This window comes from Staurois parvus, unplaced genomic scaffold, assembly GCF_062004578.1.
Source record: "Staurois parvus isolate SC_StPar_1 unplaced genomic scaffold, SC_StPar_1.0 ptg000653l, whole genome shotgun sequence".
Lineage (NCBI taxonomy): Eukaryota > Metazoa > Chordata > Amphibia > Anura > Ranidae > Staurois > Staurois parvus.
The window spans coordinates 30,724-95,000 of NW_028318449.1; the positions used below are offsets into that span (position 1 = coordinate 30,724).

Here is a 64,277-nt window from a genome sequence, read left to right on the forward strand (position 1 = left end):
GCAGGAAAATGCGTGGTTTTGCATGCATTTCTGCACCACAAATGGTGTGAACAAGTCCTAAGGGCCAGTTCACACTATAGAAACACAGTTTAGATGTGTTCCAGATGCGTTTTTGCATGGACTTTTTTGATGCAAGTTTAGTGTATTCCAGAGCATTTTGGATGCGTTTTTGACATGTTCTAGTGCATTTTGGATATGTTTTTTGATGTGTTCCAGTGCATTTTTTATGCATTCCAGTTAATTTTTTTTCATTTTTTTCCCCCTCTTTCTTCAATTTAATTAGGGACATGTGCGTTCCAGGGCGTTATACCGCCTTCCAGTACAGTTCTATGCATAAACAATGCAGCCGGTTTAACTTTTTTGGCAGCACCTGCAACACACTAGAACCGCAAGCGCTGATATGAACTATGACACTGACAACCATATAACCTTCTTTCTGTGCGTTTTGGATGCAAAAAAAGCAACTGAAACACATGTAGTGTGAACTGGCCCTTAAGGTTGTTATAGGTAAGGGAACTGGACTGACCAGAAATTGTGAATTCAATCAGACTAGTGGTGAGATACAATCAGGAATCATATAATAATGCAAGATCTGAGCTGGAGGTGATAGGAAACACATTAACTTGATCAGTAAATAAATAGTTAAACAAAGAGTGGGGCGGCAATAAATAGATTTGCAGATGGAACAGGTGATGAGAGGGGGGTGGGGGAGGGGGTCATGTTGTATAAGGAGAGAGGCTTAAGGGCTCGTTCACACTTGACTTTACTTCTAACTCTTGCCAAACGCCCCTATAGCGTTTGACAAGCATTTGGGAAGTGTTTTTAACGCTCCTCAAATGCTCCCCAAACGCCCTATGCACGGTTTTGAGGCATTTGATAGGCATTTGCCAAGAGTTAAACTGCACCACAAATGCCTGTAATGAAGTTAAATGGTATTAACGCTCCGCAAATGCCTCGCAACCGCACCGCAAACGCTTTCCAGGCGTTTGAGGAGTGGCATCATAGACTTGAATGGGAGGCTTCAACTCCTCCTGACTCAACATGAGGCGCCAGTTTTGCCGCAACGCAACTCTAACGCTTCAGTGTGAACAGCACTGTGTGCTGCCATGTGCAGCATTTTTATAGGCATTTGAGAAGCGTTAAAAACACTTCCAAACACCTGTCTGACACCCGCTGACAAAGCTAGTGTGAATGTAGCCTAAGAGAAGAGAAACAAAGTTGTAATGAAATATAAACAGAAGTAAAATTGAAAGTTTCAAACTTGTCAGAAGAACAGGACACAAGTAAGATTCACTTCCTTTCCACTTAGTAGCCAAAATCTTAATTGACTGATCAATATTCCTGACACTGACAGAACCCTGGAAATTGATCTCCATATGTTGGGCATTCACAAATGTCAAGGAGCTTACAATCTAAGGCTAGACACTAAGACATATACTAGGCCCAATTAACCTAACGGCATGTCTTTGGAGTGTTGGCAGAAACACACCCGTGCATAGAAAGCATGCAGACAGGTGCAGCCATGACTGGGATTAGAACCTATGATCCAAGTGCTGTAAGTTCTGAGTTCTAACCACTAAGCCACTGTAGGAGACAGAGTTTGAGCTGCAATGTAGAATAGTTACATGATTAAAGAGAAGGAAGATATATAATTATATTGGGAACTTTCCCAATTATTTGAGATAGAAGTGTGAAAATGTTTGACATTTGAAAATAGAATGTATGACATTCATTAGTAAACGCATTAGTTCGATCATTTTTGGAGAAACAAAAAAAAAAAAAGATTATAATATAGGTGTGCTTTTTTATTTTAAATTATAAGTATTCTCATATGCAAACAGAAAAACGCCAACTTGACAAAGCCCGCAGTTGTGCGCCACCTAGCGAACATATCCGGTATTGCATCTAGAAATGTGCCTGACGCGATTCCGGATTTACTAACAGGAAAAAAGTCTACAGAAACTCTTTTCAATTCGCTTGCTAGACACCTATCTGATGACTGACAGGTCTAGATTGATTGAATTGAGTCTGCCTGAATGTTCAGCTGGTAGACTCAATTCTTAGTAAATCAGGGCCTTCATGTCCACAATGAGAAAAATATTACCAACATTATGAAAGGCTTCAATGGTCACAATTTATCCAAACCCTATTCCTCCCAACCACTCTAAAATAGTGGGAATTGATAAGTTGACCTCTCACTGGTGAGGAAGTAATTACAAAAGTCTCATGCTGGGAAACATGGTAGATTTACGAATTTAAAACATATAGCATGCTCAGGGTAAATGTTGAGTGAGACATTAATTGCTTTATCATTCATAGCTTAATTCCAGTAACGTTTTATTTACTGTATGCTCTTTGAATTTCTTTTAAACAAAATATTTTTTTATATAAAGTGTAATGGTAATTATTGTTATAGTTTGTTTTTTTTAACCAGTTCCTGCCCAGCCTATAGTCAAATACCAGCCTGGGGAGACATGCACCATTCCACTGGACACAGGGGATGACCGATCAGTGTGTACTGGCCGCTGCCAGTACCATGTGATCGTTGTGACCAATCACAGCAGATTACATGACAATTGTACACAGTGGATGGCTTTCATTCATGCCATCTATTGTATACTATTGTGTTGATCTCTGTGATTGGTCACAGTGATCACGATACAGACAGGGACAATCACAGCCCATCTGTACCGAGTGATTAGCTGTGGCCAATCAGAGCTAACCACAATAGTAAACACTGATTTAATCAATCAATAAAAATAGTTGCTTATAACAGTATAATATTATTATGGCAAAACTGTATTGCTCTGGTCAGTGTTAAAAAAATCGTACAAAAAAGAAAATATTTATGAAAACATTTTTTTTTTCTTTTAACCATTTCCATACCGGGCACTTACCCCTTCCTTCCCAGGCCAGTTTTCAGATTTCAGCGCTCACGCTTTGACAATTGCGCGGTCATACAACACTGTACCCAAACTAAAATTTTATCATTTTCTTCACACAACTAGAGCTTTCTTTTGGTGGTATTTAATCACCGCCGGGGTTTTTATTTTTTGCTAAATTAACAAAAAAAGACCGAAAATTTTGAAAAAAAACAAACAAGTTTTTCTTTGTTTCTGTTATAAAAGTTTGCAAATAAATAATTGTTCTTCATAAATTTAGGCCAAGATGTATTCTACTATATGTCTTTGAAAATAACCCAAATTAGGAAGTATTTTTTAGTTTGTAGGAAAGTTATAGAGTTCACAAACTATGGTATAGATCTGAATATTGATCAATCCTGAAGTACTGACAGCCAATCTAATTTCTTGAGGTCCAAGAATGTCAGAACAGTACAGATATCCCCCAAATGACCCCTTTTTTGCAAAGTAGACAGTCCGACGTACTTCATAAGAGGCATGGCGAGTTTTTTTATGTTGGTTTTTTTTTTGTCATTTTTTGGAAAATTAAAAAATTTTCACTATTTTTATTTTTATTTTTTTTTACATACTGTCACCAGTGCAGTAAGCATCATCATATAACTGGCATGGCGGTGATCAGGGATACTGACTGGTGACAGTATGAAAAAAAATATATATTTTTTTTTTTATTATTATTATTTTTAATTTTATATTGCATTTTTTTTCTCTTTTTTTTTAAGATTTTCTTTTCATATTTCACTATTTCCAAAGTAGTACAATGTTACCACAGTAACATTGTACTACTTTGGTGAAGTGATCAGTATCCTTTTTTTTTTTTTTTTTTTTTTTTTTTTTTTTTTTTACACAATTTGCTTACAGCAAAGAATTACTTTGCTATAAGCAAGCATTTACCTGAATGACATCGATTCATTCAGGGTTTTTTTGTTTTTTTTTTGTGCTTAGCTGTGATTTGGCCACAGCTAATCACATGACATGTGCATGTGATCGCTGTGACCATTCATAGCTAGACACTAGTATACAATGGATGGCATGAATGAAGCCATCCATTGTATACAACTCTCATGTGACCTGCTGTGATTGGTCACAGCAGGTCACATGGTACCGGCAACTGGGGCCGGTACTCAGATCTGTCATCGGCCGTGTCCAAGGTACATATGGCGTCCACCCGGAAATCTACAGCCTTTTCCCAGCCGCCAAACGGCTATTGGCCGAGCGGCTATTGGTTAAATACTGTCACCAGTCAGTGTCTATGATCACCGCCACACCAGTTATATGATGACGCTGTACTGCAGTGGTGAGAGTATGACAGTATGTAAAAAAAAATTGTGAAAATAAAAAATGTTTAAATGTAATTGTCCTAAAAATTGCAACAAAAAAATTACAACTTCAAAAAACTCGCCATGCCTCTTATTAAATACCTTGCATGGTCTACTTTCCAATAAAGGGTCATTTGGATGTGGATATCTGTACTGCCCTGGAATTTTTGGGCCTCAAGAAATTACATAGACTTTCAGTACATCAGGAAAGATTGATTTTCATATATTTACTGTATACCATAGTTTGTGGACTTTCCTACAGACTAAATAAACACTGACTGGGGTTATTTTCACCAAAGAAATGTATCAGAATACAGTTTAGCCTAAATTTATGAAGAAATGTTATTTATTTGCAAAATTTTATAACGGAAAATATATGTTTTTTTTTTTTTGTGGAAAAAAAAAACCAGTGGTGGTTAAATACCACCAAAGGAAATCTCTCTTTATGTGAAAAAAATATAAAACTTTAATTTGGGTACAGTGTTGCATTACTGCACAATTGTCACTCGAAGTGTGACAACGCTGTAAGCTTCCTGCCTGGGTAGGAAGAAGGTGAAAGGCCCAGTATTGAAGTTGTTAAAAATTTGGAAATAATATTTGGCATGTTTTATCATGTTTATAAATGTATTGTTCTGTTCCCGGAAGCTCTATATGCTCACCCTTCTTATTTGTGGATGATTTGTGCATTTTGTTTGTTTTCCACTAGATGGAGTCATTTTTATGCTTAATGGATAAGTTCACCTTTCATAACATGTTACACCCATATTCAGGGTGTAATATGTAACATGTTAGATCTGACTTGCCCCCACTCCCCCCCATCCCCACTTTGACAAGAAGATCCCCTGCTAGCTGTCAAATTTTCAAAAAACATGGCCGTGGAGGAACCCAGGTTCATACCATTCCTGAGTTGTACATAATATGCATTGTCAGACGTCTCCAGCCAGTTCTCTTCCCCTGGAAACGTCCTCTGTTTGATGAAATGCGTTGGGCAGGGTCTGGCTTGTGACATCATCACACCCACTGGCTGTATCATGGCAGAACTTTACACCCTGGTGGATGACACAGGCTCACCTGAGACACAGGGTCTAAGCATTAAACTGCAAGTTAGGGTCAAGAAGAAACATAGTCAAACAAGCAAAAGGTTGGTAACAAGTGATAGTAAAGATATGGATGGCATCAGTAGACAGACATGAAGTATTGGCTGGGGAGAGCACAATGATCTGGCAAGCAGAAAGTGCAAAGGCACAGCCTTAATAGGAAGTTCATAGGAGGAGCAAGGGGTTCAAGACAAACAAGGCAAGGTTACTGTCAGGAATGGTCTTATCTCTGGTAGTGCTGGGGCTTACCTGCCTTGTGGGCTGCAGTACCAGTGCTGGCCAGCGGGTGCTCTCAGCAGCCAGTGTCTCATTCCTGCAATCAGGCCATCACCAGAGGCTGATTGCAGGAGGTGTATTAAAGCAGGACCAGGCCTGCAGTCAGCGCCTTGGTGTATTGCTCCCTTGTGCCCTGTATCCTGCCTCCTGCCTGATGCTCCTGCTGGACTCTGACACTGCTTGAACTCTGCCCGTACTGACCCCGGCTATTCCTGACCACTCTTCTGCCTGCTCCTTTGTACCTTGTCTGCCCGTTAGCTACCGACCCGGCCTGCCTGACTACGTTTGTGCTCCATACATATTATATTAGTTTAGGTTTGGTTTGTTTGCACTGTGTTTGTGTATTGTATAGCCTTTAATAAATTATATTGTTTACACCTTACTTGAAGCCTACGTTTCCCTGTGTCAGTCCACACATCTCTGGTCATACCCGGATCCCTGACAGTTACCTTGAGAGTTTAGGCAGGGAGCTGTCCAGCACCTCAGGTGGCTCAGCATGAGGCATTTCCAGACACAGCAGAGGTTGCAGGTTCAGACCCAGGTCCTGACAGTTATCTAGTGTGCTGCTGTTCCACTTCACGTAGACTAAGCACAAGAATTTCAGGGGTTTTTTTTTTATAATTTCCTAAAGACATTGTCGGAAGCATCCTTTAATACATACTCTTGGACTCCTTTTGAAGAATGTCCCAAAAAGGCCTTACTAGACATACCTTATTCTTTACATATAAAGTTATCCTTCATGAGACCTCGCACCTTTCTCCCAGTTTTTTGCATAGATGAGAGAATGAGCTTCAGAGTACGTTAATGCCAGAGAGCACTAAATGTTTAACACATTCTTATAAATCCTCCATCAGTAACAAATACCAGAAACTGGGCTATGAAATAGTTAAGCAATGGCATTGCACTCCTGAATTCTTACATCATACATACCCTTATATGCCCTTATAGCTGATATGCTGCATATCAGGCCCTCAGACCTTTTTGGTCCCAAGTACACACTATCTTATTTACTGATTGACCGGTACCAAAAACCCCTGCATTTTTCCTTTTTCATCCTAAAGATGTGTCCATGAGAGTGTATAACAGGGGTGTCAAACTGGCAGCCCTCTAGCTGCTGCCAACCTAGAAGTCCCATGAGGCATTGCAAAGCTGACAGTTACAAGCATGAATCCCAAAGACAGAGGCATGATGGGACTTGTAGTTTCACAACAGCTGGAGGACCACCAGCTTGACACCCCTGGTGTATAAGAGACTGGTTGTCTTATACTTAGCGAATGTTGTTTGGTTGTGCATTCCAGCACTTTGGCAATCTGTAACTGCAGCATCCTTGAACTATTATTTATTAGGATAAAACAGCCTTTTCAACCAGGGTGCCTTGGCAAAATGGCTAAAAATTGCCCAAAAATTGTGTATAAGCCAGTGGCTGGATCAAGTCTACTTTTTTGTTAAACAAAGCCACAGGTTTCATTGTGCATCAATATTACTTGGGCACTGTGCAGGCCAGCTTCCGGCGTCCTAACAACTGCTGACGTAATTGGTTGATAATGAGGACATCGGGCACATGCACAGCATCCTTGTTTGACCCCCCCCCCCCCCCGCCCCTCTCTATCAGTACTGGGGTCATGTTAGCTGTATGAAACATGAGGAAGAATAAATGCTGGAATACTTGTCAGTACCAGTGTGCAAAAGTGTATTTGCTTTTCAAAGAAAAATTCACCTCTGTTGGGTGTCTTATATGTGTGTATGCTGCAGCATTATGTAAAACTATTAGTTTAGTTATTTACTTTTTAGAATGGAGTGCCTTAAGATTGTCCATAATTTTAAAGGGTGCCTTGAATGAAAAAAGGTTGAGAAACACTGGAAAGCCATCCCAAGATATCAGGACTATGGAAAATCTGATAAGCTCCTTTGAAAGACACATATGACAAATTCCTCAAGGTACGGCACATTTAACGCTATACGGATAAATAAGACACTTGGTGTGAAATTAGTTCCTCTGTACTGCTAGCTTCTGCAAGTGGTTTACTCTCAGGTTTACATAAATATGTGTAACGCTGTCATTGTGAGACCTTGATGTTTATGGTACAATCTGTATACCTCATTACCTGTTATATTTGGATGTATCTTCATTATTGGAAATTCTGGAAGGAAAATTTTCATTTTTGATGCCATTTTAATTCACTCTGTATTAAATTAATGTAATGCTCAGATTTTATATTAGAATAAAGTCTAACCTGGTGTTCAATAAAATGTATGGGTGGTAGGTTGCTTACTTGTGTTTGTACTTGAAATTCCTGGTCACTGGAAAGTGGTGAAATTGACTGAAGATTACCATGTGTATAGCCAGATTTGGTCATTAGTTGCTAGCATCTATAGTAGTTAAGTTGTACTACCAAATGTTGCCCATTTAGCTGATTTATTTATATATATATTAGTGACAGTAGGCAGGTAAAATCACCTGGTTGCATCCAGGATGGCATATACAGTTGCAAGAAAAAGTATGTGAACCCCTTGGGATTACGTGGAGTTTTGCATGAATTGGGCATAAAATGTGCTCTGAACGTCATCTAAGTCACAACAATAGAAGAACACAGTCTGCTGAACATAATACTACACAAACATTAGATGTTGCCATGGTTTAACTGCACATAACATGTAAACATTCACAGTGCAGGGAGGAAAAAGTATGTGAACCTTTGGACTTAATAACTGGTTGACCCTCCTTTGGCAGCAATAACCTCAACCAAACGTTTCCTGTAGTTGCAGATCAGACCTGCACAATGATCTGGAGTAATTTTGGACCACTCTTTTTCACAAAACTGTTTCAGTGTAGCAATATTCTTGGGATGTCTGGTGTGAATCGCTCTCTTAAGGTCATGCCACAGCATTTCAATCGGGTTGAGGTCAGGACTCTGACTGGGCCACTCCAGAAGGCGTATTCTGTGCTGTTGCAGCCATTGTTTTGTTGAATTACTTGTATGCTTTGGGTCATTGTCCTGTTGCATCACCCATCCTCTGCGGAGCTTCAGTTGGCGGACAGATGGTCGTACGGTTTCCTGCAGAATGTCTTGATAAACTCTGGAATTCATTTTCCCTCAATGACAACAATCCGTCCAGGCCATGAGGCAGCAAAGCAGCCCCAAACCATGATGCTCCCTCCGCCATGTTTTACAGTGGGGATGAGGTTTTGATGTTGGTGTGCTGTGCTTTTTTTTCTCCACACATAGTGTTGTGTGTTCTTCTCAAACAACTCAATCTTCGTTTCATCTGTCCACAGTATATTTTGCCAGTAGTGCTTTGGAACATCCAGGTGCTCTTTTGCAAACTTCAAACATGCTGCAATATTCTTTTTGGACAGCAATGGCTTCCTCCGTGGTGTCCTCCCATGTACTCCATTCTTGTTTAATGTTTTCCTTATTGTAGATGTGTCAACAAAAATGTTAGCATGTGCCAGAGATTTCTGTAGGTCTTTAGCTGACACTCTGGGATTCTTCTTTACCTCATGCAGCATTCTGCGCTGTGCTCTTGCAGTCATTTGTACAGGACGACCGCGCCTAGGGAGAGTAGCAACAGTGCTAAACTTTCTCCATTTGTAGACAGTCTGTCTTACCGTGGACACATGAACATCAAGGCTTTTGGAGATACTTTTGTAACCCTTTCCAGCTTCATGCAAGTCAACTATTCTTGATCGTAGGTCTTCTGAGAGCTCTTTTCTGCGAGGCATGGTTCACATCAGACAGTGCTTCTTCAAACCAATAAACCCAAAACAGGTGTGTGTTTTTTAAGGGCAGGACAGCTGTCAGCAACACATCCAATATCATCACACTGATTGGAGTCAAGGTTGGCTCACTCCTGGCTCCAATTAGCTCTGGGAGAAGTCATTAAGCTAGGGCTTCACATACTTTTTCCTCCCTGCACTGTGAATGTTTACATGTTATGTGCAATTAAACCATGGCAACATCTTATGTTTGTGTAGTATTATGTTCAGCAGACTGTGTTCTTCTATTGTTGTGACTTAGATGACATTCAGAGCACATTTTATGCCCAATTCATGCACAACTCCACGTAATCCCAAGGGGTTCACATACTTTTTCTTGCAACTGTATATCTGTCCGAGATTTAGGCTCTATATGGATTTGTTCCACTAGGGGGAACTGCTGAGCCTTCAGCAGTGAGGTAATGAGCCCAGCTGAAGGTAGTGGGCTCATTAGGGCCTCTATAAAACTTCCCAGCCTGCTTAGGGAGTTGCTCCATCCTGGAACCAGATCTGTGCCTGAGTAGACTGGGGAGCACCATACTTATCTGTGTGGTGAGATAAAGGCCTGTGTGGCTAGCCTCCAACTGATAGGGACTGGGTGTAGCATAAAGCTGCACCTAGTGGATAGCTAGGGAAGAGATTTTATAGTAAGTTGGCAAGTATTTAATTTCATGTTTCTTTTTGGTTTGATGTTTTTCTTGTAAATAGTGTAAATAAACTGTACCTTTTTTTGTTTTGCACCTACACTGCTGTTTTGCTGTGCCTGTTTTTTTTGTGTTGTGAATTCACCCTGGGGGTCACACACACCCGCTGCCGAGCGAACCCCGTTAATAAATATATATATATATACACACATCAGTGCCATTTTGTCATGTTACAACCAAAAACATAAAATGTATTTTATTTGGTCTTAATTTGATATACCAACACAAGTTGGCATGATTGTGAAGTGGAAGGAAAATGATAAATGGTTTTCAAAATGTTTTACAAATATCTGAAAAGTGTGGCATGCATTTGTGTTCAGCTCCCTTTTACTCTGATACCCCTAACTAAAATGTAGGGGAACCAATTGCCTTCAGAAGTCACCTAATTAGTAAATAGAGTCCACCTGTGTGTAATTTAATCTCGGTATAAATACAGCTGTTCTGTGAAGCCCTCAGAGGTTTGTTAGAGAACATTAGTGAACAAACCGCATCATGAAGGCCAAGGAACACTCCAGACATGTCAGGGATAAGGTTGTGGAGAAGTTTAAAGCAGGGATATGATATAAAAAAATAACCCAAGCTTTGAACATCTCATGGAGCACTGTTCAATTCATCATTTGAAAATAGAGTATTGCATAACTGCAAACCTACCAAGACATGGCCCTCTACCTAAACGGACAGGCCGGGCAAGGAGAGCATTAATCAGAGAAGCAGCCAAGAGGCCCAGAAATCCACAGCTCAGGTGGCAGAATCTGTCCAGAGGACAACTTTTAGTAGTGCATTCCACAAATCTGGCCTTTATGGAAGAATGAAGCCATGTGGGGGACACAGAAAACATGTGGAAGGAGGTGCTCTGGTCAGAGACTGAAATTTAACTTTTTGGTTTAAAAGCAAAGCACTATGTGATGTAGAAAATACTGCACATCAACCTAAACACACAAACCCCACCATGAAACATGGTGGTGGCAGTATCATGTTGGGAAGCTTCTCTTCAGCAGGGACATGGAAGCTAGTCAGAGCTGATGGAAAAATGGATGGAGCCAAATACAGGGCAATCTTAGAAGAAAACCTGTTAGAGTCTGCAAAAGATTTGAGACTGGGGCGGAAATTCACCTTCCAGCAGGACAAAGACCATAAATATACAGACAGAGCTAAAATGGAATGGTTTAGATCAAAGCATATTCATGTGTTAGGATGGTCCAGCCCAATTCCAGACCTAAAGCCAATTGAGAATCTGTGGCAAGACTTGAAAATTGCTGTTCACAGACGCTCTCTATCCAATCTGACAGAGCCTCTCCATCCAATCCGACAGAGCCTGAGCTATTTTGCAAAGAAGAATGGGCAAACATTTCACTCTCTAGATGTGCAAAGCTGGTAGAGACATACCCCAAAAGACTTGCAGCTGTAATTGCAGAGAAAGGTGGTTCTACAAAGTATTGACTCAGGGGGGCTAAATACAAACGTACCCCACACTTTTCACATTTATTTTGAAAACCATTTTTGAAAACCATTTATCATTTTCCTTCTACTTCACAATTATGTGCCACTTTGTGTTGGTCTGTCACAAAAAATCCCAATAAGTAAGTTTTTGGTTGTAACATGACAAAATGTGGAAAATTTCAAGGGGTTTGAATACTTTATCAAGGCACTGTATATGCCTCTCTTCACATATTTGTAAAACATTTTGAAAATCATTTAATTTATTTTCTTTCCACTTCACAATTATGTGCTACTTTGTGTTGGTCTATCACATAAAATACATTTGTGTTTTTGGTCATAACATGAAAAAATTTGGAAAATTTCAAGGGGTATGAATATAGTTATAAACATGCTATAACAGTCTCATTATGTTGTGTTTCCCATATCTGTCGTCTTGCAAGGGGTGTGATTAAATTGTATTTCACATAATTTTTCCAATCTAAAACCCTACACAGTACTTTTCTGTATGTGAAATAACTGTTAAAGTGATGAGATTTCCTGCCCTTAACTGAATGCATATGCCTTCCCGCTCCTCATATGAAAACAGAAGTTTTCGGAATCCTTGTTTTAATTAAGAGATATGAATTGCTGATGCATCATACGGTACTTAAATGCTGCTAGCAAATGGACATTTGGATCCCACAAATACACTGTTAACAGACCTTTCCCAGTACCTAACAAGTGAGTGATTTGCAAAACAAATTGAAATACTCAAAGGAGGAACTCCAGGCAAAATTTTTACAAACAGTGGGAAGAATAAGAACCTTTTATTGCTTGTGTCCCGTTGGAGAAATTTCACTTATGCAGACCATATACGGTTTGTCTATCAGCAGATTTTTCGTCTGAAAGAATATTTGGCCGATTTTTGCATTGTTAGTGGGGCAATGGCATCGGCCGATTTTTGCGTTTATCGGTCATGCTGGAAAATTAGTGAAAAACGTCCGATTTGCGCAATCATTGGTGCAACATCGGTTTACAGAACGAACGATGTTTCATTTTTCGGATGAAAAATCGGCCGATAAACGAACCGTCTACAGCCTGCATTCTACTGTTTTTGGCAATAGTCATAGAGGCAGTAAGTGAAGTTCCATCTCTCTAATGTGGACATGTAGAAGGGAAAAGGTAGGACCTACCATATGTGTCCAGTATGCATTTCACCTGTGAAATCCAATTCTCAGCACACACAGTTCTATTACCCTTTCCTCGATTTGAAGTCTGCACTCCAAACCTGTGAAGCCTACTCCCCAGTATCCACTTCTTCAGTGAGATCTAACAGAAAATATGCTAGCCTATCATAATATTTTACCCTACAGAACCCAATTCCATCCTACTCAATGAGGGTAGACATTATGTAATTGCGATATCAGTTTCTTCTCTTTCTCCACTAGAGCTTTACTTATCAAGGAGGTGAGGTTTAGCTTGTAACCAAATTCACCAAAGAAGGCAAAAAGCAGTACAAGATGATAAGATGTGGAGACAGCTGACCCATAGAATCACCAAGAGTTAGACTCGACTGAATGGATATCAAAATTATCATCAATGTTAAAGTGGAACTTCGCTTTCTCAATCAATATTGACTATTTGTTGAGGGGGTTAACTGTTTAGCATGAGATGCTGGCAATACTCAGTGTTTTACTGCAATGTTTTATGGAAACTGCTGTGCTTTGAAATAAAATTAAAAAAGAATATAAAAAAAATTGACTATTTTGAATCCTTATGCTGCTCAATGGCAAATAGATGTACTTGTTTTAAACTGTTTTTCACATTTCTTCAGTTACTTGCTAGATTCTATGCCTAGGCAAATTATGTCATACATCCCAGGACTTTCAGGAGGGGGAAGAGGGGTCTTCTCAGCTAAGCACATCCTCCTGCCTTCATGCCTGAGCTAAGGACAGATGGATTCCAGGAAGTAAATGCTACATGAATCACCTGCCGTTACTCAAGATGGCCACGACCAAAAATGCTAGTGGTTGTTTTCCTATGTGATTTATCAACAAAACAAAGCATGGAGACATGGATGGATGGGAGAGCTTGCTATGAATATTAATTGGTGCTTTTGGCTTGTGGTACTCACATACAGTATAGTTCTGCTTTAAGATGTGCTTCTTCATGTACAAAAGAGAACATGTTCAATAATACAAATCCTCACTCGTACCTTTCTGTTATACTCACACAAATATTTATTACAAGCAGAGCTCTATACCACTCTAATCACAGTTCCTTGTACCTCACTAAAACAAGTGTCTCATACCTCTATGTTATACATATACACACTGTCGTATTGCTCTATATTACACACAGTTCTATATTGCCTCTCTGCTACACAGTGCCACATGGTTTTCTGTGAGTCACTGTTCCATACTTATATAAACACTTGGTATCATGCCTCTCTATTACACACAATGTCATATGACACTTTATTACACAAAGTGCCACATTCAGTATTTCTCTCAATTTATTTCACACTTCTCTGTTATTTGAATTGTCTCATTAAAATTCAAAAGAACTTTGTGACTCTCTAAAACATGCTAAAGTTGCCATTCATCCCCATTTGCCAAAGACAGTTTCCTCTTTGTAGGATCTGTCCCCGGTAAACAGTTGTCCCTGTCAATGCCCCCGGTGTTTATGGTGTACATGGGGAAGGGTGTGACTGTGATGTTGCTGTGGTCATAGAGGACAGGCCTAGCTTTCCCTAGCTGTCAGCCATCAAGTGATCAAGTCCCCTACCACCACACAGCACAGAACCTGTGTAATTAATGTGTTTGGTTTTAAAGGGATGAGGTGGTAACTCTAGATTGCAGTTACTTTGGCTGAAATGGCTAGGAGGGTTTAGTTCCACTTTAATATCACTTTTCCAATTTCCCTGACAGCTTCATGTCAGCACACACGGGAAATACCTAGCCAAAGAAAAGAGGAAATATTTGAAAAGACATAATTAGACAGGTGATATTGATTACTCTCCACTCAAAATCAACAGTAGTCAGGTCAGCCAGCTCTACACAGCAGTGCATACCAAACGTATGGATGAAGGACCAGATAGCTGCTTTACTTATTGTTTGCAGGAAAATCCCAGTTCGCTGCTGCCTAGGATGTATACTGCATGCAGTGTGCCATTATTTCCTATAGGACTGACAACCCTTTCAAATTAAAAGGCCAACACTATGGCCTTTAGCATCCAAGAAGTGATGAGTCTGCTCAAAGCTTTCCAACCCTTGCTTGTCCCTAATAGGATGTTGAAGAGATGGTCAGACAACCTGATGTTAGATTAAAGTTGATGATTAACTTGTTGATTATCTTAAAAAAAGAATATTGCCAACATTATATACTAATTCATGTGTAAAGCTCAACATAGACAGTAAGACCACTCTAAGCGAGAAGAAGGTTGTAAAAGATTCTATAAACCTAATAATCAAAGTTTTAGTCAATAATCATGTGAACTGTGAAGCTGGGAACATACATTAACACCAAAAAAAAAAAAGGAAGTCCGGATGGCAACTGCTATAGAAACCACCCTTATTTAGAATGGTAAAATCATCAGGAAAATAGCAAGGTGATCCACTGAAATGTTACGCGCTACACGAGCACTTACTCATAACAGTCTCAACCACCACTGCCAGATACCACCACTGTCATATAAAATACTCAGTATCTCATCTATAGGTGAAACCAGAAGGGCATTCAAGACAAAGAGGAAACAAAAGAACCCACCTGCACATGTACTGTATGTGCTAGACACAAAATAAAAATAAACATATATCAACCTAAAATAAACATCCAAAATCCTCAGACCCTGTTCACACCAGAATGCAGTTCAGGGAAGCCATGTTTCCTACACGCTGCATTCAAAATGTATCATGTTTGTAAAGTGCACGACACCCCCAAATGCAGGTTGCAAACACAGTGCATTTGCCTGTGATAGATATTATTATTATACAGGATTTATATAGCGCCAACTATAGGCGCACTCTGAGATAGGTTTTCAGAGTGCGCCTAAAGGTGAGGAGAGTAGGTGATAGTCTGATGGATTAGGGTAGGGAGTTCCAGAGGATGGGAGAAGTCCTGGAGACGGGCATGGGAGGAGGAGACCAGGGAACAAGAGAGTAGGAGGTCTTGTGAGGAGCGGAGAGTACGTTTTGGGTGGTATTTGGATACCAGATCGGTGATGTAGTTCGGGGCAGTATTATGAACAGCTTTATACGTCAGTGTTAGTATTTTGAATTTTTTTCCATTGGGCAATCAGAAGCCAGTGGAGGGATTGGCAGAGAGGGGTGGCAGATACGAAGCGGTTAGTAAGGTGGATGAGTCTGGCTTGCAGCAATCAAGACAGACTGAAGCGGGGATAGCCTGCGGTGAGGTAAGCCGATGAGGAGGGAGTTACAGTAGTCGAGGCGTGAGATAATGAGGGAGTGAATGAGTTGCTAAGTGGTTTCCGGGGTTAGGAACTGACGTATTTTGGAGATGTTGCGGAGGTGAAGTCTACATGAGTTTGTCAGCGAATGGACCTGGAGCTGGAAGGACAGATTGGAGTCTAGGATGACACCTAGTACTCTGGCTTGAGGGGAGGGACTGATGGTGGTGTTATTGGTCTTGATGGAGAAGTCGGGGGGGGGGCGCGAGATGGGGGGAAAACTAGGAGCTCAGTTTTGAAAAGATTTAGTTTGAGGAAGTGGAGTGACATCCAGTCCGATATGTCGCTCAGTAGGCTTGTGATATGGGCGGAGACTGAAGGGGTGAGGTGAGGGGTAGAGAGATAGATTTGAGTGGCGTTGGCAGAGATGGTAGTTGAAGCCGTGAGAGTGTATCAATTGGCCAAGGGAGGAGGTGTAGATGGAAAAGAGAAGGGGCCGAGGACAGAACCTTGAGGGACCTCAACAGAGAGGGGGAGTGAAGAGGAGGTGGCAGCATTATAGGTAACACTGAAGGAGCGCCGTGATAGATAGGAAGAGAGCCAGGAGAGAGCGGAGTCTCTGAGGCCAAGGGAGTGTAGGTCGAGGAGTAGGAGCACTGAATAGTGGCCATTAGCTTTGGCGGTTAGCAGGTCGTTGGTGAGTTTGAGTAGGGCAGTTTCGGTGGAGTGTAGGGGGCGGAAGCCAGACTGTAGGGGATCAAGGAGGTTGTTGTCGGTGAGGTGGGAACTCAGGCGATTATAGACTAAGCGCTCTAGGAGTTTTGATGTAAATGGCAGCAGGGAGATGGGTCTAAGGTTGTTCAGGTTGGTGGGATCCAGGGAGGGTTTTTTAAGTATGGGAGTGATGTGTGCGTGTCTTAGAGGGGAGGGGAATGTGCCAGTAGAGAGGGAAAGATTAAAGATGTGTGTGAGGGAGCAAGAGGGTGATCGTAGGAGTTGTGAGGGGACAGGGTCAAGGGGGCAGGTGGTGAGGCAGGCTTCAGAGAAGACCTTAGTGACCTCTTCAGTGGTAGCGAGATCGAAGGAGTGGAGTGTTGAGGGGGTTTTAGAGTGAGGAATGCTAGGCGGGGTGGAAGTCTGGGCATTGGCGAGGTTGAGGGAGTGGAGTGTTGAGGGGGTTTTAGTGTGAGGGATGTTAGGTGGGGTGGAAGTCTGAGCAGTGGCGATGTCCCTACGAATTGCGACGATCTTGTTTTTGAAGTGGTTAGCAATCTCGTGGGCGGTGAGTGAGGTACTGGGTGGAGGTGGGGGCGGACAGAGTAGAGAGTTAAAAGTAGAGAAGAGCCAGCGAGGACTGGAGGAGAAGGTATTAATGAGGGTAACAAAGTAGGCTTGCTTGGCAGCATGAAGGGAGGAAGTGTAGGTTAGGAAGGCAGATTTATATCGGGTGAACGCTTGTTGGGATCTGGTTTTGCGCCATAGTCGCTCCAGTGCACGACTGCGTCATTTGAGATTTTTGGTATGGTCAGTCTGCCAGGGTTGTAGTGGTCGGGGTTTAATGCTTCGTGTAGTTGAGGGTGCTAGTGAGTCTAGAGCGGATGATAGCGAGTTGTTATAAGCAGTAGTGGCCAGGTCAGGGCAGGACAGGGGAAGGATACTGTCGTAAAGTTGGTCAGCAGCAGAGTGGAAAGGGGCAGGGTTCAAGTTGCGGAGGTTTCTGCTGGTGATGGTTTGACGTTTGGAGGGATAGGTGTTTGAGGACGAGGAGACTGTGAAGGTGATGGGATTGTGATCAGAGAGGGGAAATGGGGTGTTTGAGAGGTTATAGGGAGTACAGTGGTGAGAGAAGACAAGGTCCAAGGTATTTCCATCGGAATGAGTGGAGGACTGAATACACTGCGTTGGTTCAAAAGAAGAGGTTAAGTGGAGGAGTTGGGATGTAGCTGGGTTATTGACGTTAATAGGGATGTTGAAGTCTCTGAGGATGATAGTGGGTAGCTCAGAGGAGAGAAAGTAGGGTAGCCAGGCGGCGAAGTCGTTGAGAAAGCGGGACACGGGGCCAGGAGGCCGGTAGATCACTGCAATCCTCAAAGAGGAGATGAAGAGCCATGCAAAGGAAAAGGGTTCCAATCCAAAAGAAGGACCACCACCATACATACGAGGCTTACCAGAAATGTTGACCACAAATGTCGGTCAACATAAGCAGTATCATAAATCCAGCAGGTGTGGCAGCCGGTTCTTGCATGGGAAAATGCTCACAAAGTCATCCAGGATATTCCTCCAAAAAGAGCTTAAAATGGCAAAACTCCCCATTAGGCCACCAAAGCACCATCTCAATCAGTACTTTTATAATAGAGATGAAGTGGATGTTCTACTTCAAACTGCAGGCTTCATTACCAATAAAGAAAAATACCAGTCTATGTATCAAAAATTAACTGCTAACTTCTTGTTGTAGGCTATCAGGAAGGTCAAGTTCATGTCCGTACCCTGAAGATAGTTACGTGTGCACACAGCAATTTGTGGACCAAGTCAGGATGTCTGGGCGTGTTCACTAATGTGTAAGCGCATTAACGTGAATTATAGTGCACATCCAGCACTGGATTTGGCCCCCAGTGACCTATTTAAAGATTCATTTTTGAAAGAGTACGGAAGACTTACAACACCTGTAAGGTTTATTTTTGCCATCTGTGTCCCATTGGGGAGATCTTCCTTCACTTCCTGTGCCATAGACAAAACAGGAAGTGACAGGATATCCCTGCAAATTAAGAGAATCTCTTTGGAGCCCCCATTGGAATATTTTCCATCTATTACTGTTTTGGGGACAACTAAAAATTTAGGATTTTCTTTTACTTTCACTTTCGATGATAATGGTAAACAACAAAAAAAAAAAGAGAGGGAGCAACTCCTAACGAGGTGCACAGACTGCAATGTAACCTGACAGATGTTCCAATCTATCTCCACTCTATCCAAAACAAAAAAAAAGTTTTGACTTTAGTTATATTTTAAGGCATAACAGAACTATGAAGAACTGCTGAGTCATCATTAGCTTCAGTGACCAGAGCTGCATCCTGATTATCCTGTGTTTGGCCCAGCCCAGCCCGCCTCCTGACTCCACTTGATTTTGATCTCCTGTTACTGACCCTGGCTTGTGTTTTGACTTCGCCCTCTGCCTGCTGTTTATGTACTTCTTCTGCCAGGCTGATGTCGACTCCAGCCTGGCTTTTCCTGTTTCTGCCTTCCAGAATTAGTACCTCTTCTGCTGGCTGTTACTGATTCTGGCTCGTTTTAACTATGGCTTTGATTCCTGTGTTTTAAAGTTCCTGTGCCCCATCTGTGAGCCAGTATTCTGCAGCATCCTAGGACTTACCACAAACACCCCGTTGCTCCTGATTCTGCTGTACCGTCACCAACTGCAGGGGTTTTTGAACAGGAGGTATAAGGGAAGCCCTCTCATCAGCTTGACCCCTAGGTATGTGACTCCAGCTGACAACACACAGCATTTTTGTAGACTAAATGGTGTCAGCATTGTCCAGTTGGCATTTGATAGACTACTAAATCATTGTCCTCACCTCCAAAACACATGGTCTAATTGTTCTGTAATGCAAGATAAGAACTGGGAGAACTAGCTAGGCTCTTAAAGATAACACAAGAAGTTTGCACAGGAAAGAGGACAGCTCTGAAAGTCTGACATAATCAACAGGTATTTGCACCTATCAAGCAGGTAGGCCAAAATGTATTTACAATTCAAAAAGAAACAAATATAAGGAGTTAATTCCTAGGGTTTGCATATACTTTAATACATCAGGTGCTAAAAATTATACATATCTAAATATCATTAAAGTGTCATGACTATGAATACCTGTGCAGCCCTCTTTTGGGGAAGGGGGTTATAAGAAATGGCGTTATTGAACAGGTTATTGCACTAAACCTGTAGAAGAGAACCAGAACCTTTGCTAAGTGGAAGGGTGGGTTAGATAACAAAGATGGTAGTGCCTACACCTAGGACAGGTCCTCTGCAAAAAGATGGGATTCCCTTTCTGGGAAATTAATCAGTGCTCTAAACAAAGTACCATATTTTTCGCTCCATAAGACACACCTTTTCTCCCCCAAAAAATGGGGGGAAATGTTTGTGTCTTATGGAGCGGCCAGGCCCGGTATTCCCGCCGCCCCCGTGTTAGCATACCGGGCCGGCCGGTCAGCTCTTCTGTGCAGCAAAACTTGCTCCTCAGTCCTGTGGTGTCCTCACCGTCTTCTCTCCCTGGTGACAGCATCTTTAGTGTGGGCATCCGACTGTGACAGCTTGCGGCTTCACAGCCGTGTGCCCACTGCACATGCGCGAGAAGCGCTGCGCTTTGTGAATGGTCCGGCAGTCTTCTGGGACCTGTCACGTGTCCCAGAAGACGGGGAGGGAGGACAACTCTGCAGAAGTGGGGGCGGGTACCTGTCAAATTCGAGTACCCCCCCTTCTGCTCCCCAAAGGTCTGCAGTCTTTGGTCATCTCCTGTAGTATGTTCGCAGTGTCTGGTCATCTCCTGTACTATGTCCACAATCTCTGGTCATCTCTTGTACTATGTCCGCAGTCTCTGGTTATCTCCTGTAGTATGTCCGCAGTCTCTGGTCATCTCCTGTAGTATGTCCACAGTCCATTGGTTCAGAATATTTTTTTTGTTTTCCTCCTCTAAAACCTAGGTGCATCTTATGGTCAGGTGCATCTTATGGAGCAAAAAATATGGTAATCAGGAACAGAACCAGCATACAGTATAACATTAACCATAAGTATACAGATGCACACCAGTATAGAATAATAGAAGGTTTATACAAAATGAGATTGATAACAGTGCATAAATCCAATCTACAAACAGGTATTAGAAGCAAAAGGCCCAATAGGAGTGCTGGTGGAATTGTGCACAAATAGTCTGGTATATATAGGTATCAATAAAGATACCGCCAAATGAATGCTGCAGCAAAGCCCAGTTGCAGGGGCCCCAGAGGAACTGTGGTATGACACTAGAACTCAGAGTTCGTCTATTTACTCAGCGCTTAGTCCTTTCCTAATAGCTTCTAATCTGACTATCACTCCTGATTGGCTGAGGCAGCAGTGGGCGCCACTGGCTCCTACTGCTGTCAGCCTGTGGGCTGATCAGGAGAATGAGGGGGCCGGGCCAAGCCCTGGCTCTGTGTGTAAATGGACACGCAGAGCTGCGGCTCGGGAGTGTGCCTGCTTAGGTGCCCCCAAAGAAAAGCTCACCCGACAGGAGGGAGGGGCCATTAGCACCGGCAGGGGACTCGAGAAGTGGAGGATCCAGGCTGCTCTGTGAAAAACTATTACGCAGAGCAGGTAAGTGTGACATGTTTGTTATTTTTAAGAAAAACAAAAAACAAGAATATTGGTTGAAAAGTATTTCCTTGTATGTGGCATATTATTTCAATTTATATACTGATATGCAGCACTGAAAAGAGAAAATATTAAAGTGATTGGTGCGAGCACTTTAGAGCGCTATAGGTGATAATGAGTATAAAGTGAATCATCCAATGATGACATATCAGCAAGTGAAAATAAATAAATATAATAAATATAAAGTGACTTTAGTGTTTGTTCAATTTGACATAAAACAGCGAAATAAAGTTCAAAATTCAGGTGATCTGTATTGGTGAAATCTGTGACTGGAACTGATAATGTGATTGCACTGACCAGAAGCGCAAAATTAAAGCGCATGTGTATATATTATCCCTTTGTGGTCATCTGGGTGTAGGTAAGGATGGTGGAATCATCTGGCACACGGTCAACATACTAGGTAACTCCAGACCTCCTTCACAGGACCCTCTCAGCATCCAGGGACATCTCCAAGGAACTTTCAAACCGATAAAACTCAGGAAAATAGGGATCACTCCACCTTGGAGGCTGGACTTCAATGGTTGCACCACCTTCTGAATCAAAGCAGGGACTTTTAGGAGCCCTGTACAATGTTTTGTTAGTAGCTGCCAGTTCCAAAATCCAATTAAATTTGAAATGCTTCAAAAGGTCCTTGTATACTCTATCACCACTCTCAAGCTGTATCAAACACATCCATAATTCATCCCACTACTCCACTCTGCTACACAGGTCCCCCAGTGTCTTCATGCTCCAGCGGTCTAAGACTGTAATGTCATCAAGATCAATGTAGGGTCCATAGCCCAAATGATGATGCAGGGGGACAGTCCACTGCCAGGGCATTAAGGAGCAGCAACTGCCCAGGGTTAGCAGCGTCCAGCTGTAGATGTTTAGTCAGTTTGTAGCACAAGCGCAACAAACAGCAAGGTCTCCTCTCAACTCCTACACCACCCTGTACAGTGGTGTAGATGTAGGAGGGTGGTGTTATTTTCACTTGCTGATAAGTCATCAATGGACGATTCACTTTATACTCATTATCACCTATAGCGCTATAAAGCGCTCATACCAGTCACTTTAATATTTTCTCTTTTCAGCGCTGCATATCTGTATATATATTTATTTAGAGGGTAAGAGGTTTCACCTTTATGCAAGCAGCTAGACAACCAAGCTCTCACTTTGTTACCTTTATATTATTTCAATTGGTTGTTGATTACTCCGATTGGAAGAGATTGATTGGAAAAGAAATTGATCACTTATTGAAGCGTATATGGTCTCTACTACGTCTATCCAAGTCTTGCAGAAAAATTTAGCCTATCATCAAATACTCACTTCTGACAAGCAATTCATTATAGCGAATTTGTGTTTTTTACATCCAAAACTTTCAACAAATTTTGCTGAAGCCGTGCATATGCATTTTCACAGAATCAACATTTATTTCAGGGTGATTAAACCAGCATAAATGATAAATATATGCAAAGAGCCACAACAGAGACAGACCCCAAAAGCCTGGAGACTGTCAAATTGTGTACCTAGTTCATGGCAGATGTTCCTGTATGCTGGGGAAGACAGCCAAAGGCTTGTTAAATGACATTTTTTTGCATAATATTTGGGGCATCTTTCATTACCATACATTGTGTGGCTTTCATGTATCCATGGGTTTATGCAGGCAGGATATTATATTGCACACATTTGGCAGCTATGACAGTATACACAAGGCAATGCATACACCTCCCCCCCCCTTCCTGTTGCCCGGAGATCAGCTGCGCTTGGAGAGGGGGGGGAATGTGGTCCCATACAAGAGAGGGGGGAGAGAGAGGGAGGGGGAAAAAGAGAGAGAGGGGGAGAGAAAGAGGGGGAGGAAGAGAGAGAGAAAGAGGGGGAGGAAGAGAGGGAGAGGAGGAGAAAGAGAGAGAGAAAGAGGGGGAGAAAGAGAGAGGGAGAAAGAGAGAGAGGGAGAAAAAGAGGGAAAGAGAGGGAGAAAAAGAGGGAAAGAGAGGGAGAACGAGAGAAAGGGGGAGAGGGAGAGGAGAAAGAGACAGGGAGAAAGGGAAGAGAGAGAATCATATATACATACACACACTTATTGAACTCTCTCACTGCGGAGGGGGGAGTGCAAAAGTTTTGTGTTGCCTAGGGCAGCACAAAATCTAAACACACTACTGTACAATTGAAACTAGAAAAATTAGAATATCGTGCAAAAGTTCATTTATTTCAGTAATGCAACTTAAAAGGTGAAACTAATATACAGTTGTGTTCAAAATAATAGCAGTGTGTTGAAAAAAAGTGAATAAAGCTTAAAATCCTTCTAATAGCTTTTATTTCCATACACACAAATGAATTGGGAACACTACACATTCTATTCCAAATCAAAACATGAAGAAAAATATATCAAATTTGTGTTGTTCCTCTAAAAAAATTGAAGAAAAGTGAATATTAGATTGTTCAAAAAAATTGCAGTGTTTGTATTCTTCTTTACAAACTCAAACATTCACTATATAAACTGAAAAATGTTTGAAGATTTTGCTTTCCTTTGAATCGCTTAATATTTAGTTGTATAAGCACTGTTTCTGAGAACTGCTGTACATCTGTGTTACATGGAGTCAACCAACTTTTGGCACCTGTGAACAGGTATTCCAGCCCAGGATGATTGGCCTACATTCCACAGTTCTTCTCTATTTCTTGGTTTTGCCTCAGAAACTGCATTTTTGATGTCACCCCACAAGTTTTCTATTGGATTAAGATCCGGGGATTGGGCTGGCCACTCCATAACGTCAATCTTGTTGGTCTGGAACCAAGATTTTGCACGTTTACTGGTGTGTTTGGGGTCGTTGTCTTGTTGGAACACCCATTTCAAGGGTATTTCCTATTCAGCATAAGCATATTATTTGTGGTTGGTTGTCATCACATTTTTCATTATTTATAGCTTGAATATGTTTTGGTAAATACCTGAAAAAATCTAAAATTGTGCCTGTGTCCAAATATATATGGACCTAACTGTATGCAGTTTGCCTTTGTGCATGTTTTTTTTTCTTGTTGCTAGGCTGATTTAAAACGCATCAAAAATGCACTACATGCTTTTCTGCATTTCCATTGCAGTCTATAGAAACAAAAACACAACTTTTTGCATTCAAAAAAAGTCCATGACCCTTTTCAAAAAACACGCTGCGTTAAAACGTGCAGATGTGAACGTGTCCCATAGGAAATCATGTTAAATGGACTGTAGTGCATTTCTGCAAAACGCCGCGGAAAACGCTTAGGTGCAAACCTAGGGTAAGGCTACATGTACACGAGCCTACTCTAACCGATGGAAAACGCAAAACGAGGTAAAAACGATGCAACCGCGATACTGCGTTCAAAATGTTCCTATCCTGAATGCGCTTCTTTCGCATACAGGAGAGGGAGCTTTAACCTCACCTAAGCACAGCTGCTTTTAAAGTCTGCTAAAAGCCTATGTGTACATGGATACACTGGCTTTTATGGAGTAGAGTCTAGGAGCATTGACAAAAATATGCCAAAAGGCTAAACTGGAGTTTAGGAGCTGCCAGTATACATGAAGCATAAACGCACCTAAGCCTAAATGGATAGAATTATTATTCTAGCCAATGAAAATGAATTAATTCCCAAGTGCTTGATGTACGCAAACACATTACACACTTTTACAATTGTTATGCATTTTTTTCTGCCAAAATGCTGTTGCTAAGACGAAAGGCTTCTAGAAGAGTGGGCAAACATCCTGTGTGCCTGAAGCCTTAGAATTGATACAGCGTTTGCCGCCACGAGCATTCCTCTACAGTCTACACACCAACTAAATGACTTGGCACGTTACCAACAACTACTGAAATAGAACACTGTGCGCACCAACGGAACTCCGTCAGTCGCTCGGCCTCTCCTTCTGCGGTTGGCAAGTGAAAACCCTCCAAATTGACGTCACTCCCGCAGTAACAGAGCAAAACGAGGCTTGGAACGCATTGCCCCTTACGTCCTAACGTCGTCCTGACATCTTAGTGATCAAAATTACGCTCGGAGGGGCGTGAGCTCTGGATAGCCAATAGTGATCCAGGGCGAATGGAATGCTTGCATTTGGAGAGTGGCTGTTACGTTAGCCAATCCACGGTGGGAAAATTAAAGTTGTGGACCAATGGCTATCGTAAGTAGGCGTGTACCCAACAAGTCATGTTGTGGTGTTGCTGCCAGAAGGCGGAGCAGGTTGTGGTGCAGTCAGGCAGGGGAGCGCGGAGTTGGCGGAGGTGGGAGTTACCGGGAGACCGGTGAGGGAGGATGGCAGGTTATCGGGGTGTTTGAGTGGTGAAGCGTTGGAAGAGTGGGACCATTTATACCTAGTTGTGTTCCTTGTGATGAGATGCTGGCTTGCGCTGGCCGTGTATGTAGAGGGCCTAGTGTGTGTGTGTGAGACTGAAAGCGGTGTCCCTCATTGGGGAGCCAGAGCTGGCTGGAGCAGCGGGGGGCCCTTACTGGGGTGCAGTGTCCGTGCATGTGGCGCAGCGCTGTGTTCTGTGTATACTGATGGTGTTGCGTGTTCATCTTTTCTCTGCCAAGTCATTGCTTTGCGGACATATTTAACATTCTGAAATGTTTCTCGTTTTACCTCTTTAGAGTGAAATTTTGCTACGTTGTCCTAATTGTGGTTTTATCTGTGTACCCAGCCAAAGCGTTTTGTTTATCTTAGATTAGAGCTGGAAGGATTAGGGCTGGTGTTGAATTTGACTAATATTTGGGCTTTTTTAGGCAGGCTGCGATCTGATTGTACACTCTCCTTTTAAAGTGATTGTAAAAGCTGCTTTTATTATTCTTTAAAATAACAAACGTGTTATACTTACCTGCCCTGTGGTCTGGTATTACGCAGAGCGGCCACTTAACTCCTCTTCTGGAGTTCTCCGCTAGTGATCTCCGTTCCTCCTTTTCTCTGAGTGCCCCCATAGCAAGCTGATTGCTGTGGAGGCAATTGTCTGGGCATGCTCCTGACCCGTGCTGTGTGAGTCCATAGGCATGCACAGCCTGGCTCCCCCCTCACCTCCTCACATGACTTGACTGATGGCTCCAGCTGCTCTCAGTGAAACCTTGTGAGAGAAGGGACAGGAGCTGTAGGTGGAACACAGCACTGGATCGATAAAGGACTCGGGTGAGTGATTTGGGGTGGGGGCAGGCACTAGTGCTACTTTTGGAAGGGTTTTCAACTTAAAGTGGAGTTCCAGTCTTTTTTTAGACTTCCAATATTTCCAATGTACAATGCAAAATGTACATTTTTTTGTTTTTCTAAATACCTTTATTATAATTCTTCGGGTGGCACGCCTTGTCCTGGCCGCCTAGGCGATGATGTAATTAGGTGATTCCCATTGACTCCTGGGATATCGGCATCATCTATCCCAAGAGTCTTTGGGAAACCTAATGTAATGTGATTGACAGGTTGCCATAGCAACGGGGTGGGCACTTCCATGACTCCACCATTGCTACGGCAACCTGCACTAAACACAATGCGCCGCACAGTGTCATTACTGCGCACGCTCGAGATCGGGAGGTGCATGCTGGGTAGCCAGCTACACCGAATCCCGGAAAAAGACACAAGTGGGCTTCAGATGCCCATATCCTAAATGGCCACCTGCCATGATGTCTGAGATCAGGTATCTTTTTAAAGATTTTAAGCTAACCAGCACGAATACTGTTCTAACATTATTCTAATTTAAATGTACAAGTAATAACAATGACAAGGGAATTTAAAAAAAAAAAGATTATGGGGACTGGAGCTCCGCTTTAATTTGAAGAATGCATTAAGGTAAAAAAAACATTTTGCCTTTAGAACGACTTTAGGATTTATCAAACTATGTGTTATGAGAACAAACCTAAACAGTCCATTTAAACTGTATCCAGTTAGAGAGGCCTTTGCACTGCATAGTTTATATTACATCTATAGAGCAGATTTTATAGTGTATGATCAGCTTTAGGCTCACCTTACACTATATCTCCTTTTGAACTACTAATATCTGTGTAATGTAAGTGCCTGAGCGGCTGGCTATACATTGATGGATAGGTTTGTCCTAACATTACATCATTTGTACAATTTCATATAAATGTACCAAATCAGAATATGTGTATAGCTACCCTAAGGCAGGGTCTACACTAGTAGAGTTTGGTTTGACATTTTTGGTTGTGAGGCACTGTTCACATCGGGCGATTTGCTTCGTGCCTTGTACAAGGCTATCTTTTAACCGGACGGGGATGCTCAGGTACTGTGTGCATCCCATTTTAGTCTTTTGGGATGGGATTGGCTACAAGGACATTCAGGTGTGAGTCACCGATCGCACACAGGGTGAGTCCAGGGACCTGCACCCACCTGTCATATAAGGACACAGCAGCTCTGTCCATGCAGCCGCATGTTCCAATAGACTAAAATGGAACTCTGGCAAGGAGATGCACGCAGCACCTGTGCATCCCCATGCAGGGCCATCTTTTTACCATCCAACAAATCGCCCTATGCGAACGGGGCCTAAGAATATTTGTCTTTTTAATCATTAGTTGAGTCAAATCGGCTTTCTTTTTTGACCACAGTGATTAGATCATTTGAAGTAGCAGGATGGCATTCTTGATTGTATAAATTTCTAAGCGTATTGTCGCACTGTAGTGGGTGCAGGAATGCATGTAAATCACATGCGTCCCCAAAGCCAAAATGCTCTGCTATTTAGCTGGGGGGGGGGGGGGGACGTATATTCATTCTTAATGACACCCCCACGCATCAGAAGAAGGACCATGTGGTTCCATGCGGTTGCATTTAAAAAAAAAAAAGTGGGGGTGGGTATTGTAGATGTAGACTTTCCTTCCTGGAATCCATCTTCCTGCCCATGCCAGCAGGAGTGTAATGCCTCTGGGGAATAATGAATAAATGCACTTTTTTTTTTCCTGGCAAAAATATGCTAATTTATTATATTTAGTCCCCAAAGGTGAACATAGCCTTTAATTGTCCTGTTCTCCACAGATGCTGCAATAGTAGAATACCAAGGTTTTTTCAACTGGGTGGGTTAAGTCCTGAAACCTTGCAATTGCAGGTGTCAGGTTGTCCATAGAGATGGTCATACACAGATTTTTTTTTTTTTTTTTTTTAAACTCTATGGATTGTATTGGATAATTACATTGGACTGATGTAAATATGCTTATACTGTACCTGTGGGGGCCATTGTGCAAGTGGAGAATCGCTGTATTATTATTATTACACAGTATTTATAAAGCGCCAAACGGTTCACTGAGCGCTGTACATTACAAAGGGAGACAGAACATGCGACAGTACGAAAACAATACAATGTGATACACGAGGGGTTCGAGGGTCCTGCTCTTTGGAGCTTACAGTCTAGGAGGGAGGGGATAGTGGTACAGGAGGAGTTAGTTGTGGGGAATGGAGTGGTAGGAAGAGTGGAGGAGGTTGGCAATTAGCAGGGGGTGGGGTAGGCTTCCCTGAAGAGGTGGGTTTTCAGGGTGCGCCTAAATGAGAGGAGAGTAGGTGATAGTCTGATGGATTGGGGTAGGGAGTTCCAGAGGATAGGTGATGTCCTGGAGAAATCCTGGAGGCGTGCATGGGAGGAGACCAGGGAACTAGAGAGGAGGTCTTGAGAGGAGCGGAGTGTGCGTGTTGGGTGGTACTTGGATATTAGGTCGGGGATGTAGTTTGGGGCAGTATGATGGACAGCTTTGTATGTCAGTGGTAGGATTTTGAATTTGATCCGTTGCGCAATCGGACGCCAGTGGAGGGATTGGCAGAGGGGGGTGGCGGAAACGGAGCGGTTGGTAAGGTGAATGAGTCTGGATGCCATGTTCAGGATCGACTGAAGCGGGGATAGCCTGTGGCGAGGCAGGCCAGTAAGGAGGGAGTTGCAGTAATCGAGTTGTGATATGATGGAGTGGATGAGCTGTTTAGTGGTTTCTGGGGTTAGGAACGTGCGGATTTTGGCGATGTAGCGGAGGTGAAGTCTGCATGAGTTTGTTAGTGATTGGACTTGGGGCTGGAAGGATAGGTTGGAGTCCAGAATGACACCAAGTACTCTGGCCTGCGGGGCAGGCCTGATTGTGGCATTGTTGGACATGATGGAGAAGTCAGTGGGGGGTGGTGTGCGAGCTGGGGGGAAGACTAGGAGCTCGGTTTTGGAGAGGTTCAGTTTAAGGAAGTGGAGCAACATCCAGTCTGATACGTCGTTTAGTAGGTTTGTGATTCGGGTGGAGACAGAGGGGGTGAGGCAAGGTGTAGAGAGATAATTTGTGTGTCATCGGCATAGAGGTGGTAGTTGAAGCCGTGAGAGTGTACGAGTTGTCCAAGGGAGGAGGCGTAGATGAAGAAGGAGAAGAGAAGGGGCCCAAGGATGGAGCCTTGAGGGACCCCAACAGAGAGGGAGAGCGAGGGGGAGGTGGTAGCGTTATATAGATAACACTGAAGGAGCGTTGTGATAGGTAGGACAAGAGCCAGGAGAGAGCAGAATCTCTGAGGCCGAGGGAGTGTAGTTTTTTGAGGAGGAGGGGGTGGTCGACTGTGTCGAAGGCAGCGGAGAGGTCGAGGAGTAGGAGCACTGAATAGTGGCCATTAGCTTTGGCGGTTAGCAGGTCGTTGGAGAGTTTGAGTAAGGAAGTTTCGGTGGAGTGTAGGGGATGGAAGCCGGACTGCAGGGGATCGAGGAGGTTGTTGTCGTTGAGGTGAGAGCTTAGGCGATTGTAGACTAAGCGCTCAAGGAGTTTGGATGAGAATGGGAGCAGGGAGATGGGCCTGAGGTTGTTGGGGTTCAGGGAAGGCTTTTTAAGTATGGGAGTGATGTGCGCATGCTTCAGAGGGGAGGGGAATGCGCCGGAAGAGAGGGAGAGATTAAAGATGTGGGTGAGGGAGCGTAGGATGCAGGGGGAGGGAGGGAGGTCGTAGGAGTTGTGAGGGGATAGGTTCGAGGAGGCAGGTGGTGGGGCGGGAGTCAGAAAAGACCTTGGTGACCTTCTCGATGGTAGTAAGCTTGAAGGTGTGGAGGGGGCTTCAGTGTGAGGAATGTTAGGTGGGGTGGAGGTCAGAGCAGTGGTGAGGCCGAGGGAGAAGGGTGATGAGGGGGTAGCTGTGTGAGAGGGGACGGGTTTGGAGGGAGTTTGAGGAGCGGCGATGTCCTTGCGAATTTTGTCAATCTTGTTTTTAAAGTGATTGGCAATCTCAAGGACGGTGAGTGAGGTGCCAGGTCGGGGCAGGACAGGGGGAGGATGCTGTCGTGGAGTTGATCAGCTGCACAGTGGAGGGGGGCAGGGTTCAGTTGGTGTACTACAGTGATTGCTGCTGTCTTCCTATATGAGTGACTTCCCTGCTGCATAGTAACCACAAAGGATGGCTTGCTTGGAATGGGCATCATTCACAAAATGCAAGATGTTCTGTGAATGGCACCCTGCAGAGCAAGCCACCCTCCGTAGTTACTATGCAGCAATGCAACCATTCAGGACAGGAAGACAGCACAATCACTGTAGCAGTTCCGACTACTGCAGTGATTCTCTGCTTCCACAACAGGCACCCACAGGTATAGTAATTGCATAATTACATTGGTCCAATGCAACTATGCAAAATATTCTATACCTAGCATAAAGGTTTAACTTGGGATGGCTACCCACTTTACTAATTTTATTATCTCTTTTACCTCTCCCAGTAGATATGTATTGAGAGGCTGACTGGGTTCTTCACTCTAAAAGGAAAAAAAAAAAAAATTGGCAGATACAAATCCTGTAGATGATGACATTTAATAAAAGGACGCTTAGTGTGGGAAGCTGACTGTGACAGTTTGCAGCTGCACAACTGGCTTCCTGCTGCGCATGCAATAGCCATCCTTCACTTTGTGAATGGTCCCGCAGCCTTCTGGGACTTGTAACATGTCCCAGAAATCTAAGGGGGGGGTGTTACCTATTATAACTAGTTACATGCTCTGACCCCCCCCCCTTCCCCTAAAAAAAAAAGAAATTACATGCCAGATGTGGTAGAGGAGGGGGAGGAGGACTTTAAGCAAAACTTCCCCTTCTGGCTAAAGTTCCACTTTAATAATATATTCAATTGCTAATCAGTCAAGTAGTCCCTTGTGCTGCATTACAAGGAGGTGGTATAATGAGACTGCACTCTGTGGCAAGCTTAACAGTCAATCTGATATGTCTGAGACTGCTTAAAAGGGAAGTTCAGATTTAACCACTTCAAGTCTGGACACTTTCACTCCCTTCCTGTCCAGGCCAATTTTCAGCTTTCTGTGCTATCACACTTTGAATGACAATTGCGCGGTCATGCAACACTGTACCCATATTAATTTTTTCTCATTTTTTTGAGACAGATAAAACTTTATTTTGGAGGTATTTATTCACCACTGTTGAAAATGTTGAAACAAAGTGTTTGTTTTTCTTTTTAAAATTTTGCAAATCTTCATAAATCTTGGCCAGTTTTTTTTTTTTTTTTTTTTTTTTACAGACCTTTTTCTCCTTCTCTCTGGCTGCATTCTTGCAGTGAGAGCTGTGATTGGTCACAGCTTGTCACATGGTACAAGGCTGTTGTGAATGGCCTTGTACCATGTGACCTCTGTGATCATTCACAGATTTCACAAGTAGTAAGCAATGATATCAGTAAGTGACATCTTGCTTACTACTATTCATGTTCCGCTGTGTGCGGAAGACACAGTGGGCACGAGATCGCAATGCTGCATGCTCCCAGGGAGGGCTCGCAGGCTGTGAATGCGGGCACCGTTTATAAATGGAAACCTGCTCCTGCACTGCTCCCGTCTGGCCACTAATGTACATGGGCCGGATGGGAGGTGGTTAAGGCATCCTCCCTTGCTCCCTTTTTAAGAAACAGGGAAGGGGGGCAGCAGTAGTGGGTACCTGGTTTTGACAGGTTCCGACTTCCAGTTTTACTGCCGAGGAAGTTTTCTTCCTCTACCCCCACCCCCCTTCCCTCCCCACAGTCTTCTGGGTCATGTCACAGGTCCCAGAAGACTGAGGGACCATTCACAATGAGCAGTATGGCTCTCACATGCGTAGTGGGCACCTGGCTGTGAAGCCGCAAGCTGTCGCAGCCGGATGCCCACAGTTGAGATGCTGGCGCCTGGGACCGAAGACTGGTGGAGAAAATGGCTGGATCCTGGGACAGGTGTCTTTTTAAAGACTGTGATTCTGTTTTTTGTTCAGACATTTCTAGATGCTTTGATTTGTAGGAAGGATAAATTACCATTGTGTTTGTATCACCATTTGTGAGCTGGTTGCTTGTCAAAAATGGTCATTAGGTTCACAAAGATAAAGCCAAGATAAAGATCCTAATTTGCAATAAAGTAACAAGTATTTTCAGCTGAATTCAAAGAGATTTGAAAATGATAGCCACCTGGCCGAAAAAGATTCTTTTTGTTGAGGCCTTTTGAATTGTCTTTTATATTCCAAAATAGCTTTTTAGTTGATTTGTCATTTGTTAATGCAAATTATCTGCATATTTGTACTTTTTATAATATACAGGTAGACTTGATCTGTGAGGGTTTCATATAGAGTGGAGAGCTGCTGCTGCTTCTACCGGATGATGCATGGGGTGGTACAAATATTTAGTGCAGCATGCCCTATGGACAAATGCCCAGACACAAGGGGGTTTATTTACTAAAGCTGGAGAGTCCAAAATCAGACTCCCTTCTGCATAGAAACCAATCAGCTTCTAACCTCAGCTTGTTCAATGAAGCTTTGGCAATGAAACCTGGAAGCTGATTGGTTTCTATGCAGAAGGGAGTCTGATTTTGGACTCTCCAACTTTAGTAAATAAACCCCAAGAAGTCTGGGTTCTGGGCGCTTGTCCCTGTGTGCATATTGCTGTAAATGTTAGTGCTACTTGGTGCACTATCTGGCCACAGCAGTTTTCAGATTCCTATAACATACCATTTACTGGCTGACAGCAATGGGGCCGTAAGGTGCGCCTGTGCATTCTGCCAGCACAGAAACACTAAAAATCATGCAAATGTCAGCAGGTAGAGAATTTAATAGCCGTAAAAACCCAACAGCAGATCTAACCCTCTCCTGCAAAAAAAAAAAAAAAGGTAAAGTGGCTTATGTAATAACCAAATTTAAACTAGTTTATCAACTGTTATTTTCCTCAGATTTACCAAGGTGGACACATTTGTTGGGACCCTTTCACAAAAAAGAACCACCTACAATTTTTTACAAAAGTATTTGTTGTTAATTTCATAAAGCCCCTTTCACACTGGTGTTCCTTATGTCTGTTTTTTTTTTATCTGTCCGTTTATGGATGAAAATTGGACCCCCATGTATTTCTATGGACTTGCGGATGTAAATGGATGAGCATCTTTTTACATCTGTTAATGTCCGCATCCGTTAACATCTGTTTTTTTGAATGGAAGAAAACCCTATTTTTCTTCCGCAAAAAAGACCGGATGAAAAATGGACGTAAACTCATCTGTTTTTTTTCTTTGAATAAACGTGACTGAACTGAAGAAAGAAAAACCTGTGTGAAAGGACCCTTATTGGTAAAGTCAGACTTTACTGTTTTTCGATTCAACTGAATATTTTCAATAATAAAACAAAGGTAAATAGCATGGACAAAAATCTTGGGACTCTTAACCTAATATATTGTCGTACAACCTTGAGATGCAATCCTTTCATACAAACGGTTACTGTAAAGCCATCCATACATGGATCCAAATTTGACCAAGCGATCAGCCGAATTTCAATCCAAGTATTGGCAGGGCAGAGTGATTGTACAGAAGTCAATCTATCGATCAACTTCTGTACAACTGCCCTATTGGATTTTTGCTGCTCGATCAGCTATAGCTGGAAATGCTGATCAGTGTATTCTGATAGCAGAAAAGTCTCCCAGCTGTCAGAATACAATAGCTCAGTGGGGAGGATTCTACCTCAAATATGTGGATGGGTGGGGGATAGAGGTATTTTTTTTTTTTCACTCAGCCCACTGTCAGTGAGACTTCAATCTGCCATCGGGTAGAATGTCCCACTTGAGCACTTGTTCTTGAGCAAATGTCTCTAGCTGTCTCAGGTTTGAAGGGTGCCTTCTCTAGACTTCATGTTTTAGCTCACTCCATAGATGTTTGATAGGATTCAGTTCAGGGCTCATAGGAGGCCACTGCAGAATACTGTTTTTTTGTTCTTAGCCATTTTTATGTGGTTTTTAGTTGTGTAATTTGGATTATTATTCTGTTGGAGGACCTGCGACTGAGGCCTTAGTATTGGGCAGACTCAAAGCAATCTCAAAACATAACTGAACTTCCTCTGTTTCACAACCGGTATAATGTTCTTTTCTTTGAAACACACACAGACAGACACTTTGCCCTGACCCTCTCCCCCTAGTCCCTCCTCACTCCATTTGATTGACAGCATCAGGAGCCAATGGCTCCCACTTATCTCACTGATTTCTATGAGGAGAGGAAGAGAAAGCAGCGCTGCTACAGATGGGCACAACTTTTTTTTTCTTTCTTAATCTGCGTGCAGGGAATGCAAGGTAAAAATGTTCTACACTTGCATCCATTTTAAGGGTATCAACAAATCTCTCTACATTTTCTATTTTTCTTTTACTTAGACAGTGCCAAATGATTCAATTGTGCTTGACAGAGAATGGGGACCATTTTCATCAATTGGTGTGCTTAAAGTTTACCATGATATTCGGGGAAAAAGTGTGTGTGTGTATAATATATATATACCCACCCCAATTTTTTTGTAAAATATGAACAAGGATGTTATGGCGAGTAAATAGATACCCAACATGTCACGCTTTAAAATTGTGCACGCTCGTGGAATGGCGTGAAACTGCGGTACTTAAAAAATTTCCATGGATGATGCTTTAAAAATTTCTACAGGTTAGCAGTGTAAAGATACAGAGGAGGTCTAGTGTGAGAATTATTGTTCTTGCTGTGACGTTCATGGCGATACCTCACATGTGTGGGTTTAACACAGTTTACATATGTGGGCATGGCCTACATATGCGTTCACCACTACGTGTGAGCACGGGGGGACAGGGACACTTTAAACTTTTTTAAAATTTATTTTATGGGTTTTTTTTTTTTTTGCACTGTCCCTTTTTTAAAGAAACATTGTAATCACTTTTATTCTTATCACAAGAAATGCATGCGTCCCTTGTGATAGAAATAATTAGTGACAGGTCCTCTTTATGGATAGATATTGGGTCAGTAAGACCCCACATCTCTCCTCTGCAATGTAAAGCATTGATCTAGAGCTTTATGAAAAAAAAAAATGGCCGGAACGGGACGTGACATCGCTCTGGTCCTTCAAGGGCATAGAGATGAGTGGCAGCCATCTTTCCTTCACGCATCTCTATGCCCAGCGCTGGGATTGATGATTTTTTTTTTTATTCCAAACGTTTCGGCCACCGAAATGTTGATGCATCCCTAATATTTAAATAAATAATAAAAAAATAATAAATAATGTATGTATATGTGTGTGTGTCTGTGTGTACGTATATATGTGTGTGTGTGTGTGTGTATGTATGTATGTGTGTATATATATATATATATATATATTGTATGTATGTGGTTTGCGTGCATTGTGTAGCACATCAGCATCCTTTTAGGTCATACTCTCTATTCCTATAGGCTTGATTGTGTTACATTGCTTAGCTCTTGTTTTCTTTCTATTCACAGGGCTTTTGTCTTGCTCTGTACACTGACTGTACCCAGGATTTTTCACCTTGCTGGCTGCTGTCACACGCGGAGCTGGTGAGAGGTATGATCATGCAGTCACACCCCTTTGGGTACATCAGCAAAACTATTCATCCCTACAGTGTTACTAGCTGCACATTGTCATCAGAGACTTTTTTTTTTTTTTTTCTTTTTTTTAGGAGAGATGGATTTCTAGACTGTCATTTTATTTATATATATGCTAGATTCAAAAAAATGCATATTTAACCCTGTTATGTATACAAAGGAATACTTATTTGGTTTCTCAGTATATTGTAGGATATTTTTGGTCTTGGATATATTGGGGAAATGGTCTTTGTTCCAGTCAGTTGTTGTTATTATTATTATTATTATTATTATTATTATTAATAATAATAATAATATATATTATATAATTTTTTTCATTTGCAGTCTAATTTCCGTTGGGAAGATTACCCTCCGTAGACACAACAGAAAGTGAGAGAACCTCACAAAATGAGGGGAAATGCCCTGTTTTAAAGCTACATTCACACTTGCTTTTTAGGATCTTGCAAAATCCAAGTGTTTTCTGGCAATGCACAAAAGCATGCAGACCATTAAGTAAATGTGCGGCATTGCAACTGATTTTTCATGGCTTCTTGATGGCACCCCACACATCTTGCTAATGTGTGCGTGTTTGTGTGTGACAAAACATATGGTAAGAAAGTACCATATGTTTTGGTGTGGAGTGATTTTTAAAAAGGGTCAGGGATGACTTTTGTGTGTTTCTCATGTAGGGCAGACCATTAATGGAAGATTTCACCCCCACTCCTACTTAGGTGACAACTGTAACTTTTTGGTTTTACAATCATTTTCTTCCCTGGGACAATGTAAGGTAAATGGAGAGAATAAATATCCTAACAGGCACCCAGACAGCATTGGAAACAAATTTTGGTTCAGAATATAAGGTTAAAAGTTAGGAATTTTTAGATATTTTAGCTGTGCAAAAACAGCAAATTCATAAGCAAGGGCATAATCAGTTTTGCAACAGCATTAAACAGATTGTTGGAACCCTTTCATGAAAAAAGAACCAACAATTTTCTCTGAAATAGCAGACAAAAAGTAATATGCATCTATCATTCCATATTTAAGCACTAAAAAAAGGTTGTTTTTTTTTTTACGTCATACAATACATTTGTGCAGCTGTTTATCAAATGCACATTTTCAGGAAAAATTACGTTTTAATGCATTTTAGTATACTAAAGAACAATATAGTACCTTATTTTTAGTAAAGTATAAAAGATGTTACTCCAAATAAATAGATATCTACCGTGTCACGCTTTAAAATTGCATACACCCGTGGAACAGCGACAAACTACAGTACCTAAAAATATCCATAGGTGAAACTTTAAAAGACTTTACAAGTTACCAGTTTAAAGTTACACAGAAGATCTTGCACTAAAAATATTGCTCTCACTCTGACGTTTGCTATGATGCCTCACGTGTGGTGCAATAACTGTTTGAGGTGTGACAATTTAATTCCAGGAATGGACTGTTAATAACCCTGTCAAACACGTCTGCATTCTTCAAAAGATCAGATGAAATTTGAAAATGACGTTGTTTCTGATCTTCTGCCAAGATTTGAGGCACCATCTTTGTGGAAATATTTCTCATTCCCAAATCTGCACAGTTTCCTTGTTCATGTTCAATTCTTTGGCCATCATTCGCACACTGTCTTCGTTCTGAGCGTACAAGGGTTCATACTCTGTCCACATTTGCATCCGTCTTTTGTGTTTTTGGCTGCCCACTTCATGCATTATCATGGACATCTTCCCGCTCCCGTTTAAACCGCCTGTACCACACACACTTGATTTCTTCATGGAATGTTCACCATAAGCTGTTGTAACAGAACTAAAGTTTCATGTCCAATTTTTCACGCAAAGTTTTATGTGAATCCGCTGCTCCAGATTCCTTTCACTCGTTTTCCGCCAACAGTGCAATACACGTGTGTTAATTTCTTCTAGTGCTATGCTACGGGCTTTCGGGAATTAATTTGTCACACCTTGTACATATGCATGGGGACCTGTGTGTGTCCACATTTGTGCATAAGTACAGGGTTGCTTTAAAGGCTAAATGCACCTTTCAGACATGTTCAGCATGCACCCCCTCTCCCCCAGATTTACCACTACCCCGCATGACAACAGGCAGGGGATCACACAGTCACACAGCTGAGTCATTCATTCAGTTTCTTGGGGATGAATTGACTACAAATACCATCGGCCATTGCAGCTGATGGTTTGTAGTTCTCAATTAACTATGAGGGTGCTGGTGAGTTTTTTCGTAGTTCGTTCATCTTCCTGCTTTCAAGTAACTGCTTGCCAGTACAATAGGTACTGGCAAGACCGCTATCCTGAGAGTCTGAAGGAGCCTGACATTGCATCTGTGATCTGCTGATCATATGTGCAATGCTCTGCAGGCTTCTTATCCTTTAAAATGTTTTATTTATTTTTTTGTTGTTGTTACACTGTGCTATTGCAAAGGATGAACAACAACCCTTGTGAAAGCATGGGCTATGCCCTCCAAAGCATCTGATCAAACCAAGATCAAAACGAATATCAAGATCATGGCTGCAGTGGACCTCGCACAGATCTAACCCCCACAGCTGCCAGGGAGAAAGCCGAGTGGGAGGATCACCATTAACCCCTCAATGACTAGCCACTTCTACTGTGTAACTACTGGGCGTTACTTGAAAGTAAACTAAGGGAGGAGGAGGGGGGATTCATGCTTTAATAGGTCATCATTATCAACTAATGGGAGCCAAACAACCTTACATAGATTTAACCCCGCAGCAGAAGGATCCCAATTAACCTCTCAATGACTGGGCACTTTACTGTAGTGCCTTCTCCTCCTTCTCGTCCTTCCTTAGTAGAGATAAGCACGTAGTGTCAGGGTCCCACTGAAGTTGCTTAGCTCCCTCCAGCATATGAAAGTCTGCAGTCTCCAGTGTCTCAAATGCTGCCCAGTGTTTGAGGATAAATGTTTTCCCAGTTTCCTCAGGTTGGAGCTGACTCCGAATTAGTCTGTCAGTCACAGGAGAGGGGTGTGGCGACACAAATTCTTTTTCATGTGTCAGGTTTTTTCATTGTAGGAAAGCAGAGAAGATTTCAGATGACTGGCTGCTCCTTTTTTGGCCAGATTAGGGACAGATGACTTCTGCTGCTATGCTGTGTGGGGTAAACTGGTAATTTAAATTTTAATTGTTTTGGGGGTTTACTACCACTTTAATCTATTTAGCTGCACAACTTTTAGAAGCAATGACTGGAAACAAGTGATTTCTGTAGCTTTGAGACTAAGCCACCTGAAAGAAGTAGTTTGGCCCAATATTCTTGAACAAACCTACTCCAGCTGTCTCTGGTTTGAAGTGTGCCTCCTCCAGACTACATGTTTCTGCTCTGTCCATAGATGTTTAATAGGATTCAGATCAGGGCTCATAGAAGGCCTCTTCAAAATGGTCCCTGGTTTTGTTTGGGTGCTTCTATTTTGCGTTTTGGAGCGCATATCCTTTTGAAGGATCCATGACCTATGACTGAGATGGGACCTTTTTGATACTGAGCAGTATGTTTCGCTCCAGTATTTCTTAATAGTCTTGATTTCATTGTGCCCTGCACAGATTCAAGGTGTCCCTGCACATCAGCCCCAAAATTATAACCCAGCCTACGCCATGTTTCACATTAGACACTGTATTCTTTTCAATTGAAGCTTAATTTTTTCATCTTTGGACTTGGAGCTGATAGTACTTGTCAAAAAGCTCCAGTTTTGTCTCATCTGTACAAGTGACATCATATCTGAAGCATTGTGGCTTGTCAATATGCATGTTGGCAAATTTCAGTTTTGTTTTTTTTGTTCAGCAGTTGAATCTTTTAGACGAACTGTCGCTCAAAAAACCATGGAAACAGTGGGTAGTGCAGTCGGACAGTGATTTATCTTGACCTTTTGAGTTTAGCTTGTTTTATTTTTTTTTAAGTTTTTTCCTTTGCTCTTTGTATACTATTTGCATTCTTCTACTCAATCTGGGGTTGATTTTCTTCTTGCGGTCACATCCCTAAGGTTGAAAGAATTAGATCTACCAGTGATCATATAACACACGTGTGCCCAATCCACATGAGGATATAATAAATAGTGACCCCCAAGTACCCAAATGGGACACAAGGTAGCAAACACTAATGTGAATCCCTAATAAGGGATCAAAGCAGCACATTATGTGAAACACACATCATATATAAGGTGGTTAAAAGTCCATAAATTGGTGCAGTGATCTTCCTGTTCATGCACGGTGCAGATGGCAAAACACCCTCAATGTTATTCCCAAAGGAATGGCTGCAATGGCCTCTCACCTCCACTTCATGACCCTGCAGGGCCACAAAGCAAGAAAACTCCTCTGGGTCCTCAGAGTAACCACTCTATTTTTCAGATGGTGCCAACAGATAATCAATAGTCACCATTCCACATAACTGGTCTGCAAGCGGCTGTAGCACTCTCATAGATGTCATACATCATATACCCATAAAACAAAAAGAGAACATATCTCAATAGTGTAAAATGTTTAATGGTATATAAAAAATAAGCCAGAAGTGCACTCACATGAATAAAGTTGACATGAAGTGGAGTCCAGCATATATCAAGGTAGAATCCAATGACCACAGTATACAGTTTGTATCAAGGTAAAATCCAATGAGCCCAGTATACAACTTATATCAAGGTAGAATCCAATATGCAAGGTGTACTGCATGAAGAAAAAGCGCTAGGTGTACAAAGATGGCTCCACACCGGAAGTGCGTCACACGTAAGTGCAGTCGACGCGTTGCGTCACGTGACCTCGTGACTTCATCAGGACATCGTGATTGGTTGACCGCACTTCCTTATAAAGGCCGGGAACCGCACCAATCAGGAGTATTGGGCAGCGCTCCAGCGGCCATTTTCTTATAGCCCATTGCCTAAGGACATTATATTAATGTTAGTAAAACAGGGAACCTCGCTAATTAAAAAAACTATTAGGGCAGAGCTCCACCGCATAAAAAGCAAACGAATGGCCATATCAGTAAACTCGCAAGAACCATACTAGCCATCAATATAAATATATATAAAATGAGACAAAATTAATGAATTAATTTAATAAGAATAAAAACATCATCATAAGTATAAAAATAGGGCACTAAAGCAACCTATAATTTGAGATCAATCCCCATATTCATATAAGAAGAGGGGAATCATAAATTAAAAACAATCCAAAAAATTGGAGATAAAATGGAAAAGGAAAAATCAAATAGGGAAAAAATATAAAATTTAAAAAAAAAAAAAAAAAAAAAAAATATATATATATATATATATATATATATATATATATATATATATATATATATATATATATACACACACACACATTGATAAAACACCTTTTTATTCATGCGTAAACACTCACCATTAAACACACTAGTAATATAAACAAATAAAACATTATCGATCGCTAATAAAACAATTTAAATCAAACTCAATATTAAGCCCCATAGGTGTATGCGTATCCATCAAAAAAATTAATTTCGACTCCGCCTGACTAAGAGATCTGACCTTATGGCTCCCTCTCCAGTGTTTCTGAAATCTTACCGCACCCCAGAATATCAAACTGCAGGGATCTTTATTGTGATAGTGTAAGAAGTGTTTAGAAACACTGTTTCGGAAAGCTTTTTTTTATATTACGGACATGTTCCTTCAGCCTAATCCACGGGTCGTTTGGTCCTACCCACATACTGTAGACCACAACTACACTCCAGTACATAGACGACCCCCTCCGTTCTGCATGATATAAAGTCTTTAATCTTAAAGACTTTTCCATTACTTGTGGCTGTAAATGAACATCTTTTCAAATTCTGTCTATTTGTAGCCTTACATGCGTAACAGGTCCCACAAGGGAAAAACCCTTTCTGATCAAAAAAGGTGGGTTTAAGTTTATTAGTAGGAGGGTCCAACACATTATGGTCAAGCTTCGATCTCAAAGTAGGAGCCTTCCTATAAACAAACTTTAGGGCCAAAGGTAACAATTTAGAAAGGATGGGATCCGTCATAAGGATAGGCCAATGTTTCCTAAACATTTTTTCTACTTGTTTATAATTACTGGTGAAAGCCAAACAAAAAAGCCCTAGACCTGCTTACCATCAGGGGAACTATCATCCTAATGGGAGAAGTCCTATGCCTACCTATAATCGGTTTGAACCCTTAAGATCCCATTTTAGTAATGATTTTTTTAGAGAGGGACAGGAAGGACTTCAGCCCAAGACGGAGCTATTCCGACAGAGAAGGGGATGCCGAGGGGGCTACAGGACAAAAAAGAAAAAGAGAAACATAGGTGAAGGAGTTTTTAATTTAAGTACGGTTACACTCACCACAGAAGAACTTCTAGTATTAGATAAAGGATTAAAGTATGCTCCTCCTAAAGCAGCTAATGGTTTTAATATTTATGTTGACACTCTCAAATATGTGCGGAAATTAAATATAAAAAAATATTTCGCTGGACTCCCAGGGGCAAAAAATGTTCTTTCTAGTGCCCCAAGTGAGGATATTGTTCATACGGCACTTAGAAATAAATCTTTATTCAACCCCCATCTGAATAATAACAACCAGGTTGAAGTCTTCAAAAAGATGGTTGATAAGGATATGAGGAAGCTCAATTTTGGGAAAGTAGTGTTAAATAGAGCAATACATATAGGTTTGAAGGAACTCTCGAAAAGGGACAATATTGTCATCAGACCAGCAGATAACGGAGGGAGTATAGTTGTCCTAGCTAAAGAGTAATATGAGAAGGAATTGGAATCCCAAATAGATGATAATGCTACATATTTTATTCTACCAAAGGACCCTACTAGTCAATATAAGAAGCATCTTAGTAAACTGGTAAATAAAGGAAAGGATCAAAAATTATTGAATAAGAAAGAAGCTCAATATTTAATACCTGAAACATGTCGTATACCAGTTATTTATACGATACCTAAAGTACATAAAGATCCGGTAAATCCGCCAGGACAACCCATAGTTAATGGGATTCAGTCCGTGGTTGCTAGGATGGGCCAATATATTGACAATTTTTTGCAACCTGTAGTTAAACATACCAGAGCTTATCTGATGGACACCAAACATCTTATACAACTACTGGAGGGTCTTAAAAATAATAATCTGATTATATTAGCCAGTGCTGATGCGTCAGCCCTGTATACCATTACTGATCATGAGGACGCCCTGAATTCAGTGGACTGGGGTTTGAGGGAATAGAGTAATCACTGTTTGATGCAGAGGAAGTATATTTTGGAATGCCTTGATTATTGCCTCTCCCACAATTATTTCTGGTACAAGAAACTATTTTATAAACAAATTAAGGATGTAGCTATGGGGGCAAGATTCGCTCCCAGTGTGGCCAATTTGTTTATGGCCCACTGGGAGGAGGAGGCAGTCTACAGCCAGACCCCATCGCAATTAATTTTATATAAGAGGTATATTGATGACGTTATCATTTGGGATGGACTAGAACAAGACCTTGTTGAGTTTCTGAATAAATTGAATATTAATGGTAAAAGTATTAAATTCTCCTGGGAGGTTAGTGGAATATCGATTAATTTTCTGGATTTATGTATTTATATGAAAGATGAGAGTATATGTACTAAAACCTTTTTCAAGAAAGTCGACCGCAATGGGTATATCCCATTGGACAGTTGTCACTTCCCTCCTTGGCTATTGAATATACCAAAGGGTCAATTGATAAGACTTAGGAGGCATTGCACTGCTGTAGAAGACTTTTATGAACAGGCTCAGAGTATGGAAGAAAGATTTATTATAAAAGGCTACTCGAGAGAAACTATTAAGGAAGTGGGTAGCACAGATAGAAACAACTTTCTTATGGATAGACCTAAAGAAGAGATCTTTGGAGGAAGTGGGCGGAGCCTGACTATGGCGGCGGCGGAGAGCTCGTGGTAGGAGCTTCCGCACAGGGCTCCTCCGACCGATCCCCCCTTGGACCTTAAAACTCCCCCCTTGAAGATGGAGCCCTAGAAGGTAGAGACCTACCTCGACCGGGAGGGCTCACTTGGCTCCCTTGGCTGAGCGGCTGCCCGCGGGAAGGGAGTCGGGAACGGAGACCAGCGGAGAGAGGTGGGGACGCTGAGCTTGGACGCTGAGCCTGGTTGCCAGGAAACAAGTTTTTTTTTTTTTTCCTCTCTCTCTCTCCTTGCTCCCAATCCATCGCCTTTTCCTCCCTTGTCCCTCTAGCTTAACTCCTTTTTCCTTCTTTAGAAGTATAAGTAGAGAGGGGGTCAAGGGGGGGATCCGGAGGGAGGAGAGGCTGTCTATAGGAGGAGTGAAGCCCTAAAGAATAAGTTAAAGGTGGATGCTACCTCCACAAATGATGGTTAGGCAAAGTGAAGGCCTAAAAAGAGGGGGGGAGGGGGAGGGAGAGGAAAGGGATTGAGGGGAGTATTGAGAGAGGGGGGGAGGTATAAGGGGAGAGAAAAGTGTAGTGGGATAAAAACACTCTATAGGAATAAGAAAGAGGAAGGGAAGGAGGAAGAAGGAGAAAGTAGGAAAAGAGTAAGATGGAAGAAATCCAATATATAACCTACAATGTAAAAGGGTTAAGCTGTCCAGGAAAGAGATTTAGGTTATTTAAAGAACTCCAACATAGAAAATCCTCAGTGGTATTTTTTCAGGAAACACACCTAGAGATAGTCGAAGGTTAGATTGAGGACTAGATATTTTCCAACATGGTTTTATGCGGATTCACCAACTAAACGAGCAAAAGGAGTTGCTATAGGCTTCGCAAAGAATATAAGGTTTGAGGTGGAGGAGAGATTAACAGATCTGGAGGGAAGATTTTTATTTTTGAGAGGTAAATTACAGGGAATTGAGTGTACAATAGCAAATATATACAGTCCAAATAAGAGGTCGGAGAGGTTTATGAAAGAAGTGTTGAAGAGATTGATGGATTTTAAAAGGGGGTGTATGATAGTAGCGGGAGACTTTGACATCTGTATGGACCCGCAGATGGACACCACTTCCTCTGTGAGGAGGGAGGAAAGCAAATCCTTGAGAATTAAAGAAATTGCTGCATGAGTGTCAGCTGGTGGACATCTGAAGAATTAGGAATATGAAGGAGAGAGATTATACTTTCTTTTCGCATGTTCATGAGACTTATTCTAGACTAGATTACATATTAGTAGAACATCGAATGATAGAGTTGGTGGTAGAAGTAAAAATTGAAGGAAGCACCCTGTCGGATCATGTCCCAGTTGCAATGAAGTTAAGATGGGGTAGAGAAGGGAGAGAAGGTTATGTATGGTGGTTGAATGAGGCACTTCTCATGGAGGAAGAGATTGGTCAAAGAATTGAGAGGGAAATTGAATGGTTTTTTGAAGAGAATGAAACAGAGGATGTGTCGGTTGCAATGGCGTGGGAAGCACATAAAGCTTACATCAGAGGTCTACTCATCGCAATGGGGGCAAAAAAGAAAAAAGAAAGGAGAGAAAAGATAGAATCGGAGGGGGAACAGTCGGTAACGACCGGATGTGACCTGGCGAATGACATCCCCAGCCATGATCGGCGGGACAGGTAGGGCAGGGGCGCGCCTCGCGTGCGCCCCCTACCTGTTTTGCAAACACACACGTTTTAAAACGTGGTTTTGCCCAGCTGTGCCGCCCTGCCAACTTATTTCTACAGTGGCTGGGCGGCATGTGGTTAATGTCAACAGAGGGTTTTACACACAATCCAGTGGCAGCAACCACCGGGATTGTGCCTAAAACTGCTGCACTGCCACCCAGTTGTTTTCGCAGCCCCTGGTAGACCCTGCATGGCTCATTAAAAAGAACCTGTCACCTAAAAATCATCACAGAGGGCACTTTGCAAAAAAGCATTAACGAAAAAAAAATTTCTACTAAAAAATAGTTACACCGAAGTACATAACATTCCCGTACCCACACATATACGCACATACGAACATTAAACGCATATGTCGGGGGTTGCCTACGCGTGAAAACACTGATTGCAATACACATGTTAGACAGAAAAGGGCAACCAAACTGATAAGAGGCATGGAGAAGCTCCGCTATGAGGAAAGATTAGGACCTGAATTTATTCTCTCTTGACAAGGAGATTAAGGGGGGATATGATCAACACGTATAAATACACCGAGTTCACTATATGAACCACTGATGTAGTTATTCACCCTGAGGTCATCACCGAGAACAACTTACGTCTGGAGGAAAATAAATGTAATCTCCAAACACGGATAGGTTTCTTCACAGTGAGAGCTGTGAAAATGTAGAATAGACTCCCTCAAGAGTTGGTTCTGGCCAGCTCAGTGGATTACTTTAAAAAAGGCCTGGATACATGCATATTCCCTGGATCAACTATACCTATAAATGTTATATCCAGTTATATTCTGATTGCCTCTCAGGGATCAAGAAGGAATTTTGTCCCCTGCTGGAGCAAATTGGATCATGCTTTGCTGGGTTTTTTTTTTTTTTGCCTTCACACAACTAGAGCTTTCTTTTGGTGGTATTTAATCACTGCCGGGGTTTTTATTTTTTGCTAAATTAACAAAAAAAGACCGAACACTTTGAAAAAAACCCACATTTTTCTTTGTTTCTGTTATAAAAGTTTACAAATAAATAATTGTTCTTCATAAATTTTGGCCAAGATGTATTCTGCTACATGTCTTTGGTGAAAATAACCCAAATTAGGATGTATTTTTTAGTTTGTAGGAAAGTTATAGAGTTCACAAACTATGGTATAGATCTGAAAATTGATCAATCATGAAGTACTGACAGCCAATCTAATTTCTTGAGGTCCAAGAATGTCAGAACCTGTACAGATATCCCCCAAATGACCCATTTTTGTAAAGTAGACAGTCCGACGTACTTCATAAGAGGAATGGCGAGTTTTTTTTGAAGTTGTGTTTTTTTTTTTTTTGTCATTTTTTGGAAAATTTAAAAATTAAAAAAATTATTTTCACTATTTTTTTTTTTTTTTTTTACATACTGTCACCAGTGCAGTACAGCATCATATAACTGGCATGGCGGTGACCAGGGACACTGACTGGTGACAGTATGAAATAAATAAATAAATATATATATATATATATATATATATATATAATTTTAATTTTTTTTTTTTAAGATTTTCTTTTCATATTTCACTATGTCCAAAGTAGTACAATGTTACCATAGTAACAATGTACTACGTTGGGGAAGTGATCAGTATTTTTTTTTTTTTTTTTTACACAATTTGCTTATAGCAAAGTATTACTTTGCTATAAGCAAGCATTTACCTGAATGACATCGATTCATTCAGGTTTTTTTTGTGCTTAACTGTGATTTGGCCACAGCTAATCACATGACATGTGCATGTGACCTGCTGTGACCATTCACAGCTAGACACTAGTATACAATGGATGGCATGAATGAAGCCATCCATTGTATACAACTGTCATGTGACCTGCTGTGATTGGTCACAGCAGGTCACATGGTACCGGCAACAGGGGCCGGTACTCAGATCTGTTATTGGCCGTGTCCGAGGTACACGGCCGGTGATAGATCGCGCCGCTGCGCGGCTCTGCAACATGCGCATGTGTGGGAGGACACCAAATGGCGTACACCCCGGAAAGCTAATGCATTTTTGCGGCCGCCAAACGGCTATAGGCCGGGCATCTAATGGTTAACGTTTAATATTTTTAACCACTTACCCTCCTGAGGATTTAGCCCCCTTCCTGACCAGGCCATTTTCTATGTTACGGTGCGATACTTTAACTGACAATTGCGCGGTCATGCAACACTGCACCCAAATGAAATTTAGGTCCTTTTTTTCTTTTTCCCACAAATTAAGCTTTCTTTCAGTGGTATTTGATCCTGTGCGGATTTTTTTATTTTTTGCGCTATAAAAACAAGAGACTGACAATTTCGAAAAATAACAATATTTTGGACTTTTTGCTATTAAACATGTCCAGTAAAAAAAAAATCTAATTTCTTCATAAATTTAGGCCAAAATGTATTCTGTGACATGTCTTTGCTAAAAATTTTACTGTAATTTTTTTTTTCCCCCACTAGTAATGGCGGCGATCAGTGACTTATAGTGGGACTGCGGCGGACATTCTGATGCTGGGGGGGGGAGAACTAACTTGGTGTCACTGACATCCCCAGTGACACCAATACAGAGATCAGTGCTAAAAAGAAAAAAAATGACACTGTACTAAGGACACTGGGCGGGAAGTTAACATGAGAGTTGATCAAAGGGTTAACTATATGTAGGGAGTATATATGACAAAACCACACCCACCTACAAAAAGATTGGGCCCTTATGACCGTTTATATTTATCTGTAACTTCCAGGGTGGAAGGATATACTTTAACTAGTTGCCGACCGCAGATAGCCGAATGACGGCTACACTGCGGCCGGCCAGTTCTGGGTGGACGTCATATGACGTCCTCCCAGAACGCGCTCTCCTGCGCGCCCCAGGGGGTGCGCACCCGGCGATCTCCGTGGACACAGCTGATCACGTGATGTGGTAAAAGGCCAATCACAGCGGCCTTTTACCACGTGATCAGCGGTGTCCAATGACACGCTGATCAGAGGGAAATGCAAGTGCCGGTTCTCGGCTGCACTTTCCTCACGCTGTCAGATCGTGAGGAAAGTACTGCCGAGAACCGGCAGTTGTCAGAGCGGGGATCGGCACCGATCATCAGGGCACTGATGATCAGTGCCCTGATGATCGGTGCCCAGCAGTGCCACCCGCAAGTTCCGCCCACCTGTGCCCAGCAGATCACCCACCTGTGCCCAGCAGTGCACCCACCTGTGCCACTCTGCAGTGTCACACACCTGTGCCCAGAAGTGCCACCTACCTGTGCCCACCCACCAGTGCCACCCACCAGTGCAGCCCAGCAGTGCTGCCAGTCAGTGCCACCAGTCAGTGCCCAGCGGTTGTGCCAGTCAGTCCCGCCAGTCAGTGCCCAGCAGTGATGCCAGTCAGTGCCGTCTATCAGTACCCATTATCAGTGCCGCCTATCAGTGCTGCATATTAGTGCCGCCTATCCGTGACACCTCATTAGTGCTGTCTATCAGTGCCGCCTATCCGTGCCACCTCATTAGTGCTGCCTATCAGTGCCCATCAGTGCTGCCTCATCAACGCACATCAGTGAAGGAGAAAAATTACCTGTTTGAAAAATTTTATAATAGAAACAAAGAAACTTTTTTTTTTTTTTTCAAATTTTTTGCAATTTTTTTATTTATAGCGCAAAAAGTAAAGCGCCCAGTGGGGATTAAATACCACCAAAAGAAAGCTCTATTTGTGAGAAAAAAATGATCAAAATTTCATATGGGTACAATGTTGCATGACCGCGCAATTGTCAAAGTGCGGCAGCGCTGAAAGCCGAAAATTGGCCTGGTAAATAAGGGGGTATAAGTGCCTGGCAGGCAAGTGGTTAAACAGTGTCGGTCACAGTGAATATAAACCAAATGTAGTACCTCAAAGCAAATAAACTAGACATTATCCTTAAACGCAAATGATATAGGTGCATGTACATCAAAATCAGTGTCACAGTGATCACATGTACATCCAGTGATAAAATTCCTACCCTTGCCCAAAATAAGTGAAAAATTGCTTGTGTATTCCACACTTCTAAGTGTGGAATACACAAATAAGCTAGGGTGGAAATTCTACAATGCAGATGATTACCATCCACAAAGCAATAAACTGAAGATGGGGAAAAGGGATCCCATTAAATGATCAGGACAGAAATCCTTGGCTCTGTGAGTTGCATAACCTGATAATGAGGCATTTGCATCGCTGATTTGGAGTACTGGTAGCGAGGCCTGGAGTTTGAATCTAGTCTGCATTACCTGTCAATCTGGTAAGGTATATGGGTTGACAGGTGCCATATTATACAAACCACAGAGTGATATTTGAGCACTTATTTATGTTTGGAGTGGCACGGATTTACAATCGATGAAGGATAGCTGACCTCGCAGTGGCAGCAGGATCCTGGAGCACGACATTTTGTTGGTTCTATCTAGCGTGCACTACCTGTTGTTTTGGTAAGGTGTATAGATTGACAGGTGGTACACAATTGATTGCACTGTATGATCACTAGCTGAAGTGTGGCATGGCACATATTCACAGCGTATAGAGAAGTGTGGAATACAAGCAATTTTTCACTTCTTTTGGGCAAGGGTAGGAATTTTATCACTGGATGTAAATGTGATCACTGTGACACTGATTTTGATGTACACGCACCAATATAATTTTGCGTTTTAAGGATAATGCATTATGTTTAGTTTATTTACTTCGAGGTACTAAGAATAGAAGAGGACGTATTGGTTTGATCAACATAGAGAAGTGATGGAGCACTAAGAACTGGTGGACTATATGAAAATTCTATCTGAATGTATGGATTCAGATTGAAAAAGCAACATTTTTATTGAACATTGGGGTAGTTGGTTTATATTCATGGTGACCAACACTGTTTATATTTACAGTATCTCACAGAAGTGAGTACACCCCTCACATTTTTGTAAATATTTTATTCTATCTTTTCATGTGACAACACTGAAGAAATGACACTTTGCTACAATGTAAAGTAGTGAGTGTACAGCTTGTATAATAGTGTAAATTTGCTGTTCCCTCAAAATAACTCAACACACAGCCATTAATGTCTAAACCGCTGGCAACAAAAATGAGTACACCCCTAAGTGAAAATGTCCAAATTGGGCCCAAAGTGTCAATACCACCATTATTTTCCAGCACTGCTTTAACCCTCTTGGGCATGGAGTTCACTAGAGCTTCACAGGTTGCCACTGGAGTCCTCTTCCACTCCTCCATGACGGAGCTGGTGGATGTTAGAGACCTTGCACTCCTCCACCTTCTGTTTGAGGATGCCCCACAGATGCTCAATAGGGTTTAGGTCTGGAGACATGCTTGGCCAGTCCATCACCTTTACCCTCAGCTTCTTTAGCAAGGCAGTGGTCATTGTGGAGGTGAGTTTGGGGTCATTATCATGTTGAAATACTGCCCTGCGGCTCAATCTCCGAAGGGAGGGGATCATGCTCTGCTTCAGTATGTCACAGTAATAGTTGGCATTAGTGGTTCCCTCAATGAACTGTAGCTCCCCAGTGCCAGCAGCACTCATGAAGACCACAGGACATGGTTCCAGTAATCCATGTCCTTAGTCTGCTTGTCTTCAGCAAACTGCGGGCTTTCTTGTGCATCATCTTTAGAAAAGGTTTCCTTCTGGGACAACAGCCATGCAGACCAATTTGATGCAGTGTGCGGTGTATGGTCTGAGCACTGACAGGCTGACCCCCCCCCCCCCCCCTTCAACCTCTGCAGCAATGCTGGCAGCACTCATACGTCTTTTTCTCAAAGATAACCTCTGGATAGGATGCCGAGCACGTGCACTCAACTTCTTTGGTCGACCATGGCGAGTCCTGTTCTGAGTGGAACCTGTCCTGTTAAACCAATGTATGGTCTTGGCCACCGCACTGCAGCTCAGTTTCAGGGTCTTTGCAATCTTCTTATAGCCTAGGCCATCTTTATGTAGAGCAACAATTCTTTTTTTCAGAGAGTTCTTTGCCATGAGGTGTCATGTTGAACTTCCAGTGACCAGTATGAAAGAGTGAGAGCAATAACACCAAATTTAACACACCTGCTCCCCATTCACACCTGAGACCTTGTAACACTAACGAGTCACATGACACCAGGGAGGGAAAATGGCTTATTGGGCCCAATTTGGACATTGTCACTTAGGGGTATACTCACTTTTGTTGCCAGCGGTTTAGACATTAATGGCGCTGTGAGTTATTTTGAGTTATTTTGAGAAGACAGTAAATTTACACTTATACAAGCTGTACACTCATTACACTCACTACTCATGGGGGAGATCTCTGATGGGGGGCACAGTCTCTGATGGGGGTGCTGCTTCAGATTGAGTGCGGCTTAGAACGAGTGCAAAGCAGTTAAACGCAGCAATCTAATTATGCCTTCTCTACTTTCACAGGTAAATGCACCTCTCTCCTACCTCCACTCTTAACTCAAAAACGCATTGACTCCTGCTGCCTTCCTCCTGGGTAAATGCACCTCTCTCCTACCTCCACTCTTAACTCAAAAACGCATTGACTCCTGCTGCCTTCCTCCTGGGTAAATGCACCTCTCTCCTACCTCCACTCTTAACTCAAAAACGCATTGACTCCTGCTATATTCAGAACAAATGGTGTATTTATATTTGTGTATATGTTGACCAGTGCTCACCTTTAGCTGCACCCGTTTTACGATTGTTGTCTGTTTCCTGAGAAACATCCCTCCCTATTCATGTGATCCTTATCAGCTTCTAATTGGGGCGGAGTTGAATGCTCATTTGAGCATCTCCCTATAAATTTAGATCAGCTCATGGGGGAGATCTCTGATGGGGGGCACAGTCTCTGATGGGAGTGCTGCTTCAGATTGAGTGCGGCTTAGAACGAGTGCGAAGCAGTTAAACGCAGCAGTTGAACTAAGGCAGGAGAACTTAAGCAGCAGGAAGACACATCAACAGCAAGAAGCTCTACTGCACGCTGGACAGACTGCAAGCAAACACCCTGGGAAACATCTCTTACATGCCTGAGACCCACTCCGTGTACCTTTATATAATACACCCCTCTTCTCCTTATCACATTACTATCCTCTATTCCCAAATCTCATTTCTTTACCCCTCTGCTCCACCCCAAAACTTGTACATCTCCCCCTCATTGCTATCATCACCTCCCCAAAATGCCTCTTCCACTCCTCCTCATTTTCCTCTCCTCCGTTCCCAAAATCCATTCACTATATCCCTCTGCTCCTCCCAAACAATTGTATATTGTGTCCTCACTGCTTCCTTCGCCCCTCTATGGCACCCACCACCTCCTCCTATTACTCCACTCTCCCACTGACCCCAACACCTCCACTAGTAGTTTTTCACGCTCCTGCACATCCCGCTCCCATGCCACCTTTCTCACCCTTCTCCTCCTCATAACCGCGGGGGACATCTCCCCGAATCCTGGCCCTCCACCACCTCCCTCACCCGCACAACACCCTCCCGCCTCCACGTCCAGCCGCAACCCCCGCAACTTAGTATCTGTCCCCCTGCTCCCTAAAATCTCCCCCCCGTTTTCATGTGCACTCCTGAACGCCCGATCGGTGTGCAACAAGCTTACCGCCATCCACGACCTCTTTGTCTCCCGTTCCCTCAACCTCCTAGCGATCACGGAAACCTGGATCCAGCCCACTGACTCTACCTCCCCTGCTGCACTCTCCTATGGAGGTCTCACCTGGACCCACTCACCCAGGCATAACGGTCGTAAAGGTGGTGGGGTTGGTCTGCTCCTGTCACCGCAGAGCACCTTCAGAGTCCTCCCAAACCCCCCCTCCCTATCCTTCTCCTCCTTCGAGGCCCACTGCGTCCGACTATTCTCCCCAACCCCCCTGAAGATTGCTGTGATATACCGGCCTCCTGGATCCATACCCCGCTTCCTGGATGACTTCTCCTCCTGGCTACCCTTCTTCCTCTCCTCTGAGCTACCCACCATCATCCTTGGGGATTTCAACATCCCTGTCAACCTCGACAACCCAGACACAGCCCGTCTCCTCCACTTAACCTCCTCCTTTACACTTGCACGGTGCATACAATCCACCACCCACTCCAACGGTAATATCCTTGATCTTGTCTTCTCCAACCACTGCGCTCCCCACAACCTCACTAACACCCCCTTCCCTCTCTCTGACCACAACCTGATTACCTTCTCTATCTCCTTGTCCTCCAATGCCTACCCCTCCAAATGTCACACTTCTACCAGCCGTAACCTCCGCAACCTTAACCCTGCCTCCCTCCACTCTGCAGCTGATCAACTCCATGACCGCATCCTCCCCCTGTCCTGCCCCGACTTGGCTATGACCGCCTACAACAACACGCTCTCAACAGCCCTTGACTCACTAGCGCCTTTAACCACACGCAACATCAGACCCCGACCGCTCCAGCCTTGGCAGACTGATCACACCAAAACCCTCAAACGACACAGTCGTGCCCTGGAGCGACTATGGCGCAAAACCAAATCCCAACAAGTCTTCACCCGCTACAAATCTGCCTTCCACACCTACACCTCCTCCCTCCATGCTGCCAAACAGGCCTACTTCCTGACCCTCATCAAGGCCCTCTCCTCCAGTCCTCGCCGACTCTTCTCCGCCTTCAACACTCTACTCTCTCCACCCCCACCTCCACCCAGCACCTCACTCACTGCCCTTGAGATTGCCAATCACTTCAAAAACAAGATTGACACAATTCGCAAGGACATTGCCACAACTCACACGCCCTCTCAACCCGTCCCCTCTCACACAGCTACCCCCTTATCCCCCCTTCCCCTCGACATAACCCGCAGGGACTTCGTCGCTGCTCAAACTCTCTCCAACCCCCTTCACCCTCACTCAGCTACCCCCTCATCACCCCTCTCCCACGGCCCCACCACTACTCTGACCTCCTCTTCCACCCCACCCTACATTCCTCATACTGAAGCTCACCCAACACTCCGCACCTTTGACCTTACTACCATCAAGGAAGTCTCCAAGATCCTCTCTGATGCCCGCCTCACCACCTGCCCCCTCGACCCTATCCCCTCACAACTCCTACGACCTCCTTCCCCCTCCATCCTACGCTCCCTCACCCACATCTTCAATCTCTCCCTCTCCTCCGGCACTTTCCCCTCCCCTCTTAAACATGCACACATCACCCCCATACTTAAAAAGCCCTCCCTGGACCCTAATGACCCGAACAACCTCAGACCCATCTCCCTGCTCCCATTTACATCTAAACTCCTCGAGCGCCTAGTCTACACCCGCCTATGCTCTCACCTCAACGACAACAACCTCCTCGATCCCCTACAGTCCGGCTTCCGTCCCCTACACTCCACCGAAACTGCCTTACTCAAACTCTCCAACGACCTGCTAACCGCCAAAGCTAATGGCCACTATTCAGTGCTCCTACTCCTTTACCTCTCTGCGGCCTTCGACACAGTCGACCACCCCCTCCTCCTCAAAAAACTACACTCCCTCGGCCTCAGAGATTCTGCTCTCTCCTGGCTCTTGTCCTACCTATCACAACGCTCCTTCAGTTTACCTATATTGCTACCACCTCCCCCTCGCTCTCCCTCTCTGTTAGGGTCCCTCAAGGCTCCATCCTTGGGCCCCTTCTCTTCTCCATCTACGCCTCCTCCCTTGGACAACTCGTACACTCTCACGGCTTCAACTACCACCTCTATGCCGACGACACACAAATCTATCTCTCAACCCCCCACCTCACCCCCTTGGTCTCAGCCCGAATCACACACCTACTGAGCGACATATCAGACTGGATGTCACTCCACTTCCTCAAATTGAACCTCTCCAAAACCGAGTTTCTTGTCTTCCCCCCAGCCCGGACACCACCCCCCATTCACTTCTCCGTCACATCCAACAACGCTACCATCAAACCCGCCCTGCAGGCCCGAGTACTTGGTGTCATTCTGGACTCCAACCTATCCTTTCAACCCCAAGTCCAATCTTTAACAAAGTCGTGCAGACTCCACCTCCGCAACATCGCCAAAATCCGCACGTTCCTAACCCCAGAAACCACTACACAGCTCATCCACTCCATCATATCCGCTCCTCACAAGACCTCCTTCTCTCTAGTTCCCTGGTCTCCTCCTCCCATGCCCGCCTCCAGGACTTCTCCAAGGTGTCACCCATCCTCTGGAACTCCCTGCCCCAACCCATCAGATTATCACCTACTCTCCTCTCCTTTAGGCGCACCCTGAAAACCCATCTCTTCAGGGAAGCCTACCCCACCCCCTGCTAACTTGCCGACCTCCTCCACTCTTTCTACCACTCCATCCCCCACAGCTATCTCCTCCTGTGCCACCATCCCCTCCCTCCTAGATTGTAAGCTCGAAAGAGCAGGGCCCTTGATCCCCTCATGTTTTGCATTGTATTGGTATTGTTCTGTCACATGTTCTGTCCCCCTTTGTAATGTACAGCGCTGAGCAAACTATTGGCGCTTTATAAATACTGTATAATAATAATAATAATACTTTACATTGTAGCCAAGTGTCATTTCTTCAGTGTTGTCACATGAAAAGATAGCATAAAATATTTACAAAAATGTGAGGGGTGTACTCACTTCTGTGAGATACTGTAATATGTAGGAAGTGTTTTACTAGGAGGCGAGGGGTGTGTGCTTCACTGTAAGCACACTGATTGGGATCCCTTTCACTGCCAGAGCCATTTTTGCGTTTAAAAAAATAATGTAAAGCCTGAAGATTACACAAAACTCCAAAATATTGTATGTTATGAAATCAGAGACCCTAGAGAATAAAATGTTGGTAGTTCCAATTTTTTATGTCACTTGATATTATCACAAAGGTCTAGGAAATGCAACATTTCAGTAAAAAATACACTTAAGTTAATTTTAGGACACAAAAAGCAAACATCTATCCAATTTTTTTGTAAAATATAAAAGACGAGGTGGCTTTAAGTAAATATACAACATGTCAAACCTTACATTTGTGTGTTTTTGTGAAACAGCAACATACTTTAGTACCCTATATTTTCTATAGAAGACTCTTCAATAGCCCCTACGTGTCATCATGTTAGTTTTATGGAAGAGGTCTGGTGCTAGAATTATTGCTCTTGCTCTGGCGTGTGCGGCGATATGTAACGTCTATCGCAATCGTGGTTTCCATGTGTAGGCGTCCCATCATGTGCTTTTACGTTTGTGCATGCGTGCATGTGGGGGTGGGGGCCTTGTAAAAAAAGTGGTGATTTTTGGTGATCGGACATCCTTCCCCCCCCCCCCCCCCCCTTCTTTTTTTTTTTTTTTTTTTTTTTTGAAAGACGTGGTCAGGACAAGAAGGGGAGGGGAGCAGATGTCTGTCTCTTTTCTCCTCTGTAACCGCATCCTGACATACCGCTGGCACCCACTGAACCAGCCCCGGGACTGGGGGGGCAGCGGCTGGCACTGTGTGGAAGCAATTTGAAGCTGCCGCCCGAATGCTTTCACCTGACAGATGAGCTCTGCTGCTTGCCCTCAGCAGAGCTAAAGGCACAAAAAAAAACTACCTGTCCGGCGCCTGGAACTGCATGTCCCAGGCGTGGGGCGATTATGAATTGCACATCCCTGGTGTAGGATTACAATTTTTTTTTTTTTTTTTTGGTTGAACTGGATGGACTTTTGTCTTTTTTTTTCAGCCAGACTAACTATGTAATGTATAGAAATTGTGCAGCGGGTTAATATTATTTACTATAATACTCTTTAAACACTTCTGCTATATTTTTAGTAGAATATTTTAGTTCTCCTTTATTATCCCTTATTTTCTCTATATAGTTCTTACCTTTCTTTTTTTCTTTGAGCTCTCATGAAATACTTTCCAGGTCTATCCCCCCACTAATATCTCTCACTAATCATCTTATTAAATACTCTCCTCTTTTCCTCTTCCATTAAATTATTTAATTCTTTTTTTTTCCATAACCTTCTGCTTGGTCTGTCTTGTTATTTCCTTTTTATGCACCTGTTCCAGGGTGGATTTGATTTAAATCAAACTGATTTAAATCGCGATTTAAATCACTAGTCAGTAAGGCTTGATTTAAATCATAGTTTTCTACATAAAGACTACCGTAATTCTTGCTGGTATAACTTTAATATGCAAGTAGATGAAGATTTTTGAAATTACTTTTCATATTAGTTTTTTTATCCCCAGTTTAATAAGTTAATCATTCATATTTGGACAACTTTTCTGTTGTACTTAGGAAGGAGAAAAATTACCTTAATAATAATTTAAATAGATTTATTCAACTGAAACAATAACATTACAGCATATGTTATTTGCTTAAACAAACATCCATGTTTGTTAACTAATTTGGCTAAACAAAATATACATATTTTTAAGAAACTTAGACTGTCAGCCCCTTCCTCCTCACACTTAGTTTCACTTTCTTCTTGTGCAGATCTATTCCACTCCAAACAATCAGAAAAATATTGTTTCTATTCTATTCACTGAACTTCTTGAAACTTAGCACTGAAGCGGTTGATTCTGTATTCATAGGTTTGTAGAAGTTAGGATTAAGGTCTTTTTCTTAATTCTGTTCATGTTATAACATTTTTGCTGTGAAGAAGAGGCATGTGATCTCCGCTGAGTCAAATTCAGTTTTGATAACTGCAAAGTAAACCAAGCATCTGTGATAATATCTTTGTAGGCAGAGAAACTGCCCAATAATCTTACAAAAACCTCTGGAAGAGCATGACATTGTGGATGGATTAATGGAATTTATTTACCAAAAAAATTAAACATATACAGCCTTATTCTACATAATTAAAAACCTCATCTTTATTTCATGATGGAATAACCTTTGGATGGTAATATATTTTCCTCAAAAAGCATTTAATTTAATTTAAAAACAATCCGATTTTAAATAAAAAAAAATCAGATTTAAATCAAAAAAATTATTTAAAAAAAAAATCATTGATTTTTATCCACCCTGACCTGTTCTAATTCAAACCATTCTTTAAGAAGCGTGTTAATTCTTTCATTCCTTTCCTTTTTTTTTTCTTTTTTTCAACCCAATCGCTATTATGATTCTTCTAATATAGGCCTTATGGGCTTCACACACAGTCGCCACAGACACCTCCTCAGTCTCATTTCTTTCAAAATATTGTTCTATTTCTCTTTTAATTATCTCCTCTGTCTCATGATCCTGAAGAAGTGTCTCGTTTAATCTCCACCTGTTCATTTTTTTTTTTTTGTTCTTTTCCCAATATCAACCTCATTGTGACTGGTGCATGATCTGACAGTGTTATAACTTCTATCTTTGCTTTCACCAAAGACTCTGAGTCTGTAATCTAGCAATATATAATCCAATCTTGAATACGTCTCATGTGCGTGAGAATAAAATGTATAGTCTCTGTCGTTCAAATTTTTAATTCTCCAACTATCTGCCAACTGACACTGTTGTAATTTTTTCCTTAGTACTTTCAAATATTTATTCCCCTCTCTCCGCACATGTGATGTCATATCCATCTGCGGTTCCATGCAACAATTAAAATCTCCTACCACAATTAATTTACCTTTTTTAAAATCCAATAGTTTCTTTAATATGTTCTTTAGATAGACTTCCGGCTTTTTATTAGGGCTGTATATATTTACCAATGTACATTCTACCTCTGCAATTTCTCCTTTAAAAATAAAAATCTCCCCTCCGGATCCTCCATTTTTTTTTTCTTCCAGAGAAAACCTTATATTCTTCACAAACCCAATTGCAACTCCTTTAGCACGTTTAGTTGGGGAGTCTGCATAGTACCATACTGGATAATGCTTAGAATACAATTTCACGCTTGTTTCTTGCATTAAGTGGGTTTCCTGTATAAACACTACCTCAATAAATCTTTTTTGTATCTCTCTTAAGTATCTTAAATCTCTTCTCTGGGCAATTTAACCCCTTAACATTATAAGTCATAAAGTTAACCTCCTCCATTACCATATGTTTTTCCATACTTTCTTTCACTAGGATTCTTCCTACATCCTCTATCTCCTTTCTTTATGCTGAGTGTTACAGGAGGAAAACTTCCTCTTCCTTTATTGTCCTGTTTGTCGCTTCAAATCCCCCTCTCTGCCGGATTCAATATCCTCAAGGGCTTGTGCTTTGTTGCTTCTATCCTCTTCTCCTTTTTAGCCCCCCCCCCCATGTGATCTCCCCCTATACTTAAACATTGCCAATCCGTTCTTTCAATTTAGTGCAAAAAATGCAGTTAACTTGGCCGCTCTCACTTACCCTCCTGTTCTCTTCTTTCTTTATGCGCTCCTGCTTCCGCTTTCCTTCAGGGGTCTGTGTTTCTGTATTGTTTCTTTACAGGGGGAGATAGCTGTTCTTCCATAGAGGAGATGCCCCCCTCTGGGCCTGCTTCCTCCCTGGTCCTCTGCCGCCAGGGACACTTGCACAGGTCCTCTACACTTTATGGGAGAACCCGGCGTTCTCCACCTAGGAACGCCGGCCGGCTTTTCCTCCTCCCAGAGCTCCTTTGTGGCCGGTTGCGTGATTCCCATCGCGTCCTTCTGGCTCCAGGCCGCCTGCCGCACCGGACGAAATTTACCACCGTCTCTCTGCGGCGTCCACCCGGAGCTCTGTCAGCCCTTCCACTGCTTGTCCCGCGACCTCCACAAATCAAAAACAGCCTCTCTACAGACCTCCCCTCTCACAGGTAGGTCTTGTTGGTTGGCATCTCCCGGAGGGTTTTGGCAGGTCTCGAGGGATAGGCGGCTGGCTTGACGGAGAGCTCTCACATCGAGCTCTCCCTCACCGCCATGTTCAGGCTCCTCCCCAAATCCCAATTTCGCTGCCCTCCCAATTTCGCTGCATAAATGGCATACCCCAACTGATGACGTACTCCTTGTACGAAACGCGTCTTGGAGGAAGCCTACGCGGCCACCATACTTACACCAGCTGGTTAGTGCTCATAGCCGTCTTTAGGCTGCTTGTTTGTTGTATCTGCATTAAGGATTTGCCACATGTATGTTCGCACTTTTATCTATCTAATACGTTTTAATAACATTTTTTTTTTTTTGGATCAATAATATACTACACTATGGGCATTTCCTTTTGTTGCTCTTTGTGAGCTTTTAATCCCCCAGGGCCCCCTTTTCCCCCCATGGTGACCATTTCTTTACCCAGAAGAGGTTGCGTCCATATCCTTAAAGAGGTCTTCCGGACACAGTGCCAACCTTGATGTTATCTATCCACCCTGGGCTAACATCTCCGGTACCATCCTTAAGAGGAACTCCAGGCGGAACTTCATTCATTTATTTACTGTGCATATTCTATGCGTATCCGGTGAGTGCGCATTTTAACTAATATGCCTGCCGCTCACATGGACTGTGGAGTCACACAATATCTGGATTAACAAAAGTTACCTTGGTCACATCATATTATACTCTTTCCTCACTTTTATCCATATATTAATTTTGGAATTTATGTATTTTATAGATTTGATACATTTGATTTTATTTATTTGATGCATTGTGATCCATGTGGATTTTTTCTCAATATCTTAGCGCTGCACAATTTCTATACATATTTTATTTTGAAGGTCTGTGGTTTCCTTTTAGTGTATAGCTGCTTTTTACCATTTTAAGCGCTTGCTGATTTCTACACCTCCAGTTTTAACTATGTAACATGTTGCATATCGCCGCACACACCAGAGTGAGAGCAATGATTCTAGCACCAGACCTCTTCCATAAAACTAACATGATGACACGTAGGGGCTATTGAAGCATCTCCTATAGAAAATATAGGATACTGAAGTTTGTCGCCATTTCACATGCGCACACAAATTTAAGGTTTCACCTGTTGGGTATCTAATTGTTCAGCGCAACTTAGTCTTTTATATTTTACCAAAAATGTGGCTAATTCACTGCATTTGTTTGCCCTAAAATTCACTTTAATTAAAAAAAAAAAAAAAACACACTAAACTGTTGCCTTTCCTAGACCTTTGCGGTAATATTGTGTGACATAAATAATTGGAACTACCACTATTTTATTCTCCAGGGTGTCTGCTTTCAGAAAATGTATAATGTTTGGGGGTTTTGTGTAATCTTCAGGCCTATTTTTTAAACAGATATGCAAAAACAGTAGATGTATAATGAAATGCAGCGCTAGTAAATCTGTGGCACTCACAGATGTATCAACTCAAGTAAATGAATTCAATAGATGTCAAGTGAAAGTTCCCAAATAGTGCAGAGCAGAGTGGAGGTTCCGTGACTCCTGTGGTGGTGGAGAAGAGTATAGATTTACACTAACCAGATAGATGAAATGCTTGCGCATGGAGTATATAAGACCTACTCCTGGTACTCTGGATGTGAATCACTGGTATAGGTAGTAGTCATCTATGCCTCAGCCACCAGGTGTCATGGGTCTAGAATACATCAGAGGTCTCCTGGGATGCCGACTTCAGCCACCAGAGGGGGAGACCTCTAATGTATTCCAGACCCATGACACCTGGTGGCTGAGGTGACTTTTTATGCCAGCAGCTAGCATGTTTTTTCCGTTTATTCATTGGTGTGCATTTTTTCTGTACCCAGCGCTTGATTTCATATATCTTAGATGTGCAAAAACGGCTCTGGCAGCGAAAGGGTTAGGCAGGCGCAATTTTTTTAAAGGTATTAATGGCATCTCATTACACCAGCCTGCCTTACCACAACATGATGGTGTGAACAGGTTCTACATTTTTTGCTTGGTTTAATAAATGCAATCTTTCCTTCATTTTGTGCAAGTGTATTTGGTCTTATACTAGACACACTTATTCATCTGAATAAGCACTGTAAACATTAACGAGAAGAATTCAGATAACAAAGGGGTAAGTAGCTACATGGTTTTACTACTGAAGAAAATACGGCAATATGATAGAGATGCCAATCATAGTAAGTCTTGATCATCAGCTCCACTGAGTGGCCCAAATCCCAGTATTTTCAGGATCTGCATGAGTAAGTAATATTCAGCCTGGAGAGAAAATGGCATAACAGTCAACTTTTTTTTTTTTTTTTTTTTTTTTTGTCCCCCCATTCATACAGAACAAATGTGTATGCAGTTTCATAGGAGGAAGAGCACTGTGGACCTCTTTATGTGTATGTGCAATTTTAAAAGTCGTCAATTTTTTAAAAAATGTTTTTTTTCTTTTTCCCCTCCGTTTTAGACAATATCTGCGTGTGATTCTGCACCATTTTGCACACCGATTTTTCTTTCCCATGCAGACGAATGAGGGAGAAACACTTGAAGAAAGCTGTCCCAAGGTCAGTGTGTGCAGCAGTAACTGTGACATTTGGAGCATGAGAGGCTTTTGGTGTCTGGACAGCAAAACCTCTGGTACACTGATCTCTGGATCCTTGTTGATAATCAGAATACCTAAAATACATATGGCAGTATGGTGGTGTTGTTAAAGCCTTTTCCCTTGTGATGACTACTTTACTCCCACCCACCCAACCAGTGCAGCTTGCTTCGTAAAATACTTGCCTTCTTCCCCACCCCTGCGATCTTTACTTGCATGGTCCTACCCAGCCTGCAGGAAGAGTCCTACTTGGTCCTCTTTTCCTACTGAGCTCTTGTAAACCAAGGCCCTATTTATTTTAATGGGTGAGCCCTACTTATTACAGCAGAGCACTGCTAGTCTTATACTGCACTCTTGGTTTGCCTAAAACTTTCGGTACCAGAGGTTATTGGTGTCCAGACCAAATGTAGTCATGTCAACTTGTGCTATTTCTAATTTACTCTGACTAGTTTGCATTCCTTTATTTTTGAGAACATATGTATTATTATAAACTGAAAATTGTACAAAAATCTAAAAATAAGTGTAAATGTATTTTAAATTAAACTGTATCTGAAAGTTACACTATTAAATAGATAGCGCTGCACAACATTGCAGCCTGAAGATGGCACTGTCTATCTTAAAGCTCACTTTTTTTTTTTTTTTTTTTTTACAATGCAGCCTTTTTGTGAACATTATGTCAGAGTTTACTTAGTGAACACATTATCTGGAACTGTCAGCTGGGATTGAGAGCCAGCAGTTATTCAGAATGTTAGTTGCTGGCCCTCAAAAGGCAGGAAGATTATTCTTGTCATGGGGCATTATGCTGAGAAATGTCAAACAGGAAAACCACAGATATGTTGCTTTTTCTGTTTAGTGCACAGTAGAGACATTACTGCTTGTTACTTGACATACAGTAATACATAATGAAGACAGCATTTTCCTATGTGTTTCTTGTAACACTGCCTCTAGATCAGTTGTGATCACCTGGAAAACGATAGAGGGCCTCAAGTGCGGCCCCTGACTCCTCCAGAGGGTTGTACAATAGCTGCAGTTTTCACACCTGAGCACCCAGAAATTTGGGTCCTGCCTCATTTATTTATTTATTACGTAGCATATTGGAGTGCAGTAACCTGAATATTGGTATCAGTTGATGCAGTAATAACCTCTTCTGTTTGCCAATGGAAGCAATAATAACCCCCCAAAACTGATGTCAGTAGACACAATAATCCCCAGCATCGGTATAAATGGATGCAGTTATAGCCCCCAGCACTGGGGCCAGTGGACATGGTATTAGCCCCCAGCATTGGTGCTAGTGGATGCAATAATAGCCCCAAGTGTCAGTATTATTAACTATGGTGGACGCTGGCAGTGATATTTAATCCTCCACAGTGGTCATCGGTGGCAGAAAAGTTTAACACACCCCCATCCCCCTCTATCCTGCATTTGTGGTTA

At 42.4% G+C, this 64,277-nt stretch overlaps 1 protein-coding gene across 1 annotated transcript; it reads left to right on the top strand.

Annotated features, from left to right (window-relative positions):
* Nucleotides 1-25,453: 25,453 nt before the first annotated feature.
* On the top strand, nt 25,454-55,308 carry LOC149448861 (uncharacterized; the record flags this gene model as incomplete). The annotated part of the gene is made up of 3 exons (XM_089694161.1): nt 25,454-25,516; nt 35,921-36,002; nt 51,993-55,308. A coding segment is annotated over exon 3 (2,567 nt), but the record flags the coding sequence as incomplete, so codon positions are not given.
* Between the last annotated feature and the right edge of the window lie 8,969 nt (nt 55,309-64,277).